This window comes from Sander lucioperca, chromosome 13 (genome assembly GCF_008315115.2).
Source record: "Sander lucioperca isolate FBNREF2018 chromosome 13, SLUC_FBN_1.2, whole genome shotgun sequence".
Classification (NCBI taxonomy): domain Eukaryota; kingdom Metazoa; phylum Chordata; class Actinopteri; order Perciformes; family Percidae; genus Sander; species Sander lucioperca.
In genome coordinates, this window is record NC_050185.1 from 5,660,465 (window position 1) to 5,721,412 (window position 60,948).

At 40.7% G+C, this 60,948-nt stretch overlaps 1 long non-coding RNA gene across 1 annotated transcript; it reads right to left on the reverse strand.

Moving 5' to 3' along the window:
- Positions 1–37,315: 37,315 nt before the first annotated feature.
- On the reverse strand, positions 37,316–52,561 carry LOC116058298. The gene is made up of 3 exons (XR_004107006.2): positions 52,479–52,561; positions 37,950–37,955; positions 37,316–37,327 (listed from the first exon to the last, which is right to left on the reverse strand). It is a non-coding gene; the product is annotated as an uncharacterized LOC116058298 (long non-coding RNA).
- Between the last annotated feature and the right edge of the window lie 8,387 nt (positions 52,562–60,948).

A 60,948-nucleotide genomic window follows, 5' to 3' on the forward strand; every position in this document is an offset into this window, starting at 1 on the left:
GACCCTTAGTTTGATAGTATGTAACTAACTGCTTTCATTTCCTGTTTGTCTGACACAACTTGATGATTCAGAGCAGCAGGTGCCAAAGGGGTCAGTACTGCAGTCAGCAGGAACAAGGCAGAGCTTAATGTACAGTGCCTAATGGTACACTCCACCATTATAACAGTCATTCCAACATGCAACCTAAAGACATTTCAGAAGCTACTGTGCAGATGAAAGCAGTGCTGCTATTTTTTTTAAATATATTACAGCTTTTTTTTTTAGCCAAAGCTGGAAGGAAGACACGATAATTAATATGTGATGAGTCTCCTAATGATGAACATACCCCATGCCTATTAAACCGACAAGACTTAATTAGGTTTCATAAATTCTTCACAATCCACAGATGCTAGATTCATATATTAGCCTAATCTTGTTCAGTGTGTGTGTTCATCAACTGGTAACTATGACATGAAGGAAGATTTGGTGAATCTAACCAATCATTATGAAGCCAACCAAAGCACAGGAGCTTTCTAACATAACATGCTGGATGTAGAAGTAGGGTTCTCTTATTGTTATATTAGATTTTTCTTTTTGCCGGCTGTGATGCTTTTTATCAAAATGAATGCATGTTTTCCCAATTCCTTTTGTCCTCCTTTCAAAATGTTGCAATGATGACAGGAACCTGGCATCCAATGTATGTCCATCTAAGTGATTTTGACAAGTGAATCAGGCAGATACCCAATACAGATGACCCCAGCACTGACCCCACCCAGCCAACTACTGCAGGCTAGCATAGCTCTGACAAGTGCAGATTTCTATGCTGCATAAAAGGCCTTGCATGCTCGCTCTCCTCAACCTCTTGAACATCTGCTGGCACAAAGACTTCTGCTCATTTTGACTGTTAAAAATAGGTAGATTTGATAATCAAAATGTGAATTTTCCCTTTCAGTTACAACAATTCCTATTCAATGCAACTGTTGTCCATGTAAGCTTTAGATAAACATAATAAATAGCACAAAACACATGGCAATGAGAGTTATGATGTAGTCAGATGAAACCTTTATTTACTAGCTCCCCTCAAAATAAACTGGCACATAGCCCCTTAACACTCCTCCATTCCAGTTACACATCCTCCTGCCTGAGCCATCTGATTTGCACATCCATACCACACAGAACAAACAGCTTCGCTCTCATCCCATTTCCTGCATAGCGGCTATAATGAATCTTTTATGATTTCATAATAGATCCAATTATTCCACCCCTGTTAAAATCACAGTGCACCACCTGGAACCACTTTGGCTTCCCTCTCTTCTAATTTCCCTGCCTCATTTGCTTGCATATTCTCGCCATATATGTAAATGAAAATAACCAATCTCACAAAGCCAATAGAGAATACTTAAGGCTTCTTCTTCAGAAGACGGGGCTGATCCTGCCCAAACACTTGGGAGAACACTGGGGAGTGCTCTTTGTTATGATAACACCTGCTAATTCAACCCAGGCAGTATTGCTAATTTTGATCAGACAGTCACCAATCACATTTTGCTTGTGCCATTTCTGTGTTTATTGAGAGAACTGAGACTGAGACTGAGGGAAGAGAGAGGCCAAGCTGCTGCAGCAGGCCCATATTTGGTAAGGGCTTCTTCATAAATTAACTGATGGATTAAACCTGTCTGTTTGGGCAGTTGCTTCACGATAAAACACATACTGCAGCAGGAGGAAGCATGACAACAGAGACTGTAGACTGCCATTCTGCCTGCTGCACAACAGCTCTGTTGAATGTTAAAGTCACATTTATTCTGACGAATACAAAGTGCTTTTCATGTTGCATTGCTGTGCGCTGTTTCTGCTTGTATGATGTTTTCTCACCAACTGCAGTATCATCACGTAATCAGTACATAGCTGCTATTTTCTGGATTTATTACAGAACATTCAGCATCCAAGGATTGCACGAGGGAATAATTAATAGGGCTGGGTATAGTTCCAAAATTACTGGTACTGTTACCGTGAATGAGCTAATTCCTGAACGATACTTTTTTCAATACCGATTTTATGAAATCCATTTAACAAAAAGAAATTACATTACGGTACAAATCTTTTTTTTTTTTGTTTAAGATCCTTTACACCTACTGTTACACAACACACACACGAGCCCCGTGTCTCTGTGTAGGGTGCTGTTTTTCCTGCATGCATCTACAACGTGTAACATTAGACAGCCAATCACAAGCATTGTTAGATCTTGGTCTTAGATCTGTCTTGCTGCATGCCTATTGGCTCACTGACACTGGTGAGATTTACTCCTTAGGTATTGAAAATTTGTATTGAATGACGATGCATTTCTAGATACGCGATACTATGGAGGCAATTCCGTCGATGCTTAAAAGATGCAGGTTATTAAATTAACATTTTTTGCATTCTTCACAAATGATCACTTAACAAGCTGATTTTTGCTACACTCTGTTTCTTTGGACTGGCAACTGATTTATACAAAAAAAGTTAAAATATAATGTTTTACCTATGTAAGAAAGTATATAAATTTCACTAAAATCATTATTTTGAATAATAAGCTTGTTGCACAATTATAAGCCCATGCCATGGAAAGCTGGACTGTTTGTAATTAGGTAACTAACTACAGCAGCACACTGTCACTCTGTGTTTTGGATGAAGAAATATTGTATTAACACAATTTAAATGCCCACACTTGTTCTCTACTTCTGTTATGGATATAATATTGATATATATGTACACATAATAAAAAGAATGCATTCTGTCCAATGGCCATGACTCCTATATCAGTAACACAACCAGCTGATCGAACAGATCTAATTACTGCCGCTATGGTGGATGATGACTGTTGTGGAAGAAAGCATCTCATTTTCTTCCAGGCCGGCTACAGTGGCAGTCCTTCATGTTCCATGGTAAAACTGGTTAGATATTTGCTAAAATGCAGGTCAGGGTGCAGCACGGGACAGATGTATAAACCATACATACGTTCAAAAAACATACACACACCATTTCCCACCATATTAGGAATTGCTACATTCTAGGACACCTACATTAAACCAAAGTCACTCTAGTTGCCATGTGTTAGCTGTTTGAAAAGGTAAAGCATGTGATAAATGTGAAAAGGTTACCTGACCTTTGCAAATGGTGTGCAAGAACCATGAAAATGGTGTGTCCATGGTAATTTATGCTTTTGTGGCGGAGGAATGTAACGTTCACAGTATTAATCATGTCCACAACATGTACTCTGCGCTTCAAGTCGATGCCCATTTCACAGACATTTTGCCTTGCACTGAGGCAATCACACACTCAATTCAGCAGCATATGGTTTGCTTCTCATGCTTATTGTGTTTTCAGACTGCAGACTGTTAACTCAACCAGTGGTTTCCAAAGTGGGATCTGGGGACCCCCAGGGGTCCTTAAGGATGTTCCAGGGGGTCCCCAGCAAAAAGGGGAATCATTTAATTTCACTATAATTCCATCCATACGTAACACAATGACAGAATGTATGACTATTTTGGTCATGGGTTTTATACACTTTATGTAACAAAAACATCTAAAAGCAGAAATCCTATTAGGTTGGGGACCCAACAGGGTTGGTGGTCTAATTTGTGTCAGTTTAGGGGTCCTTTACGTGAAAAAGTTTGGAAACCACTGAACTAGACGATCTATTCTTGGTATTGTATTTAACACAATGAGAAGGGGAGTAACCATACAGGTCTTGTTTAGTAATATCTAACCACAGACAACGTTCGTGACAATAAGGCTCTCCAGCACCAGTGCTCCATATCCCAATTGCATGTCCTTTACATCTGGTTTGTTATAGTGTACAATTGTAGTGGTCCACATAACAGAAAAAGCCCAACCTAGATTGGCATTAATCAAAGTGTTGGCTTAACCTATTAGGTGTCGCAGGAAAACCACAACATTTAGCAGTTTCTTTAAAATACCACCTCAAGCAATTCTTTACTAAAAATTGCACAGGTTTTTTTTTTTCTGTTGCTGAACCATTTTATAATTGGGAGAATGAACTTGTGGTGGTGCTCGCCCCTTGGGCAATTTACCTTTGCATGGTAAATTTAGAAACGCTAGCTTCCTTGTTCAATTTGCATTACATGCGATAGCTTCCCTTCTCCCCAAGGAGTGCCAGCAAGTCTGTTCACAGGTACTCATGTGCTGCCAGGATATGCTGTTTGTTTTCTTAAGGTCTTGGTCATCAGTCACACAGCTGAGTTAGATCATTGTTTCGCAATAAACTATGGAAGGATAAGTAAAGCTTGTACAGCTGGCTGAAGCGACCTCATTAAGATGGATTTAAAGAGAACACTGGGATAAACTCCCAAGTGAAACATTTTTACATCACAAAAGTATTGTCTGTAAATATCCAATTAGAGATTACATCAAATGTCCCAAGAGAATATTTTCTTTCCTTCTGTACTCTCCCTATCTCTTAGAGACCTGAGCAATATAAATGACATACTGCATTTAATCATATTGGATCTACCTGCTTCCATTAATAACGCTATTATCAGGAGGGGTGTTTATCTACACAGTAAATAGGCCTTCAGAGGATGCACAGTGCTCACATGCTTCCTAGTTACACCATCAAGTGTCTGCTAGTTTTTGCGTACCTGAGGGCTGATTTGGCCATGTGACTCATTCAGTCTGAGAGCAGGGGGTGGGGTGTCACTGGGAGTCGTTTGTCACTGTGTCTGCTGGGCAGATTACCTGTCAGATTAGAAAACGCCCCTGTCAGCTGCTCAGACAGGTGGCCGGCCCAGATACATTAAGATGGCACACACACGCACACACACACACACACACACACACACACACACACACACACACACACACACACACACACACACACACACACACACACACACACACACACACACACACAGTTTAGAAATGCATAGCATATGAAAGTGCCTTCATAACAAGGGACATGTGTGCATGTTGCCAAATGGGTCTGCAGGATAAAGACTATCTTGTTGTTACTTGCAGGCAAACCACATGTACTCTCAACACTAAACATGAAACCATTATTCATTCATATGGTTATTTTTATGGTAATTACACTCAGCTGCTTTTAATAAAGCAGCTGATTACAATAGATTTAATAAACCAACTGCACATGTGGTGTAGAGATGCCATCAATACTGAATGGTTTCTCTTCTGCTAGTTTTCTTTCTGGCACACACAAACTAATTATGTTTGTAATAGCAGAACTGAAGTTGAGCTAATATACAAGCTATCAATATTTTTTTCTCCAGTTCTTTTGCGCTTTCAGTCTTTCTTCCTGCGTTTCACGATCCAAGCTTTCTGAATGTGCATTCGACCAATATCCTCCATGCACTGTTTTGCTATGAATTCAAAATGTCAAATATTAGAATTCAACTGATGGCAATAAAAAGAGAAGGTGAACATCTTAGCTGACCAATTCAAAACAATGTTTGATTTTATCTCTGAAGATTCCTCTCAGTCACACACTTGTCTCTGGGAAAATTAAAATGTATCTACTCAGAAGCTTTATTGTCTCACTCAGTGAGACATTATGAAGTCAACTTAGTTTTGTCTACAGAGGGAGCATTAAATATACAAACAGCAATTCCACACAGAAAAAATATTACCCTTTTCTATCTCATGTTTAGCCCCACTAGAGGTATGGCTCTGTCTGTCTGTCTGTCTGTCCTCCACTTTGGTCCAGACCGAAAAATATTTTAAACAATTATTCAATGGATTGCCATGGAATTTTGTACAGACATTCATGGTTCCAAGACAATGCATCCTACTGACTTTGGTGACCCCCTGACTTTTTATCATCATCAGGTCTTAATTGGTCCAATACTTTGGTTTATGACTAAGTATCTGCAAAAACTAAAGGCATGCTGATCAGCCTCAGCTTTACTTTGTGTTTAACGCTAATAGCAAATGCTTGCTAACACTCCAAACTAAAATGGTGAACATGGTAAACATTACTTAACATCAGCATGTTAGCATTGTCACTTAGAGCATGTTAGCATACTGACTTGACACTTTGCTCAAAGTGTTGTGTCTAAGGGCATTTTCACACCTGTAGTTTGTTTGCTCTGGTCTCAATCAGTTGATGAGTTTGTAAACATTAAGCATTTTCCCCTTAGTTCAGTTTTGTTTCACACAGAGAAAAATCCAAGCGAACCAAAATGCATCACTACAAACCATGCAAGAACGTTTACTTTGCTTATTAGTCAGATGCGTCTGGGGCGGGAGTAAAAAAGTAAATACAGGAAGAAGATCCTGTGATCTGGACTAGTGCATATTTCTCGCATCTCCATGGTCAAACCAGCTTATTTCATTTAAATAATTTCCCAGACATTGTTTTGCAAGTGACAGTATTAGTGTCTGGCTGATGCGAATTAGTGGAGATGCGAGTGACGGCGATCTTGATGGCAGTATATTTCTGCAAGCTGCTACCGTTTCATGCTCTGCCGCGTCGCAGATTGCAAAGCACACAGGAGCCGTTTAAATCAAACTTAAGGTCGGATCGAGATTTGATCCTGTTCTCACAACAAACAAACCATAGCGAAGAGTACCACAGTTTGTAACCGAACCGGTCCGGTTGTTTTGGTCCGCATCTGAGTGTGATTGCTGTGTTCGCACCTGCCCAAACGAACTGCAACAAGGGGGTAAACGCTCTAGGCTTCGATTCAACTGAACTAAACAAGGTTGGTGTGAAAACACACTAAGTACGGTTTTAGAAGACCTTCAAAGTCCTCTAAATATTTAAAGCCTGAGCTGACAAAATAGTGCAGCCTGTGTTACAGTATCTGCAGGCCATCCAGGATAAAGACTATTCTCCTCTGCTTCTGATCTAAAATGAATAATCAATGTGGCCTATCTGAGCCAATTCAAAGCCTTTTCTCACTGTGTACTGTGTAATGCACTATGATGGCCCGCAGCAGCTGTTTAAACAAAAGTAAATCAAATGTATAGTCTTTCACTTTGTGTGGACTTCCGTAATCATTACTCTACATTTCCATGGCTTTGCTCTCTGGACACCTGTGAGACACAGATCTCCCCTCTATACTAGGAACAGTCAGTGTTTCACCTCCTCCTGTTGAAACCAACACCTGGGAGCTCTCTGTGGAGGATTAATGATGTCCTTCATGCTCTGACTCAACCACATGATAGGAGGCCGGGCTGATGGAGCCTCAAAGAGAAAACTGCGTCCAAAGGAGAGAAAGATCAAACAGATCTGTGACTCAGTCATCACAGACAGGATGGCCACAGATTACAGATCATCTGCAGCACTCGGTAGCTACTGGTGCAGACACAGACACAAAGATGTGATCTGTATCAACAGAGGAGGCGAGTATTACTATTGAAACTTTTAATGCAGCCGCACTGCCCTTGGGAGTAGAGACAGGTGCATACAGTGGGTGGATGGAAATATTGTTTTGTCCCTTTATTTCTCTGCAGACAGTCTTGAGTGTGTAATATATGAGAACAATATATGAGTACAAATACAAAGTGTTTGTCTAGCATTGTGAGTTTGAAAAAAAAATGTAACATGAGCACTATTTATTCTCTCCTGCTCCTGTCTGAGAGTTTGACAGCTGGTATGTGGCAGCATTCTCACCATGATTTGGAGAAAAGAGCAACATATTTTTTGCAATTTATTTTATAGTTTTTATAATTATGGTATGCACATACTGTATACACATAATCTAAATGAGTGTGTCTGTTTGGAGGGCTTCTTATGCTGATGGAATCAAACATTATGGATAGGCATAGCTCTTGACTTAATCTTGACTTGGTCTCAGGTCCAGTCAGACTTTGTGAGACCTGCAAGATTTGGCGTTAACGAGGTAACTTCAGGTTCAACCCAGGGTTTTCTGTACCACGACGGTGGATCAGTTGTTACCGGGTTAAATCGCCGTGGTAACTTATGCTGAACACCTAACCTGGTCGGGAGCAGGTTACGTTGGAGATTAGAGATCAACCGGTGTAAAAGCACCGCCTACTGACCAATCAATACTCGGTCGATAACGGCGTCACCGTTCTTAGAAGATCAGGTGGAGCTCGGTGCAGAGAGAGAGAGAGAGAGAGAGAGAGATGTGCTCAGAAAAGTTAAAACATTTAGAGACCGACAACCCCGTTAACATTCCTTGATGGGTATCTTTATGAAAGATATAGATTTTAGGGAATTACATATAGGCTATTTATCGGCTTGTTGAGCTGTGTGTTGCCAATGCGCACAACGGTTTGAATTATGTTTTTATATTTTTTATTTGCTCTCACGATCGCTTACTGCCAGGGTTGCAACTGAAATAATAGGCTAAAGCACTGACAGTTTATGGAAAGCAAAAGTGTAATTATGGTCAGATCTTGTGTCTGACTGATGGGGAAGTGATAGTGATAAGCGTTGTGATTTACACATCTACAGTGTTGGCTATTTTTGTTGCCAGCTTTCCTCCTGTTTTAGGAAACAGTGACTGTATTGCGTTTTGCCTGTGAAACCGTGTCTGTGTTCTTCATATTTATGTAGAATTATAGTTTGCTCTTCTTATGTAAAATATGCTGCTCCGGTAGATGTTTGTGATTGGTCGTGCTGTGCAAACACCGCCTCTTTTATGTGAACGTGCGTGCCACTGGATTGGGAAACCCTGGGTCGATTGAAGTAGTTGTTAACCACCGTCGTGACACAGGTTATGCGGGACCGCGGTCGTTAGGTTAGGTGAAGCCGGGTAACTGAAATCAATCCAGGGCATGTTGATCTTGATTCATAGTATAGGCCTCTGGTGCTTGACACAAAAAACAAACAAAAACCACGTCCATGCAATTTCCCACACCTGATATTTATGAAAGAAGAATGTGTGCACCTTAAGCATACTTCAGATCATAGTGTTCAAGAGATAGCTACAAAGTATGTTTTAATAAGCGCTACAAATCAATCATTGATCATCTTTCTGTTGTTTAGTAATTGTGATTGAGCTGTCACAGCTGATAAGGATTTGTAGGTAGTCAGGTACATGTGATAAATTAGTGGTACGGTGCGACTATAAACAGCTTTTCAAGTGTCATTGGAAAACCTTGCCGATGCATGAATGCAATGAAAATACAGTATAGATATTTCTGGTGTGCATAGACACAGTTTTGGTCGTGAATCTACACATGAGTTTAATGCATCTGGAACCAGGTGTTGACTCAACAGTACTTGGACACTTAGACTTGTCTTGGGCTTTAACGTAGTCTTGACTCCAGCCCTGTAATTATCCATGAAAATACACTAATGGTAGCACTGTAATTGAACCTTTAGAGTTACACTGTTTAGCCTGCTGGTCTGTTTCTAATCTCAAAAGTGACACCTAGGCAACAATGGTGCAATTTTAATAGCTATTATTATTTTGGTGCATTAAATGAAAGTGAAATTTTTAATGAAAATTGGATGGATGATAGAAACAACCAAAGTCACTACTGTATATTGTTGAGAAAATCAGCTTGAACTAGCTCTCTATCTTAGAGTAATTTGAACTAATATAATATAATGCTATACACAGTAGATACTTTTCCAGCAGATTTGGATAACCAGCTGTAAATCATATATTTATCTGAGGGTCAATTCAATAGTGAACTCAATGAACCAACAAAATGCGCTCCTTGACATTTGCAATGCTTGCTGTTTCTCATTACCACAGATCTGGTTGGGGTTAAGGTTCCTGTTGACAAAAGACACCATCTGTTTGAGCTGCTTCTTTGTCTGCTTTTGGAAGCCAACACTGTGCTAGTTCATAATCTCTCACATAAACACAGGATGGGTTTTTTAAACCCACACCAAAAGACAACAACGGTGGGATTTAATGATGTTATGCCACAGATATCTCTCTGTGATGTATCTAAATATTACAGCAAACTTCCACAGCATCGTTTCCACTGTCGCTCTGCCAAGAGATGACTGAATAGCTTTCTTTGCTTTTTTTCCACCTAAATACAGATACACTCTCATTTCCTTTGGGATCGCATTTGTCTCACAACACCTAGTTTATCTCTCTCTCTCTCTCTCTCTCTCCTTCTCTCTTCCTGTTTTCTGGTCTTGAATTTCAGCTCACGCTTACATTATTTTTCAGTGCAATTCATTCAAGTGCAGCTTGGATCATTTTCCTAACAGGAGGTTTGGCTAGAGGCACTGAGAAGTACTGTAGAAACTAGTGGCATGGAGTAGAGTGGATACCAGCTTACAAGCAGTCTAATTGCCATTGAACTAACAGTCACTAATTAATTGGTCTTTTCCACCCTCTGGGGGCAGCAGGATGTGATGGGTGGTCTGATGCGTTATTGTGGCTACCTGCACCTCTGTCATCAATATTACACCACATCTAGGCAGCACATTATCTCCCTTGTTGAAGGGTTCATTAGCTCCTATTACAGTGTCATTGCACCACACTTGTCTGCATGCCAAGAGCCATGGCAGGGAAGAAAGTGTTTTTTTTCCTACCCTCAGCCTGCTACTTACACCAAGAAATATCCTGTTTACCCTTTCAATGACTTCTAGCAATTTTTGTGTTACCATTTTGTTTTTGCATTGGTTTGTCTAAGAGTAATTTGTCTGGCACTATAAGGGCAATCATTTATCAGAATTTGAAATAGTTTTTAAAGAAGTAGGCATGCAAATGCCAGGGAAATGAGAGAGAGCGCCTTGTGGCAGCTCTGCAGCATGAATAAGTTAATAGGTTCATCTGAGTACAGATACATTTCAGTGGTGAATTTAAGTGCTCAAGAGAACTTGGAGTGGGGGAAAACATTTCTTGGCTTTACTAATTTCCTATCTCTCAGTTATTGTCTCTCACAGACAAATTAAGCACACACTCTTTCCAACGTGACATAATGTCGTCTTCCCCCTTTTTCATGTTTGTATAAAATGAACAATGTGGCATCTTTTATCACCAGGCGTGTGATATAGCCTCTTACCAGCCGAGGAGCTACACACATGCGCGCACGCACACGCACGCACGCGCACACACGCGCACACACACACACACACACACACACACACACACACACACACACACACACACAGAGACAGACACACAGTAGCGTACAAGGCCTGTGAAAGCCGCTTATCTCAGTAACTCATTGGGGGGGTTGTAGGGGCGTGAGACGGTCCACTGACTGTGGCAGACGGAGGAATTCATTGCAGGCTCTGCCATTCATACTTGACTGCGCTCTCTAGCAGTCTGAGCAGCATCGCTGTGACATCTGTATGACACGCTAAGTACATGATGTCGGCTACAGCTCAAGAGATCTGTCTCCTCAATGAGAACGGGCAGAGTCTGTGTTTGTGTGTGTGTGTGTGTGTGTGTGTGTCCGTCCATCTCCTGCATGTTTCAATGTTTTTTTTTAAGAAGCCTGTCAAATGGTGTGCACGAGAGCTTATCAGTAGCTGTGTGTCACTGTGTGGCTATGTTGAGATGTGTACGTGTTTTTTTATGTGTGTCACACTATAGGGAGTCATATCGAAGAAATAAATTGAGTGTGACACACTTAACTCAGGGGATGCAAATATGGACTCCATTAATTAGATGTTACTGGAAAGCTAAAGTGCTGTTGTCATGAAGGGCTGAAACAGTGGGTCCCATTAATATTGGCATAGAAATGAACACACACACACACACACACACACACACACACACACACACACACACACAGACACACACACACACACACAGTAGTTGTTACATGTAAGCATCACATTTTCATAAAAATAAATGCTGCTTTTTGTCAATCTGACTGACACAGTAGTTATACAAACTGTTGCCAGTTATAAGAGCTTCTATATTTCCTCACTAAACAACCCACTGATATACAGGAAGAGATGTGTAGCAGCTATAGTAGATAAACACAAGAAGAACTGGGTGGCTAAGCGTCCAGTCTTATGGTAGTGATATAAATGTTGATGTTCGTTACCATGTTCATCATTTTCTAATTGACTGGGGCTGATGGGAATGTCTTTAGTGTTGCAGGTGTCTGGTCATAAACTAAAGTATTGGACGCATTAAAATCCATTAAATCCTGATGATGATGTTAGATGAAAAGGGACCACCAAAGTGATTAGAAATAATCCTGAGGTGGACATGAACGTCTGAAACAAATTTCATGGCAATAGACCTTTTTCACTGCAGACATGTTGACATGTCATATACCCGGTTTACACGTACATGGTTATTTTGAAAAACGGAGACATTTCCCTTCGTTTGTGCCCTTCGTTTACACGCAAACAGAGAATTTTCTAAAAACTCTGGCCAGAGTGGAGATTTAGGAAAACTTTGTTTGCACGTCTGCATGTAAACTGAGACAAACGGAGGTTTAGGCAGCCAAGGAAGTGAGGAAGACAAGAGAGAGGCAGTGATTTGTTGCTGTTGTTGCTATTTTCGGGATTCTGATTGGCTAACGTGGGCTTGAACTTCTCGTTACACTGCCACCTACAGGTTTGGCATGCTCTCGACGGCATTGACGGCATATATACACGAGTATGTGTAAACAAACACTTTTCTGAAAACTATAACAATGTTATTTTTAAAAACGCAGAGGTTTAAATGTCCGTTTATGAAAATAGCCGGCCACGTGTAAATGTAGCAATAGTAGGAAAAGCACAGGTGTATTCCAAACCATTAATGATGGCTGCATTCCACTTAGGAGAGGCCCTGGTATTGTGCATGCTGACTCACTGAAATAGCTTACTGGGACACTTGATGGAATTGAGCCATCGTTAAGGTTATCAATTTCAGCTGTGCTTTTCCTACTATGACAAGTCAAAATGTCTGCTGTGAAAAAGGTCCATTCATCCAATAGTTACTCAGACTCAAAACCACAAATGTCAGCCTTATGGTGGTGCTCGAGAAAAAGTCATGGTATCACAGTGAGTAGGATTCATCCTCTGGAAACCATGATTGTCTCTACAAACTTTTGTGTCAACCTGCCCAATAGTTGTTGAGATATTTTACTCATGAACGAAGTAGTAGTAGTAGATTTTTGACAGATGTCAATGAATTAATGAAACAATTGCAAAGCAGCACTTTCATCAAACCAGTTCAGTCCAAATACCAACACAAAGTAACAATCTTACCCCTTGTTTTTATTTACTGAGAATGAAAAAACAAGTTATTTCGTAAAGCCTTTGGCAACGTTTCAGTGAAAAGAGGGATTGATGATGTCATGGCATGTCAGGAAGCAAGAGGAAACAGTGTGGATGAATGTGGGGCAGAAGAATGGGTGATTTGATGCAGCCATAGCCCTCTGGGAAGATGAGGTCAGGGGAGAGGATGGGAAGACAAAACAGACAAGCCCTGAACAGGTATTAATGATAGTGAACTAATGTTGTGAGAAAATGTCATCACACCAGGAGGTTGAAATAGGATGAGTGTATGCACGGCCTCAAATTGCATATAGGGTGTATGTGAGAGAGAGTGGAAGTACAGAGAGACGTGAAGGAAATGTGTCAGAGTAAAGAAATAATGAGGGAACAATTACAAAACAATCCAAATGGACTCTGACATCCTTATTTATAACCTGCATGTATTCTGACATTCACAGTAATTGATGCTGCATCTGAGTCAGCTCTTTCACGTTACAACATCCAAGCTGTCCAAAATGATGTATTACCTTGCAAGTTTAACACATTTGGTTATCATTCCTTCCCTGTCAGAATAACCTAAACATTACACCTGTTTTTTTCCTTATTGTATTACAGGCGAAGATCTTTATTTCCCCCCTCACACACACGGGACGCTTCCCTCAAATCATCTTCCAACCATTTCAAATACAGACTTATTGAAATGCTGCATTGTGCCATTCACAGACACCCACTTGGCAGATTAGTGGCGCGAGGGGAAGCCATGTTTAAACAGTGGCTAATCCGTTAATTAAATGCAGATTTATTCAAGCCCTGCGCTTGGACTAGATTTAACACACTCTGCTGGGAGCATTGGTATATATGTGTGTGTGTGTGTGTGTGTGTGTGTGTGTGTGGGGGGGTTGCCTGCCAGTGTGGGATAGACCAGGCTGCTGCATATTGAAAATTGATTCTCAGCCCTTTTTAGGAAACCACTGTCATTTAAGTGTCACATTAATTCCTGCCCCGCTGTCCCGGTGAGCAACGCTGGGATTAACCTCACATGGTTCTGCTGTCAGTGCACTATAACATCCTCCTGACTAAATTTATAATGACCTTCTATATCACTCTGGCTGTGTAAATGAATGTCACATTCAGGCAATCAAATGATCCATCAGTCAATTATATCAGGTTTCCATCACTGTTATAGTCAGAGATTATAGTGCTCATCCTTACAGCCTGAGGCAGTACGCAGTATGCTCTTACAGTACAAGGCTTCATTATCATTCTGCTACTGCTCAGATATGTTTATGATGATGGCAGGCATGCCTGAGGTGATGCCACCTCAGTGGTGAGTGTGTTTTATGTGCTGGATCCTGATAAGAGAGCTGCAGAATTATACTCAGTAAGTGCAGAACCAGTGTGCTTTACTTTAAGTTCAAGGTTGTAAAACACAGTGTGTCAGGGTTTGATTGCATTTATGAATTGTATCGAGAGAGAAATAAAACATGAAGTGAGTGGTTTGTCCTGAGTTGTATCTCAGAGTGTGTGAACGGGCTCAGAGTTGTTGCAGGCCAAGTGGGTATTCCTGAGTTACAAGAAGTGACAGGAAACAAATGTAATTGTGGTCAATTTGTACGGTGGCCCTGAGAGCTTAATGTACTGAAGCACTAAAGAACATGTTAATAGACGAAGCACAATCAAATAAAGAAAACATCTTTACCTATTTGGCAACACATATGCTGCATAAAAAAAGCCCTTCAAATATAAAGATCACAACACGGAGCAAATTCCAACAACACAACCAAATTTAGCTACAGAAACGCCGCGAGAAATAAGTTACAAAACAAGTAATACTAAAGACTGATGAACACACCTATGCACACAAGTTGTTGCCATGGTTTGTGGTAATTACTTACTCTGTGACTTAACATGATACAGACTATCTTAGCTTGTACATGACATAACATGCTATACAGGAGATATCTAAATCATGCAAACCGAATGGTAAAACTGAAATGAACTTAAATCCTTAGCTCATGTTTCAACACCACTGACAACATAGTCAACATTAGTGTGTTTCTGTTTTCAGTTATGCTGCATATTAGTTGCAATTTGGTAAATGTGTTTCTCAATTCACCCCTATATCTCTTCTTGCAGCTTTTTTTCTAAATGCCACCATACATTTGAATAAAATGTGGAGGCACACATAGCGCACAATCTTTTAAAACTGAGGGTACAATAACTCTATTTAACATGTCAGTGGTTATCTAAACTACATGGCCATGAAGCTGATAGGGTGACACATTTTAGATGTAAGTGAGCTAAATGGACAGTTTAAGTTTGCATTAATTTCTTCCAACTCATTTTCCACCAGGCCTTGTGACCCTGCACCCATTAGTGGTAATTCTTTTGGCGACAAGTCTCTTTTCTACAGATTTGGCCTCTGATCAGGATTTTACAGCAAGGTGCTTTTTTATTGGTCGAGCAAATAAAAGAGCTCATAATAGCTTTTATACGACCAATATAAGTAATAACCAATATTACACTTTTGGTTATTTAAATATCCAACTGCTGTAAAATGGATAATTCAGCATGTATTCAGATGGTTCGCTTTTTAAAGTAGCACATAGCTTATATGTATCAACATAACTGTAATATTACATTCAACAGTACTACTGTTCCTTACTCTGTCAAAATGTATGTAATACTTTAAGTATTGCAGCCAATGTGACTGTATTAAATAGTTTTTGTGTGAAACATCTATTAAAAAATTCAGACAATGAGACTTGTTTAGCTCAGAATATAAAAACACATTCACATCCATGACACAACCTTCTCCCAGTGCATTTGTGTTACTCAGAGCCAGCAGGGTGCATTAACACCTAAAGGCCCAGACACACACAGCCGATAATCGGCCGTAGGACCGTCTGGCGAGGTCAGTGACTAGAGTCTGTTCGGTGTGTTCCGTGCCGTCGTCCGTCCTAGGGGCCGTCGTCCTTCATTTTGGCCGATTTGACATGTATAATCGGCGGGGCGGGCACTGCCGGCAGTCGGACTCAAATGACCCATCTGATTGGTAGAGTGCTAAGCCGGAAACGGGGAGCGGAATGAGCGTGACTAGTCTCTCAAAATCTGACAAATCTTTTAAACTGACCTTTGTCGATCTGAAATGAAGACAGATTCAGCCACTGCATGGCCTATTTCTCTCAAAATGTTTTCAGAAACACGTTTCGGTGAACTATTTTAGTAAAATATGAGATCGTATTCTGAACAAGCCGCCATGACAGTCTGTCTTTGAATTTCCAGAGAAACCAGACCCACGTGACGCGTTCGTCCAATCAGCAGCTTTTCATTTTTGGGCGACAATACAGATTAGCGCCACCTGCTGTTATGGAGACGTATTACGTCTCATCGTCGGGGACACTGATCAGGCCAACTGCCTTTTCTGCCGAGGGTCGGCGTCTGGTCTGTGTCTGCAGCTTTAGACAGAGAGAGAGTTGAATTTCAGTAATCTCTCTTTCTCTCACTTCATCCTTTCACCACTGTTGGAGCTTTAAGATACTGTACAGTATATGCACTGGGAGAAAAAAAATTAAAAGATAAATTAAAGAAAGAGAAGAAAAAAACATTGTCTTGATCTACTCCCATGCAAAGAAAGAAAGCAGTTTCAGCTTCTGTCAGTGACTCATGTCCCAGACTGCCATGTTGTTTTTTACACTTGTGTGTATAATATAAAGTGTCAGAACTTGGGAATTGGAAATGGTGTGTCCGTCCACTGTCAGCATCTAATTTACCTTTGCAGACGAGATCATTTTCCCAGCCGACAGTGTCGGAGGTCCAATAGCACAAACTCCCAGCTCCTCTGAAGTATCACAGTATTAATCATGTATTTTAATTTGCTAGCGTCCCCATGTTGCTCTTTTACTGCTTATGAGGCCCGTTAACCTGTGTTTGTGTATAGTCTGCAACACATTGCATTAATATGCTGCTGTGATTCTGGACCAAGTTAGCACAGCACAATGATTAAAACCGTCCTCATCAGCAAGTAATACACGGGGGGATGCCAAAGTCATTAAAAGCTCTAATACTCTATCATTTCCTCCAGATAATCAAACTGAATAATGGAGTGGTGGTAAATGCCTTGGGCTGTGCTCTTATTAATCAGCTACTGAGGGCATGTATGTGTGTGTTTGTGTGTGTCCGCTCACGTGTGCAGCTCTGCCTGCATGTTATAGCTAGTTTCTTGTTAGAAATGTACAGTGAATGGGTGTAGTACAGTGACTGATCTAATCTAATCTTACATATGTTTCTGAATGTGTTGTCTGAATGAAGTAATAATTGATCATTTAAAAAATACAGTATTTCTAAAGAAAAATATTACACCTTGTAGTATTACACAACAGGTATTTCTCAGGATAAGTGAAAACTTAGACATGCTGGGGGCGCTACAGGAAAAGTCAGGAGATCACCAAAGTCACCAGGTTCATCCTCTGTGCACAACTGATACAGTATGTACCAAATGCCATAACAATCAATCTAATAGTTGTCAAGACATGTAATATAAAACCAGAAATGTCACCACAGTCGGTAGGATTCATCCCCAGGGGACCATGAAAGTCAATGTCGAAATTTAATCTTAATCTGTCCAATAGTTTTGGAGTTATTTAGCTTACTTATTTAGTTATATAGCTCCTTGTGTCATTTATACAGTAAAGCCAGGCAATGTGTTCCCCCCTTGGAACCCCTTGCTTTATCAATGGGTTTCCTCTGTTTGCATTTTAGTCATTGTCTTTCCACTTGAGAGGCCAAATTTGAGTGTATTGCTCGTTCATCTACAGTAACTGTCATTTGTCCAGTAAAGCGATACATTTCCTGGAGTTTTCAACTGTATTACAGCCATTAATTTTTTGTGAGTTTCATTGTTTGATAGTAGCTCTCTTGGTTTATTAGGTCATTAATCCTGATAGAAGATTTCAGCACTGGATAATGACTGGATGATCCCACTGCTGGAAAAAACATTCTTTGAGTGGCAGAGTGAATTTTACATGCAGAGTTCTCATGGGACTGAAACAGTAATGTCATCACTTGGATGCAGCTGATGCCTGCCTGCGGCTCTTCATGCGTTTCACATGACAGACAGCGAAAAGAGCATCTTTTTCTAACAGACTCATTAGGATCACATGTAAAAAGGAGGCCAAGTATTGCATTTAGATAGATCAGTTGTTTTATATCTATTCCTGCTTCTCTTTGCCACCATCTCTCACACAAACACACACACACACACACACACACACACACACACTTCTATTCCTTACCCATTTAAGCCATCACATTTAGCTACAGAACTAGTCTATATCGACATCGTTTCATTTACGGGATTGTTGCGGTGCCGCCAGAGGTTCTGCCAGTTGTCCCTCATTTTCGTCTGGATGTCCCTCACCCTCCGCTTTCTTTTTATTGGCATTCTAAACTCTGGTCGATTCGGGAAACATCCTCCGTGCTAGAACCGACAATCAAATTATATTTATATTAATTATATTTACTTTTTTTGAGTAAAATTCTCATCACACACTCAACAGCCAATTTAATTCCAGAGCTCGCCTCCCTACATGCACATGTTCCTCCAAAACGGGTTCCTTCCCGAGGCTATTTTGCAGAGGCACCGTTGCTCTGCTTGGCGCTCACTTGTGTGGACTAGCTCAGACCTTCCTCTGCTGCGCTGTGGAGATAGGTCTGGCAATGCGAGACACAACTAACCATTCATACGCGTCACTTCCTCTAACAACTTGCCCAGGCCGCTTCCATTGCCTCCAGACATGATCAGAGCAGTGCTGCTCTATTGTTTGTGAGCCAGCCATTCATATCCCAGGAGTGAGCACCATTAGCTGATCTTTAAACCTCCAAACCCATCCAGTTTCACCTCAGAACAGTAAGTAACGTAAGCTTCTAGGATCATTTTCTAATTACTATTTCAAGGCATCAGATTCAAGAGAACAAAACCACTGAACATTGATTTCAATAAACTTATTGGGTCAGAGAGAAGCTTAGTCAAGGAAGCGTGCTTTGTTCTTTAAATTATTAAAATTATTATTTTTATTAAAAAAATGTTTATTGGTCTGGTCAAGGCTTTATGCAGTGTTATTCATGTCACTGCAATAGGCAACATCTGTAATTGAAGGCTATTTCCAAGAACACAATCTGTTGTATAAATATTACTCAAATTACTATCCTACAGGTAAATAGTACGATTAGAGCATGATATCACCTACTGACCATATACTATAAAGATCTGTGAATGCAGATGAGCTGCTAACAGTTACCTACAGATGTATGCTCAGTGGATTTTGAGTAAGAAAAGGAGTTTGAGTTTCATTAAAGACAATTTAGAAAAGAGCATGGCGCGTGCTGGCTTTTATTTTCCTCATAAATAGGTTCCCATGATTGAGTAAGAGTCATAGGACAAAAGGTGTTTCTACATTATTTACAGACGCCATGCTGAACAGGCACTGGAGACAGCTCAAATGTTAAATAACATGGCACACCTGAAAATGTGAGCCTCGTACAATAGCAATGATCAATGGAAGTGATTATCTCGGCCTCTACCTCTTTGATTTTGACCGTTCTTTTTTTTTTAATCAGTCTGTTGTGAGTTCCTCAACTTAATGGAAGTGCAACACTAAATTGCTGGAGTACTTTAAAAAATAAACTAATTTTGTCCTTTTTTGTGAATATGTTGAATTAATCACTGAATTGGAATATTTATTGATCGTATTTGGCTGTATTATTTTGCTGCGCCAAAAGATTTATAGTGAACCCTGTTGGTGTAAACAAACACAATGATGTCACCAAGGCTGAGATGCTTTGTGGTTGTCTAATCCAAGCAAAGCCTCCTACAGTATGTACGTCAGCCCAGCTCTCTGTGATAGGATTTCACCCTGTTGCACAGCACCAGCCCAGACCTTTGTTGAAGTGCAGTGACAGAAGTAGTAACTAGTGTCAGGAGGATAGTGCTGTGGAGTTGAAAGTGTCATTGCCATTTTAAAAAAGAATTCATCTATCAAAGTCAAAATGCGGCAAAACAGAATAATCAGAGCTGGGTATTTCACCTTTCTAGTCTTTTCAGTGTGTCAGACAACTACCGTATCTCTCCATCAGGGTTCTGCACAGACAATAGATCTTTTCAGCCCCATTCTCTCTCAGCTTAGGCAGATTTTGGCAGTGATCCATCGCTACATGAGAAAAAACTGCAGCAAGACCTTTAAGAGCCAAGAATCCTCTCTTATCCTTTGGGGTTAGGACAAATCAAAATCAAATGTTAGCCTCAGTTACTCTAACCGGAGTGAAGTGTTGATATGACATTGTTTCATTTGAAGTGGAGCTCAGCCATAACTAGAAAAGTCCTGTGTGAATATAGTTGACCTACAGTCAACACTCCCCTACCTTCATCTATACTTCCACTAATAGAGCTGGTCAAACCTCTTTCTGACATGTTTTAGCAGCTGTACGATTTGCTGCCTCAAACCATGACACCACATCTGTGGAAGGTGAAACTCAGCGGGACTTACACTTCATCTGATAAGAAGCTAATCTAATTCTCGCAACAAATGTAACAGGATGGCTTGCCAGGGTCTGTCGAGGAAAAGAAAACTTGATAGAGAACTGAGGATGAAAGTCATTAGGAAACTCAGGCCCATTTTCTTCCTCCTTTTAGATTGTGTGTGTGTAGAGAGAGAGGGATATGCTTTTGGGATTCCTTGTCAATGCATAAGTGGAGGATTATGGCATATAAGTGAGGTTGGCGCAGGATTATTCCTAGTAGTGCTGTATCCTTGCTCATAGCCTCAGAAAAGAAAAGGAAATGGGCCTTAGGGAGAGTGCAAAAGAACAGCCTTTATATAAGAAGGTTTAGCCTAGATGACAAGCATTTATCTGCCGGTGTAGTTTAATAAAGAAAATAGAAGAGGAAAAATGGCAGGATAAATGGATGACAAAATCTGTCACCATGCTGTACAATACATGTACTTCTGTAGCAGATGATTACAATTATGACGTGAAATTTGATTTCTTGTCATATCGCCAATGAGAAAAGAAACAATAGCATGCGGTCACCTTTTCCGGGTGTTTGACAAGGGCCAACTCTCAAGGCTTGGGATAGCAAATCTGCCATCTGTTAGAGAGGGGGAAAGTACCTGGTGTGACAAGTTGCTTTTGCTCTACATCTGCTGTGTCGCAAAAGCGCCATCATTCTTCTCCACACAAGCACTATGCATCACATCTCTGTCTTAGGAGAGAGGTGTTGCCCAGGGCCAAAGAACAGAGGATAGAAGGAAAGAGACAGGGGACATCAAGCAACGACAGCAGGAGAGATGAGACATCAGTACAGGAAAAATGGGTGTTGACTAGAAGAGAATCCCAGGGTGACTCTTCACTGTGAATACTGATTGGCAAACACTGAGGATCATCTGTCGGCTTAACCACCCAACCTTGAGGTCTGAATGAAGAAAACGTAATAAGTTTTCTGAAATAGCTCACTATTCATTCCATCACTACTACAGCAAGAAACGTGGCAACAACACAGATATTGTGTTCATGCACTGAATCTTAACCAGATACCTAACTAACATTGCTTGTGTCAGTGCATGTAAATGTCAAAAGTTTAATTCAGAATAAACAGGCTACTGTGCCACAGTTACATCTTATTATTTTGACATCTGGTGTTAATGTCAAACTCAGACTGCTATAGCATTCTCAAATGTAAGATTTTCCCTATTTACACTTAGTCACTTAATGCTTCTTGGGCAGATTAGATAGCTATCTGATCTCAAAAACAGCCAAGTAGAAATGCATCCAAGAAGCATTCAAGACGGACTGAAATCTTCCTACAGAGGTGGTTTGGACGCATTCTAGCCAGATTTTAAAAAGGTGTCAATGCATCCGTCTCTCCAAGACACATACATAATCTTTACTCAGACCTTCCTCAGAAGCTGAGTGAGCATGCAAGAATGAGACTAGTGAGGTCACTATGAGACATGTGACAACTCTGAAGGAGTTCCAAGCTTCAGTGGCTGATATTGGAGACTGTTCATAGTTCAACTGTTGCCAGTTGCTTTGCCAGTTGCAGCTTCATAGAAAGAGAAAGTCACTCACAAAAACTCAGATGACTTTTAGGCTACAATTTGCCAGAAGGAACATGGGACATTCTGTAAGAAGTAGTGCTGTCAGTTAAACGCGTTATTAATGGCATTAATGCAAACCCATTTTAACGGCATCAATGTTTTTATCGCGAGATTAACGTTCTTTTTGGCCTACCAAACTTTGTAGTTTTTTTTTCACATGCTGTTGCAACAACTAGTAACGTTAGAAAAACTACACCACCACACCGGATCTAGCTAGACCGGAAACACAACAACAGGCACGCCGCACACCATGCGCACACACTTGTTTGGGCTTGCGAGCCGGCCAAAGAGTAGTAGGCTAACGTTACGTTTTGAGTGGATGGCGAGCGCGAGACGCCGAAATGGATGCCAATAAGATTCTGAATGGAAAGTTTACTTTTAAAAAGTTATCGAGGGGGACAGTAGTTTCACGCATACACAGCCTATGTTACACGGAGTCAGCAGCCCAACTGGAACTGCTGCAAAGTGTTAGTGTTAGTAATTGTGCAATAATGACAGATTCACACATTTTTCTTTTGTTTACAGTAAATAAATAATAAACTATTACAAATCTTCAAGTCAAGTTCATAAAGTAACTTTCTTTGCATTCATTTGATTCCCAATTAAAATACACTGGTAAGAATGGCTTTCCATTGTTAATATGTACTTAAAAACTGTTCTGAAATGCAAAATAATAGAATTTTATTCATGTGATAAAACACGCAATTAATCGTGATTAACTATAGAAATTTGGCGATTAATCGCGATTAAAAAAAATGAATCATTTGACAGCCCTAGTAAGAAGTTATATGGTCTGATCAGACCAATTGAGCTTTTTGACCATCAGACTAAACACCATGTTACAGTGCATATCATCATAAGCATTCCGTCCTCACTGAAGCATTGTGGTGGCATCATCAAGCTGTGGGGATGCTTCTCTGCAGCAGGGCATGGAAGGCTAAAATGAATGTAGTTAAATACAGGGAAATCCTGATGCAGTCTGCAAAAAACCTGCCACTTGCGAGGAGATTTGTTCTCTAGCAAGACAATGAGCCCAAGCATTAAGTCAAGGCTATACAAGAAAGGCTCAAGAACCACAATGCTAATGTCCTGGAGTGGCGAGTTCACAGTTGGGATCTATTTTTTTTGCAGCCATCACAACCATTTCACACTTTTTTGCAGATGTGACATTCTGTCCTTGTGCAGGACACACAAGTAGACAACACATCATACTCTGTTGATTTATTCATGCAAACAGAGGTCAGGCGCCCATGTAAACAGCTTAACCTACTGTATGTAACCTTAGCTAGAGTCTGGCCAACAGACAGGTCAGCACATGTAAATGTAACCACTGATGCATTTATCACTTAAGTAAATAAAAGTCAGTCTGGGTATGAAATCCAGACATATGTGGCACAAATGACAGAACACACAGACACACTACATGCTGCAGCATTGATGCTCCAGCCAGGCCAGTGCAGTGCTGTTATTGTGTCCTTTGCTAGGGGAAGCTTGCAGCTGACTTGTGTGCTCCTGCTCCCAGCAGAGTGCTGTGTGTTAAGAAGAAAGCTCCTGGAGGATGAAAAAGCCCAGGGCTCCCTGCAGGCTGTTGCTTATTAAATGGTAAGTGTTATGGCTTGGCCCGCTGGGCTATAAATATAGGCATTACCCCAGAATGCTGCGTGTTGTCTAGAACTCATCACACTGTCACTTCCTCTTAACCACAACCCAAGTCTATAATCAGCAGGTTTGTACTCAGCTGGTTCAAGGCAGCAGGGATGAGAGGGGAGTATACAGTACTGCCAAACAACCGAGGCAGGAACAGGAAGTAGGTTACACTGGTGGAGTGTGTCTCTGTCAGCATACAAACTGGGATCATGTGGAGCAAAACATGGCTCCTCTTCTCCTCCTCTTAGTCCTTAAACTAAGATATTTACTATTTTTTAATAGAAATAAGTGTTTTTTTCTTTTCTGTAAAATTGTGATTCCGGTCCCAGAACTGAAAAGATTGGTCAATGAATTGATAAGTTCATATACAGAGAATTAATTAGCAATATTTTGACTGCTTAAGTCATTTTTTCAAGCAAAAATCTAAAACATTTGATGGTTCCAGCTTCTAAAATATGGAAATGTGCTTGTTTTCTTTGTCTTACATTATCTATCTTTGGGTTCTAGGAAATTGGGATGGAGCTGGTAATCTCTTAAATCACTAAGGTCTAAAATATGATTCTCTTATACTCAGCTATCCAATATTCTAATCCAGACAGGATAGAAAAGCAAGGCTAATCGTATTAGTGAAATCACGCTGACCACATGAGGGCTAGCGGCTTAGCTTTGAGTGGATTTCTGGACACAGGTGCTCTGCAATGTGGCATTACAGCCCCTAAGCCTTGAAGGGTGAGCCTCAACATAGATCTGTTTCCATTACACAGTTTCTTGAACCCCCATACCCTTGACATCCCTGCACCACAGGACGCAGAGCCTGACGGAAAACAGTTGGTGCAAATCAGCTGTGAAGACTGTGATTGTAACAGTAGTTAACGGGGGTAACAATCAGAATACTGAACCCTGATTGGCCAACAACAACTAAGTCAAATGAGGTAATCTCACTGCAGGTCAGCAGAACTTCAGTTATTACCTAATAAGGATGGCCAGTCATGAAGTGACGTACTGACTGGAGTTGGTCCCTGCAAAAACTCTTTAAATGTAATCTTTTTCATGTGTTCACTAACAAAAAAATAACCATCTGTGTTAAACATGTGCGATCATATATACATGGAAGTTTAAACTCCAAGTAAGGTTTTTTCCTTTTGGCAAGGCATGCTTTAAGGCAATGTCTGCCAATCTGATCATGAGGTTAAAAATAACAACTGTGGAATATCGGTCACACTTTATGCTGCACACCTCCGTGTTTGATTTCCATTGGATCAGAGTACTGTCACTTTGCTGCCTGTTCTGCCAATCACTGCCTTTCCATTTGGTAAATGGATACATACTTTAAACACACATTGTATGGCAACTGTGTACTTTGTTGACATTTTGAGGCCAGTTTAGAAGTAGAAACATATTGAACTCACTGTACAGCACCTGTTGCTGTAAGAAATAAATTATGTGTTGAACTTTATTTTTGTTGTTTCCTATTATCTGAAAACTGTGTACAGCAAGGTTTTCTTTGTTGAAGTTTTTATACGGTTCTGTAAAGAATAAATCTTCCGAGCCCTTGTCACGTGACCAATTAATGTTTCCATGATGACTATCCAACTTTTTGCCTTAAGAGTCCATAGAAATGTGTATCGTATTTGGAGACACAATGTTGGGACCGTCGAGGAGGTTAAACATAATCTCTTTCAAGCAAAGGATTTCCAGCCAACATGTGCTCAGAGACAATGGGCCTGAGACAAAGAAGGGCCTACCTGGAAAATTCCGATCCAGGTCTCCTCAGGAAAGATGGTTCATCACCCATTTTCTAACAACAGCCTGCATGCAGACCTTGCAGCCTAAAAGTCGCACCCAGGTGCTACTGCACAAAATGGCCAAAACACCAGGCGGTCCTGCATTCCCATTGGCTCCTGGGACCATAAACACAGCAGGGAGCCAGGTCTAGTGGCCTGACCTATAAATAACCTCTTCACCCCCCACTTCTCGTCTTTTGCCCTGTGACTTTGGTCACTACAGCATGACACACAGAAACAAATACTTTCCACCTCAACTCCAGTTGACGACAGGTCAGCACGACAAGTTTGTGCTAAAACCTCCATTTTTGAAACAAAGTGGATTTAATTTCGGTGCTGGGAGCACCGTGGATCCTCTGAAACCACTCGCCAGTGTTTTCATATCTGCAGGAGAAGGAAACAACGTTTTTCTTCTCAAGTCGACTCTAGCTCCCTTCCTTCTGCTCTTTTTGGAAGGAAAGCTTCCTCTGATCTGCTGACGAGCAGACACGGACCCCCGTTTCTTTCGTGGAAACCTACGGACAAACGGACTGAACACACAGTAAGAAGGCTTACGTCTGGGCAGAGATAAATAGTGTGTTTTATTAATGAGTAATTTGCTATTGCTGCTACTTTGTGTTACCATTAATGTGATCTGATTAATACAGCGCTACTGCTGCGCGTGTAATGTATTAATCTAGGATTGTGACCGCTGAGTCAAATCTATTCTGTGAATGTACTCTGATCACGGTGCATTGTTGATATGTTGTGTTGAATATAATGTAGCTAGGGTAACTGTAAATGCTATATTGCTAGCTCCTTCCACGGAGTTTAGGTGCTGTACACCGGAGTGGTTATAATGAACGTCCCCTCAGTCAGACGAAATTCTCAGAGTCTGCGCCTAATTCCACTTTAGTCCAGACATGAGTTGACTGAGAGGGTTGGTCATTATCGGTAACCAAGATCCAAGTAAAAATATATCTCTTTTTCTAACCTTTCTCTCACACACACATATATGAACACATAGCTAGTTACACACACGCGCTAAGGTGAACAGCTGGCCAAACAGCGAGTCACATAAACTGCAGAGCGCGCACCGCTCCACAGTTCTGCGCTCCTGTGTCTCCCTCTTGTCAACCACACGTGTGCAGACACGTAAGCTTAGCAGCTAGCCTATTGTTGGTAGCACATAGCTTAGCCTGAATGAGCTAACGGCTAATCTTGGGCCTAGCCTATCAATACCGCCCTCTTGGGGTGAAACAGTTTTGTGCAGCTCACAAGAGTAGCCATTTTTGTAGTCTTTGGCTAGACTACACCTCGTCACCCCCTCCTCTTTCACACTCACTCTTTCACACTCACTCTCTCACACCCACACACACACACACACACACACACACACACACACACACACACACACACACACACACACACACACACACACACACACAGAGGGTCTCCCACATGCTGTTTTGTTTTGCTTTGTTTTGTTGTACTTAAAAGAAACGTATATTGGTTTTAATTGATCAAAGGATTATTGATTGGCCATTGATAATTTTGAAGTTAATAAATTCTACTATACTTTAATTAGCAGTTGTTTGTGATTATTTGTGTATTATTGTATTAACTGCTGGTTAAACACAGGTCAGTGCTCGGATTTCACCCTTCCACTGACAAATGAGACTATTCCACAGTTCAATATTGGCCCCTGAAGTTTCAGGGTGGTGCCCCATTTTGATTGTTTGTTGATTTGATAAAGTTATTAATAACCATATTCATAACTTTATTAATATTGATAAACATCTTTGATAATATGCCAATAATTGAATCTGTACCCCTACGAGTACCCAACAACAATTTGTTGAAAATAAAAACAAGTGAAATTAATAATGAATGTGATGCGTTTTATTTAGCAAAGTGACATTGTGTTGTTCGAGCCTATCCAATATTTCCTATATTCCTGAGATTTCCTATGCTGTATTCAGATAAAATCCACTGGGCCCCCCCTGACTGATTATTGGTCCCCCCTGTGCCACCCCACTTCGCCCCTGGTGACAGGTCAGTGGGGTGAGGAGGGGAGGGTCTGTCTAAAGTGCATTATCTGTGCATATCCAAATTATATATGGCCTAAACATGATTTCATATTCATTTACACCCCTACTGTCAAATGTAATCATGTCTTGCTGAATATGGATACGTTTCCACACACACTGGCATTGCCAAAAGCCGTTGGTAAGCGTTTCTCTTTTCATAAAAAATCCTTACAGATGCATATATTTTAAAATGACTACAATGATTACTGTACAGCTTTTGACTGCTGAGAGAATTACAGGCATGGAGGGATGGTAGGAATTAGAATAAAACTGGGTGTGTAAGCTGTATAGTAACTGTTAAATCATGTGCTTTGCAACAGCAATTCAAATGTGGAGTTGTTATGAATGTGTCAGCAAGGAGCTTACTTTTCCCATTTACAATTTCCTTCTGTACAAGGTGACAGACTGGAGTTGACGGCTGTAAAATGGAGTTATGCCACAAGTCATGTGAGTAAAATCACTATGTAAGCACTCACACAGCAGAAATGTACATTTGTGAATAGTAGGCTGCCCCCCCTCCCCCCCTCAGCGGGGTGAGAGTGGTGGGGGAGCTTGTTAGTTCACATACTGTGTACATGCAGTCCTTATGTCAAGCACAAACCCAGTAACTGATGTGTTCCTGTATTCAGCTGTGCACAACCTGGAGATTGGGTTTAAACAAAATAGTAAGAAATAGTAGGATGTAGCTGATTTCTGTGCTAATGTTGATTATAACTACAGACTCTAAACACCTCATGTGCAATCATTCTCTCTCTCTCTCTCTCTCTCTCTGCATCAGAGGTGTTCATTTACACTACGCATGCTTACATTATCGACAGACAAGATAATCAAAGAACAGAAAAACCTAGAGTACTTAATGATGAGGGATTTGTCCCCTTCACGTCTCATTTCCGCAGGAATTCATTAAAAATGTGTTTACAAGAGAAAGGGTGTTTTATTTTCTTCTCACTCTCTTTAATTAGTGTCAGCCTCAAGGTTGTTATATATTCAGAAATAATATTAGCATAGATAAGCAAGAACAAAGAATTCAGGGGTTTGGGAATTAAGAGAGCTGTGATAAGTGGGCCAGCATTGCAACAAGACATGCAGGAGGATGCATGGCATCATCAGAGAGAGAAGTGAGGAATTAGCAGAGGTACTTGTCAACTACTCCTCCTCTTCTTTTAACTCTCTGTATTACATTTTCTTCCTGCTCCTTTTTTCTCCCCGTTTATCACACACAAAGTGAATCCCTGGCACTTTCAAACTAATTACTATTCTGAAAGCAGCTAATTAATTTAGAAGTGCTTTACTTTTTATGCTGTGAAGCCCACTAACACATCATCCACAGTAGCTGCAGAAAGTGTTGCCTCATGTCTCACACCAGCTGGGTCTGTTTTCTCTCCTGTGCTGGCTCACCAGTCTACATGCATAAGGGGAGGGCAACGGGGGCAGAGCCCGACACTTCATCATGGCAAGGTGGAAAGCTATTGGAGATGACAGTGGTGGGGAGGGGTGGGGGTGGAGGAGGTCGTCTTGGCAGGGTTGTTTCATGCAGACTCACTGCAGAGACCACTGTGTGTTGAGGGAAACTAGAACAGAGCTGCTCAGATAACCGTAACCACTGATGTTAGGAAAAGGATGTCCTAACTAGTTCAGCACTTCTATCTAATTATGCACACTCGGATCCTGATGCATCTTGCATGCAGACACACTTGCAAAGGTTGGTGACCGTGTTAAAGGTGGCTCAGGATAACAGTGCTACAGTATCTGCTTACGATTTTTATCTGTTTCATCTTCAGTTCTTCATTAACTGATTCTCTGTTAAAGCAAATATAATCATTATGCCTATACTAATGATTTAACATGACTATAGGAATTTAACATGACTATAATTTGAGTAAATTATATTAGCTTTTAGTAACAATAATAATAATTACTTGGTTGATTAAAGCCCTGAATACCCGTTTTCTAAATATTTTTACTCAACATTTTATGCCAAAGTTAGAACACATGTTTTGGTTCATGAGAGATATCTGTATGTCTGTACATGTTTTTGTCTGTGCCTTTCTCACTGGTGGGCTTCGTTGGGAAAAGGTGAAGTCACATACTGTACTGTAGGGGTGTGCAAAAAAAATTGATTCGTATTTGAATTGCGATTCAAGCTCTACCGATTCAAAATCGATTCATAGAATTCCAAAGATCTTTTATTGTATGTCTACTGCAATCACATGATAGATAGATAGATACTGTATTGATCCCCAAGGGGAAATTCAAGGTCCCAGTAGCTTACAGACATCACACACAACATACACATACATCATAACAGGATGTTAAAATAACAATAACAAACAAATCCACATGAATAATATGGACGATAAAAGATACTAAATAAACTAAATAAAAAATCCACATGAATGTACTAAGGGATGTATAAGATGTATATATGGAAAAAGTAACTACATTTACATACTGTGAATCGTTTCTTTAATCGAGAATCATTTTTGAATCAAAATCGATTTTGAATCGAATCGTGAGCCTAAAATTTGATATTGAATTGAACCGGACATTTTCTGAATCGTACACCCCTACTGTACTGTACTATGTAATCTGATGAGAGTTGTTCTTTGGGACATTTTTGGTTATGGGCTTTTGTTGCCAGGCCACTGTCTAACAAATCTGATCAAACATTACCTACACAATTCTGATGAAGCAGATAAGTTGAGTTTTGGGGCGTTAGTTATTAGCTTACAGTATTATTGTTGAACTCAGGATTTTGCTTATTTAGCCATGAATATAAAATATAAAAATGAAATACTTGCTGGCTCCAGTTTCTCTAAATGTGAGCATTTCCTTTTATTTAAATTGTAAATTGAACACCTTTGGGTTTTTGACTGAAAACAAGACTAAGGGTCTACAGCTACGCTAGCTGGTCTGTGAGGCTGTCCTTTGGCTCAACGGTACTTTGAGCAAAATGCTAACGTCAGCATTATGCTGACAATGGCAATGTTAACATACTGATGAAATAATGTTTACCATGTTCACCATCTTAGTTTAGCATGTTAACATGCTAACATTTGCCAATTAGCACCAAATACAAGTACAGCTAAGGCTAACAGGAATGACATTCGTTTTGCAGGTATTTGGTAGTAAACTATGTATATAATGGGCAAATTGAAATTTTGACCTGATGATAGCAAAGTCACAGGATCGCCAAAGTCATTATAATTCATTCTGTAGGGAACATGAATGTCTCTACCAAATGGCATGTCAATCCATCCATCCAATAGTTGGGAAATGTCCCTCTGAACCAGAAATATCAACCTGTGGGTGGTGCAAGAGGAAATGTCAGGGGTTACCAAAGTCAGTATTGTTCATCTTCTGGGCATGAGCATGAATTTATGTACAGAATTCCATGGCAATCCATTCAATAGTTTCAGTGTAGATCAAAGAAGTGGACTGACTGACAGACGAGCATTGCGGTCCCTTGGATCACGCCTCTAGTGTGGCTGAAAGGAAGCAATGTGAAGATGTCACTTTGGGCTCTGGAAAACTGTGATGGGTATTTTTCACTATTTACTCACAAACAGATAAAGGCTTATTTATCAAAAACTAATCAGATTAAATAATAATGAAAATATTGTTCAGTTGCAGCCCTGGTAGAAATAATGCAAAAAAAAAAAACTAATCCTACATCACTGAGCGATCTGGAATCTCTGCTTATTTCCTTTCTTGCATGAAAAATTAAATGTATCCAAAGCCAGATAGACAAGAACAGAGAGAGAGGGAGGGGTATATATTTGCATATATTTGAAGCACCTTTATGAAGGCAGCCGTTCTGGAGGGTGAAACTTCTTTCACACAGATAAACACTGCTGAGCTTTGATAAACACGCCTAAAAGACTGTTTAAATTCAGCAGCTGTAGCAGTGGTTGCAAATCTCTGCTGACCAAAATTACTTTTCAGTGTACAAAGCAACAGACATTCTCAGATAAATGTAATTACAACATTCCCCACTGTCTGTTCAAATGTTCCTGCTTTGAGTGAAATAAATGGATCCAATCTGCATTTAAACAATACAATTTATCTGGCACAATTGGTATGCAGCTAAACTTTTCTCTAATGGGAAATAAGCAGAGTTAAATAAGGGAATAGCAGCAGAAACATGTTGGTTTGCAAAACTGTCTTGCAGTGCAGCAGTACATGTGTTATTCTGCTGGATGGATCTTTAGACAAAGTCAAATATTTCTCACAATGACTTTGTATGAAAATAGTCCATGATATAATCACAGAAAGCCTGCAGCAGCAATAACATAAGATGACACAATCAAAAGAGATAATCTTGGAGGTGCATCAGTCTAAACATTAATCAGAGAAGAACAGGCGCAGGCTTCCTGTAGGCTTCTACAGGCGGGGGGGAACCTCTGTGATGGATGACGAGCTCAGTGCAGGAGATTCATCACTTGCTTTCCGATGGCCTATGCATGCTCACATTTCATTAGCATCATAAATTATGTCCCCCGAGGGAAGCCAGGTGGCCTCAGACAGAGACCTCAGCCCTGTGACAGTGAGAATGGGCACTGAGGGTCTGTCAGTGTGTTCATGTCCCTGCCATGCACACAGAAATCATTGCAAAATGTTTCGTAGGCAGCTGAACAACAAAGGCTGAGGGTGAAGTGAGTTGACAGCCAAAAAGGAAAATACTCAACTAGTACAACTGGGGCAGAGCACAGGCGACAGAAAAGACTTTTTTACTGTCATAACTGGGAGTTGTAGGACTTTATTTTAGCAAACCAGAGAGCTCTCCAGATAATCTGTAAAATTGAAGAATTAGAGGTAAAACAGTACAGATATTGATGACTGAATACTGCATTTTTAGGGGGATGTACTACAGCTAGACTCAGGACCGGCTCTAGCCCTTTGGTTGCCCTAGGCGAGATTGAGTTTTGCCACCCCCCACCAGTCTCGCATTGCCAAATCTCCACAGTGCTGTGTCAGCGATAGAGTAGCAATGTATGTTCATTTTAGTTTCTAGCTTGCATGTAAGTTAGATGGCACAAAATTTTGAGCATTAAACACTTCATTTCCTGCATTCAGGTGAATTTTTATGCACCTATTTCTACCTTTTTCTGAACCAATTTATGCTGGAAATGTCTTTATGTAAAGGGAAACATAGATTACAATCCAAATATAAAAACATAATGGAATATTTAGCAGTAAGGCTCTCAGGCATTGTGTATTGCTTTCATCTATTTATTCTCCTGTAGATCGACTTTTCTAATTATATCTGAGTCAGCACACATGTAGCCTAGCATCATTTACTCTTCCCTCCTCTTTTGCGTCTTTTGTTGAGGAAGTAACCTCCTTAAATGTGCATATGACAATTATTCACCTCAATGATACATGAATTAATTTTAATGAATTAATAAACCCCATGACTGTAATATTTCAGATGTGTTAGAGCAAGATTTCTGCTCATGTTCAAAACTTTGTGCACATTCAAAATATCTCATCTGTGCTCTCTGTGATTTGGAGTTGGGATATTTTGAAAAAAATAAAGTGATAATAGGCTATTACAAGAATAAAGTCACAATATTTCAGAAAATAATCCACCTGCACCATAGTCTGCTGTGCATTACGTGATTGCTCTGCTGATACGGTAGATCTCAGACCTTCTGACAGATACAGAGCCCCGTTTGGGTCTCTGGTCTCTGAATGACACAAAGTTTAGGGAAGTGACTGTATGCTGCTCTACATCGGAGGTAGAAAACCGAAACTATGGCAGAAATTCACGGAGCACAAACGGGACACATCTGCTGCAGCAGAGCGCGTACTTTATAAACCTGAAGCTGCACAGACCACGGAAGGCGCGCTGCAGCAGCTCCGTGGTCTGTACCGCTGCTCATCTCTATTTTTACAGAGAGAGTGGACACTAAGCGACGCACAGGTCTGCTTCAGAGCTCCGTGTGTTTGAGTCTGACCCATAGACTGGAAACGTCACGTCACAAGAACTTCTAACAATATCATTAGTTTGAAGTTTTCCCCCAATTAGGAAATGATCGACAATAAACAATTCAATCTAATAATCAGGTTGAGAAGTAAACGTGTGGCTGAGGGGGCGCCCTAGGATGATCATGTTTAATAAGTAGTAAGTAAATAAGTAGACCTAAGGGCGACATGGCGCCCCCAACACATTTGACGCCCTAGGCAATCGCCTAGCAATCGCCGGCCCTGGCTATACTGTTATAATAATGCTGCCTCACACTACAGCTCTTCAACATACAGTTTAGCATTTTATTGACAGTGATGGTCAGCTGCCCTTTTCACATGGAGTCACCATGTTATTTTGTAATATTAAAACAATTCAGAGCCAATGAAAATGCAAAATGTGGGTGTGTGAGGTGTCAACTCAATTAGGTTTTCCTGATTTCCTAAAAAAGTTGCATCTCTGGAAGGTCTCTAAAGGACATTAATGATGCAGTGATTTGTGAGGGACAGCCAGTGGGCGATTTAAAAAGAGTTGAGGGAGTAATACAGGTTTATGTATGAAGAGATGAGATGAAACTTTAATGATCCGCACAGGGAAATTGCATGGTTGCAGCAGCAGAAGTGCAGAATAAAGAACATCAAATAAATCAAAGACTGGAATATTGATAGTGATGGCAAGAAGCAGAGAGTAAGATGCAGATAGCAACATAATAAATAAAGTTCCTTCAATAAATAAAACCGGTTATGCCTGTATCGAGAAGTTTGTTTAATGTCCAGTCAGCAAGGTGTGCAAATGTCCATCAAGAACTTCATTTCCAACTTACAGGTGAGAATGTGACAATATGTTAAGGGACTTCATCCCTAGTAGGTACAGATGATCAACATCACTGTATGAACAGCACAGGGTTTACACAGTTTACATTGTGCAACTAGAATGGCACTCAGAGAGTGCAAACCTCCGATAAGGCAAAATGCATTCATGTGCCCCATGAATGGTCTCATTTCACAAGTTGGGAAGTAGTTCTTCCAACTTCAGTGCGTTCATGAGCTTTAAGTCGTAATGTGGAAAACAACATGGAAATATAGATACAAAGAAAATGTGTTGTATTTTGTTGCTCAGAGCGTTTCAACACTTTGATAGCATTGTCGAGTAGTTTTGTGACAACGAAGAGCAAAGGAAACGGATCAGGTGAGCCATTAAATATGATCACAAACTAATTTTTCCAATTATTCCGACACCACATGAAGCTTAGCGTAAGTTCAGCCAGGAAGACTATCATATGTAGTATCGCATTGCCAGACCTTCCTCCACAGTGCTGCAAAGGAGGGTCTGGCTAGTCCACACAGCAATAAACAAAACGACATTTGGTGAGACCCAAACCGGAAAAAGGTAGGTACATATTGGACAATAATTCCTCGTTGCTGATTAGATGCACTGGCTGTCAGTCTGTGACAAATGAAAGTCCTTCTTTTTCGTTTGGATTTAAGGGCAGACTGGGTGCCTTGCCATAATAAAACATAATTTATCCAGAGTAAACACTGACTCACTGCCCAGAGGCCATCCATCCCCACCAGGGTCTCAGTCATGGTAACACCAATAAATGTACAGTAGATAAACATGAACACTAAATTAACTACACAAAACTAAAACCCAGAAAACATAAGTGCACACCAAAAACATTAACAAAACATTATTAAAACACACGTCAACTACGACAGGAACAGTTCAGAACACAGACCCAGGAGCCTTTGCACTGCTTAAGTGCAGAACAGTCAATTTAGGGCGCAAGGTGTCCTGCCAGCCTACTATAGCCTACTATATTGCAGTTCGGAGTTCACAACAACCCATAAAATCCTTTTGTTTTTGCAAGCGTCATAAACTAGTTTATCAGGCACCGTTGCTGCAGACGTGCCACAACAATGGATTAATGCTTATAATATAAATAATTTAAACCAAAATCGCCACAGAAAATAACGTAAAATAACAAAAGTAAGTAAATCAGTCGGAAGGCAATTCAATATTTGCTGTGCATAGTTGCTTTTTATTGGATAAAAAGTTTTTGCTTCATTTTATTAAATCCCGGCAGCGTCTAAACCCAGCTGGACTGATATTGTGATAAATCCGAAGTGCCGCGTCAGAGTGCAGTGCCGTTACGCACATACAGACCCTTACACACATCAGACTGGTCGGTAATTACTCAATATTCAACTTTTTTGTGAAGGACACATCCAGTTACCAAGGCTCATCATAGCCTCTTTTCCAACTTTCTCTTTAGCAAAACACAGTGTAGTGAAAACGTTGTGTTAATTAATTACCTTTACTATGTGACCATGTACATGTATGAGCTGAGGTATATTAGAGTTATTGCTTAATAGCGTCGATCCGATCACCAATTTGTTTTTATTTACAATGGAAAATCATCAGTCTTTGGGTGCAGATTTGGGGGGATTTGTGTTCATATCGTTACTTTGAACCATCCAGACTTTTTCTGAGGTAAATGCTTTCGTTTGTTGAGCTGTCGTCATCTCGTATAACTGATTGGCACATCTGTTTCATAGCTATAAGACAAGTGATGTGACGGAGAGTATTTAATAATCCCCACACCAGCAGATCTACAGTATATTCACCTTCACCCAGCCCGTTTGCATGTTGCTGCACATATGTGAACCAAACTAAAAGGTGCACATGGAGACTCCCAGTCCATGGCCTAACCACCCTGTGCTAAGCATTTATTATTAAAACTAATACTAAGGGTGCAACATTTTGAAATGATGCATGCAATGCATGTCTTTTCAGCCGAGCCTGTTCCCCTTCCCAGCATTTTAACTGCTGCACAGGAATTTAACGTTTTACTTGATTTTCTGAAATGCTGAGGTGTTTTGACCTTCAGGGCCACCGTACATCTCAGCGTGAATCGTCAAGACCCTCCTCCTCCCCGTTCACCTCCAGTTCATAATTTCAGCACCCAGGTCTGTTCTCAGCAGAGCTCGCTCCTCTTCTCATCCATCCAGATCTCAGCCTCCTCTTCAGTCACCACCATCACCACTAGTGTCTAGACTCCATCAGGGGGGTATCCTACATATTCACAGCTTCTTGATAGTCTTCCCTTTAAATATGATGACGTCTCGATGGGAATTTAATGATGTCACGATAGGGTCTAATCGCCAAAGACTTATCATTTATCATTTTTATTGTGCACGTCAATAAATAATTGTTCACTCAAAATGAGGTCTCTCCTGTTTGAAATAAATTCAGCAAACATTTCCTATCTCGCAATGTCCGCCCCATGATTTGGTTCTGCTCCAAAACGTAATGGGGCTAGAAGTTTTTCCGTAATCCTGCTGACAAACAAACATCCAAACCAAGCCGAAAACATAACCTTCTTGCCTGCGGTAACTGCAACTGTGGAGCAGATGTCTATAATACAGAATATGTGGAGAAATATACACAGTATGTTCCTGTATAGCAATGCCATATGGGGTCAATGATCTAGATAGGTACTCAAGTACTAAGCAAAAAAACAGGACAATATAATGCATGCTGAAAGCCTCGTGCTCAGCAACACTGAATAACCTCCACAGAATAAATCAGAAAACCAAGAAAACAAGCTTTCTCTAAGCTGTTTGTGAGCATTACTATCAGTGGATTTATGAGCAGAAGCACTGTGTAGGTATTAGCTCAATTTTAAAAACAACTATGTGCATCTCTGCTGGCACTCAGTGGCACTTTATGAACAATGAAAGTATAAAGAGATGAAAGTGGAGCCGATGGAAATAAATGGTACATTATCATCCCAAGGAACAGGATCAATATATAATGAGGTTTAATGGGCCAGAAAAGTGTCTAATAGAAATGATGGCTGCAACAGCCTCACCATGCAAACATAATGAAGCCAGATAAATCTCTTTCCTTGAGAGCACTTTGCACTGTGCACAAATGACTCAGGAGGGCTGCTTTTATGACCCATGTTCATGTAAATATGTAGCCTGCAGTCTGTTTGCCTTATTATGCAACTGTGGCTCAGTATAGGATTTTTCTTGCCAAGGGAAACGGCTGTGTTTAACTTCGTCTCACTTGCAGTGTGTCATATTTTGTAGACTATGTGAATGACTGACATTCCCCAGTGTGCACATGGGAAAGTTCAGACAGGGGACAGGCATGATTTGCATCAATCGTTACATTACCATAGGGAGTCAGTGAAGGAGTGGAGTTTGTCTCTGTAGCAACAACAAAACACTATCACACAAATAAAAAAGAAATAGCTGTACAAAGAAACAAAGCGTATGTGTTTTTTTCTGTTGCAAAGTGGTGTTTGCTCATTTAATATAAGCATAAAAAGGACAAATGGATAACGCTGGGATTTATAGTACATCAACACAAATTGAACTTATAATTACTGTATTCTAAGAAACTAGAACATTATTTAAACTGAGTTTTGTTCTGCTTGCTTGTGTTGATATCAAAGCTTTACATATGCTGTCTGCTAGACTTTTCCCTGGAAAAATCCTCTGGTGTTTCCTGTTTCCAGCAGGCTTGGGTGAAATGGCTAAAATCAATATTACATTAATAATACTTTTCCCAAGATTGATATTGCATTATAGAAAATGTATGTGTATGTATATTATTATTATTAAAATAGTGAAACTAATATTTATTGCAATCAATAAATTTTTTTTGTCACATGAAATATTAAGGGTTACAATTCCAGTGAAATGTTATCCCATCAGCTCCTTCAACTTGTGCATGATCACATAAAAAGGAGTCACCAGGTTGAATGTTGCCGGCACTCCAGGATCCAGCCAAGAATGGGTGAAAGGACACCACAGCACTGTTAAGCATTACATTAATCAAAACTCTGTCTAAAACAGAATGACTCACTTTGTTAGTTTTTAATTAAAATTTGCTCACAATAATCTTGAATTATTGCCCAGTCCTAGTTCCAAGCAGCTACCACAGTTTACTTGCAATAACAGACATAATACATTGTTAAATTACAGGTTAGTTTGTCTGTGGTTACAGCAGTCCAACATACTGCCATAGATAAGAAAACAATGATTATTATTATTAGGGCTGTCAATCGATTAAAAAAATAAATCTAATTAATTACATACTCTGTAATTAATTAATCGAAATTAATCGCATACATAATTAACGGTGCCTGAACCGACACTTTTTAAGAAAGTAAAAAAAGAAAAAAAAATGATGATGAAATGATTTAATAATAATGTATAACAATAACAATAACTTATTTCACTAGTAAATTGCTGTTGAACGACAAAAACAACCACCAGGTGGGAAAAGGACATTTACAATAACTTCAAATGCACCACGAGGCTGTAGTTTACCAGTTTCATTGAACGCACCGTCTGTGCTGTTTTTCCGACGGCTAAAACACAGTCAAACTTTACACCGTTTAGCGTTAGCTGTCAGCATTTTAACCGTTTTTAATCCAGCTACTAGCTAGCGGTAGGCTAACGTTAGCTGCTGTCGAGTATAGTGTTAACTAGCGTCACGTGCAGCACTGTTTGTGTTGCCTGTATCGTCTGTTTCAGAGCATCACAGAGAAGAGCGCAGACATATCAGTGGCACCAGATTTCGGTAGCCAGGGTTGGCAGGAAGAAGATTTTTACAAGTAAATGTTCCAATCATAGACTGTATATCTATGGTTCCAATTAATGATCCAGGCAGCACATTCTCGACTCCCTCCTTCATTTTACAGTCCAATGGTGGCTAGAACGGCTGGAATGGATTAATCTGCATTATTTTTTTTAACGCGTTATTTTTTCTCAGATTAATTAATCAAAATGAACGCGTTATTTTGACAGCCCTAATTATTATTAATGTATGTTTGATGAATCCATGATGTAGCACCATAGTGAAACCACTGCACTGAATTTAATGCACTTTAATTTCTACTTGAGTGATCACCGAACCAACCGAGGTAGACATGAACTTTGAGATGGGGCTGATTGAGAATGAAATCTCTGCCAGCCCCATCGCCCAATATCACTCTCACTCTCACTCTCACACACACACACACACACACACACACACACACACACACGCACACACACACACACACACACACACACACACACACACACACCGTCCAGGATGTAATATGGTGGTGTTCCAGCTCTTGCTTCCATTAATCACTCTTCCCTCTTGGTTGCTGCCATGCAGGACAGTTTAAAGTGAACATTCACCATAAAACTAAATTTATATTGTTTATTGTTACCGTGGTTTTGGGCAATAACGTCGATATCCACGCAAACAAGTGTCTCTCTAAGTTTGTCTAGACTTAAATCAATGGTGCCCTCTGATGACACTTTATGGAGTTGGTCCATTTGAAATGAATTAGTCAGTAACACTGTGGGCTCTGTGGAAGTTTCTATTGCAACCAAATTAATTGTATTTTAGTGCAAGGCTTATAGCAGTGAATTAGAAGATGTGGCTATATTCCAGTAAAATATTCACAATGCTGTCAGGGGACTTGAGAGACTTTCATTATTTACTGTCTAGAGAGCAGCTGCAGGATTTGTTTGTTGATGACGTCATCACTACAGTCTGCCTGCTGTTAAGCTTAAGCAGAGGCTGGTTCATATTGAAAGTATACAATATCATTGGTACGATGGTAATTGTATTTTACGGTGTATTTTCCCATAACATGGTATCTTGACGCCTATACAGTATATTCTCACAAGGGGCAGGGCCTGAGGCTGCCTTTCAGCTAAGAAGCAAGGAGAGCCGACCAATTAGCATCTTTCCAAGACAGGAAGCTGAAGACAGATGACCAGTTTGGTTGAATAAAACACTGTCTCTAAATGCTCCCACCCACAGCCTGCTGCTGACCCCTTCGCCCTGTTTGTATTTGTTGAAGAACAGCTGCCCTCCTCCACTCCACTCTACCTCTCTCACTTACAGGTTGTGTGCAAAATCTCAGGCACTGTGGAAACAAAGTTATAAAGAGTTCAGTCTTCAGTGCATAAATACTTAAAGGGGTGATAGAATGCAAAACCGATTTTACCTTGTCATAGTTGAATAACGACATAATAACATGTATAACATACATAGAACCTCAAAATCCCATTGACACCTCTTTCCTCTGCAAATATCACAATTTGAAACTGCCTCTGAAAACGGGCAAAGTCTCAGAAGTGAATTTAGTAACTAAGTAGCAGACAAACAATGTATAACATTGCAGTGTCTGAAATATGAGACCTGCTGTCTCGTCTCCAATGTATGTGTATGTGGTTGGCTCAACCAATCAGCGCGCAGCTCATCTAAATATTCATGAGCATACCATATTTGGAAGAAAACCTCTTGTTCCAAATAGGGCCATATTCACAAGGTAGTTTAGGCCCCATAGAATAGCACTCGGGCCATTTTTAGCCCAACCAATGTTACATACCCTATTAGGAGACCAAGGAAGGAACAGTGTGAAATACCCTATATAATCATTCTATCACCCCTTTAAGTCCTTTAAGACTGGGAAAGATACAATCCTAAAAGTTAACAACACAAGTTTTCTTTCTTTTGTAGGTGCCTCCCTAAATCCACACATCATAAACACCTGGGGCCGCCATATTGATTTCTGCTCCACCTTATCACTGAGGTGATTACACAGATCAGCTTGGGGCCAAAGACTGGGACAAACAGAGAATCTTGCAAAGGGCTAAATGTGTTGCCTCTATAGCTCTGACATCTACTACAGACTGCTCGCAGTGGGCTTAATTTGTGGTCTCTGTTTATTCACAAGATATTCATTTAATTGCTCATCTCGTGTGGGCATCAGGGTTATATCGGCATGGGCTTGAGACTTTAAATTGTTTACAACAAACTTGCGTAACAAACTGGGGGACATGGAGTCAGAAAGATGTAGGCTTTTACCAGGCAGGGAAGTCCCATTGACCCATACTAGGAACTAGCCCAATGCCAGACCTCTAAACCACTGCCCATATCTCAGATGTTTTTCAGCAGTTCAAAAAGGTCTGGTGTTGTGCTCAGTGACAGCCATTTCCATTTTAACTTACAGAATAACAACTCCTAAATCAGCATATTAAACATTAAAGGGTAATTCCAGCGATTGAGTAGAGTGCTTCAAATACATAGGGCAACTCACAAGGCTAAAAACCTGTACAGCAGAGGGCGAGCTATCCTGAGTCCCTTTTCGAGTCAAGGTTCCAAAATACTGGTTCCTACATCACCCATAATGCAATTTGCAGTAGACACCCTTGCCTCTTAAATGTCCACTTCTTTCAAATCCTACACCTCCAGTTTGTAATGCAATTATCATTATTTGTTAAATGTTGAATAGCTTCCCCAGAGCCACAGAAGACATTGTACAATTGTTTTCGCAGGTTAAGTAGAACTCCCCTTGACGAGTAAACTGAACTTTATGTGTTAAATCTGCGAATGGCCCTTTAAGCAAAAAAAAAAAAAAAAAAAACTTGAGTCAGATTTTTAAACATGAAAGTGATTATAGGTGCAATAGGTGCTGGACAGAATCCAAAATAGCAAATTGTAAAATGCAAGTTCACACACTGTATTCTGTTACCATAATATGCTATAAAAATATGTATAAATATGATACAACATTTCTGAGTGAGATGGTAATTATCAATGCATCAATTAAAACTGACTGTTTGCATTCCTATTTATATTGGGCCGATTAGAGTGTGTTGCTCCATTCTCCGAGGAATGTTTTCTAACCAACATACGATACTGGCTTTCATTTGGAAAGAATGCTTTTATGTTTATTACAATAACAAATTCTTCAGCCTCCTGTGACTCTCATAATTTAGTCTAATTTGTACATTACTCCATGTCTGTCTTTGAATTCAGTCTCTTTATCTCACACACATACACAAACACACTTAACCTCACTCCACTTACTGCCAAGGCAATTTATCATGCCCTTCTGCCAAGTACTGCCAATATGTTCAAGAGGCAAACATGATGAGAATGCTTCACTGGTTGTTCACGGCACTGATGGCCAATCAAGGGCACTCCTCATGGCAGGCAGTGCCGATTGATGATTTTAACGCTTATTTCTACACCAGCTCAAATACAAGATCAGATTCAGCATGCCACATCAATAACTCATCATTTAAGGTAACGTTTTCCTACTTAAAATGTGTGCGTGTGTGAGTGATAGGAAAAACCAGCGGTGAGAAAGACATCAAGAGAGACTAAAGGCAGAAACCGATGAACAGTTTAAATATGTAAGAAACAGATACAGTATACTTCTCTACTCTGGATGTGTAAGTGGATTTGCTAATTGAGTGTGAAGATTTTCACACTCAATTAGAAGAAGAAGAAGAAGATTTTAGCATACCATACTCTACCATAAACACTACCACTTTCTTTCTACCAACTTTATTGAGGATCTGAAGTTAAAGAAAACTTCAGATCTATAATGTATCAAACTATAAAAGTATCATCCCAGCATAAACTTCCATGAATGTGGTGATGAACTGTGTCAGTAGGTCAGTACATGCAATATTTCCTTGGCTTGAAACATCTGGATCCGTTTCTCGCTGGCTGCAGAGAGATTTAAAATCCTGACCATATCCATCATGACCCATTCATCCGGTTGACACTTACAACCTGCGAGACATTGGGAGAGGTTTTTCTGTATCGTGAGGAGCAGGGTCAGTTCATATGGGGCTCTATGGCACAGCTTGAACATATATCTGTGCTGGCAACATGTCTTTAATCACAGCTGCTATGCTGTCATGACATTTATTGTACAGCTTCAGCCGAGCTTTTTCAGAGAAATATGTTCTCATGGCAGATCGTATCTCTTATTGAGCACTCTCACCATTTGTTTGAAACCATTCTCTTGCATGTAAGACGTGTTGTTCTTTTCGAGGCCGTTTTCTCTTTCATCTACCTCAGCTGGCTGTGCACTTTTCATTTAAGTAAAAAAACCATGCAGGTTGATGAAGAAATTCCTGTTTCATCCAATGTTATCTGATGACGAATGACTGTAAATTACGTGATATTGTTTGTGCCCTCACAACACACACAGCATCCGTTCTTTTGGTGCTAAACCAAATCTATTTGCATTTCTGTCTTTTTCTTGTTATGGTCCATTTACTGTCTTAAAGAAAATATTCAGTTTTTTTAACTTATTTTGTATTATTTTACTGGCCAAATTTAACAGCAGTTACTATCTTTCTAATACTTTTGAGCTATACTAGCAGCGTAGCTCTAGCCTCTAGGAACAGTAACGTCAGTCTGTTGGACGGTCAATCCACCACTTTGGTCCCGACTGAAATATCTCCACAACCATGGAATAGATTGTCATGACATTTTGTACCGACATGCATGTTTCCTGGAGGGTGAAGCCTACTGTCTTGGTGATCCTGTGACTTTGATGTTGACATTTGTGGTTTTGAGTGGAATGTCAACTATTAGACTGTTATCAAATTGTAATAACTTTTTAATCTCAAGCAACCATCAGGTCACAAATGTGTCCAATAGTATTAATTAGTAGCCTGCTAATCCGCTTAAAGCTATAGTGTGTAGTTTCTGTCTCCCCCATTAGCCTTCCGTGATCGCACACCACTCCCACCCCTCCTCCACTCAGTTGCTAGTATGCAAGGAGGACACGGAGGATTAAAATAACATGATGGACTCTTCAGAAGAGGTCATTATCGTCACTGATAGTCTCAATTAGCTTTGTAGAAACACATTTGGCAATGGCTTGAATGTAACGGACGTTCATTAATATCAAAAAGTTACACACTAAAGTTTAACGTGAACATGGTAAACATTATATCTACAGTACTAAAACCAGCATCATTACATGCCTGTGACAATGAGCATGGTGTTAGCCTTGTTGCACTCTATCTAGCTACAATAAGACTAGTTTGAGCTGTTTGTTATATAATTAGAAATTTTACACGTAGCATTGCGTAACATGGTCTTGATATTAAACTGTTGGTGTACATCAGTTAGCTTCAAAGAAAAGCAACATTTACAATAAAAGCACCAGCGAGTCTCACTTGCTAAAGACCCCATGAGGCTGAGGTTGAATTTGTAATAATCAGTGCGTACATTCAGAAAGGTGAAATGGCCAATTAAAAGCTTTTTATTAGTTTCATGCACTGTATCCTCTGATGATGGATGAAGGCATATTTCTGTGGGAACGTTGTCATCAATAATATCACATTACTGCCTTAGATAAAAGGAGAAGTCATAAACATTTATACATCAGCATTTTCCAGCGAGATAAAAGAAAGACATACCTGTATCTCTAAACTGGCCTATGAGTCTGCTCTGTCAGCTGAGTAAATACATATCAATACACATCGAAATAATTCATATCTGCATCATATCTCATGAAGTACTTATGTCAGAAGTCAGATTCCTCTGTTATACTAAGAAACAAAACAAACATCTTCTTGCTCTGTGCTAACATAACCTCAAAGAGCCCTGAAACCACAAAGTATTCATGAATGACAGGTGTGATCTAGACGTCTCTTTTTGTTTAAATCCAGGTTTTATAATGTATATCTTTTCTTTACTGTGTTTGATAGCGCAGGGAAACCGTAAAAAGTAACACTTAATATGATGTCATCTAAATTCTGTGATCACATGACAATGGCTGGGCCTTGTTCATTAAACCTCCTAGTTGTTTTCCTCTTTTAACTGTATCAAGTTGGTCCAATTTGCAATTTGACTTTGGGATGACAGAATTTGATATAAAGCCTTTTCTGTAATGTCTTTTCTTGTGATATTGTGTGTGGGATTGGTCTATGTGACAAATAGTGTCAATGTGAGATAGTGTAGCACATCACGTTATTATGTTATTTTGTAAGTTAGGGTTTTGGCCATTTTTTTTAATTTTTTCATTGTCTGTGTGAATATTGTGTATGTGTAATTTCATCACTAATGGTTTTATGTGGTGACTATGGTAAAGGTGGTACATAGGCCCATCAAGGCCTGGTAATTAGTTTAAATGAGCTCAGCTGATGCATGATCAGCTGACCATGTCTGTGCCCTATGTTTATGCTTGAGCCACTGTTGAATACCATTTGCCTGAGGAAGACCCAGCAGGATCGAAACGTTGCATCACAATAAACGTATGGGGGGCACCCAGATAGCTCAGTTGGTAGAGCGGGTGCCCATATATAGAGGTTTACTCCTCGACGCAGTGGGCCCGGGTTAGACTCTGACCTGTGGCCCTTTGCTGCATGTCATTCCCCCTCTCTCTCCCCCTTTCATGTCTTCATCTGTCCTGTCAAAAATATAAGGCTGGAAATGCCCAAAAAATAATCATGAGAGTATATGGGAGTATTAGCAGAGTGCGGGCATCTCATTCTTTTCACTTTGGGATGACATCACAGCTTAATGCTGCAGTCATATTTTGATGCAAAATCATGTTCAGTTGCAAGAATAATATGTATATATAAATAAATTGCATGAGGATCAGATTTAGATTTACAATAGATTATTGGTAATGAAAGATAATAGCTGCGTAATTGCGGAATGTGCAATTGTGCAAACGTGTAATCACAGCATATGGTACTAAAACCTAGAATGACTTCATTGTGTACGGCTGGCATCGCAGCACATGCTGGAGAGAGAAATCCTCATTCTCCCTGTCAGAAACATCCATTTCAGCTCCGGCCTGAAGATATTCTCTACAGGCAGTAACACTGAAGCACTTTGAAAAAAGAAAATGTCAAGAATCATTCTGTTGCTGCTTACAACTAAATGTGTCAGGCTATGACGCAATTGTCCGTCTGTGCCGGGATTAACAAGTTTTTGCCAGTTAGTTCAGCATGGAACCTCATCCATCTCTCTCCTCTATCTATGTCAGCACAGCGGCCAGGACATAGCCAGCAGGGTTAATGATGAGCAGGGGGACAGATGTTTTTTGTTGTCAACAGGAGCGATGGCTCCGAGCCTGGTCTCTGTCATTGAACCAAGACTGACAGACAGACAGGCAGACAACCAAAACAGGATGGCAAACCTTTACATAGTTGTAGGCTGATGATGACACTTTGCCAAATGACACATTCTCTCTTGGTACGTACCAATTTGTTTCTCTAGTGTTGTATGTCTGGTGAACATCAACAGTGAAACAGGTACAGTGGTGTAACTATTTGTGTTGCTATTTTACAGCTTAAAGCAACATTGCGTAACTATTTTACCTTAAAATAACAGCTTCAAAATAATTTGGATGCTACACTGACTTTTAGGAAAAACGGTGCCTCTGCCATTTCCACTATACACTGCGATCGCCGGTTCTCGCACCATGTAACATTGGCAAGCGGGTCGGATCTCCCGGTAGAAGTGCTGTTAAGCCTTACAGCAGCCCCAGTAATTTGGGTGAAACTGGATCATATTTTATGGAGGAAACGATTTCTGGTTTTCCCTCTGATGTCCTCCAGCTGCTCTGCCTCAACTGTGATTTATTTTCCGAGTTTCCTTATAGACAGAAAGCTTTACTTGTTGCTAAAGTGATTAGTGTTCAGGCTAACCACTAAACTCCTAACTGCTGCTAACTGCAAAGTTAGCTGCCGTCAGCTAGTTACTGTATTTCAGTTAGCCGTGCTGCCAGGACTTGGAGCTCAGGGCACCGGGGGAGTGTTGGTGTTTACATTGCTAGCACAGGAGCTCTAGACTGTTGGGAATGCTGGCAGGAAGCGGCAGTGGTGTCATGCCAGAACAGGAGCAGGGCGAGGGGGCAACGGAGCCAGGTTCAGCAGCCACTACGGACATCATGGCAGAGGCAACGAGACCAAAGAGGACACGGAGGAAGCTAAGAAGAGAAAAGGAGAGAGTGACCGAGCAAGAGGCCGCCTGAGAAGAGTAAATCTCGGATTGGCTTTTAGTCGTTGGCGAGAGCTTCACAAATTAAAAGGCTGTAGGACAGACGCTGATGTCCTCTTGTATCATGACAAATGAATACAGCTACATTGACAAAGTGTGTGCTTGTGTGTGTGTGTGTGAGAAAGAGAGAGCACCCAGGCTCCATAATTTAATGACAAAGAAGCTTTTCCACACAGAGAAACTTGGCTGGCTTTTAATTGACTTAATCATTGTATTACTCTACAAAGACAAAGGATGAATGGCCTCTTATCTGTTTGTAACCAAATTAACAAGCCTGCCAAAGAAGAGGGAGAAGACATAAAGCATTTTTAACCAGAATTAAAGGATGTTTCTGTTCCTACAGTTCGGAGGTCCGCAGAGAAACTTTATCTTCAAACAAATTTGGTATCAGTACCACCAGAGTTTTTTCTTCTCCCTGATGTTAGATAAATCTTTCATTATTTCAGGGCATCCTCAGCAGGGAGATGACAAGAGGCCCACCAGTTAAGTCAAAGATTACTGTCACTTTTAACCACAAGGTCCCATTAGAGGCTCTGGAATTTATCAGAGCTGCACATTGTGGCTCAAAATCGACATGGTCCAAACAGAAAGAGTAATTTAATACATTCAAGGCTCATTTTGGACACTCAAGATGGATACATGTTCATCTTAGGCATTCATGGTCCCCAAATTCATGGTCCCCAAAGGATACATCCCACTGACTTTGGCGAACCCCTAACGTATCCTCTTTACTACCATGAGGTTGATATCTGTGGTTCAGGGTGAAATATCTCAACAACTATGCCATAACATTCACAACAGATATGCAAGCTTCCTGAAGGATACAACTTTGGTCCTCTCTCTCGGACTTCCGTCTAGTGCCAATGATATGAGGTTAATTTTAGTTCTTCATTGTTTTTTTCACTTTGTATTGTATTTAAATTTTTTATTGTATGTATGTATTATATCTACTATTGGATGGATTGCTGTAAAATTTTGTACACACATTCATGGTCCCCAGAGGTAGAATATTACAGTTTGTCGCTTTGGCACGTGTCAGATCAGAACTGAAATTCTCAAAACTGCTTGTTTAACCTCCACATCATCTAGTCACCTGGGCACATCATAAAAGCTGTTTCTGTGTCTTTTGAACACATTGCAAATGCTTCATGTAAATGATGATTATATACAACTGTCTGTGGTTTCCTACATTGTCAATTGCTTATGTCATGTTGATCAAAATGTATTATACCAATACCAAAATCATCTAAGCATTATGTTATTGCATAAATCATTACATGCAACATGGTTGAACCAAGGAAGGGTGTAGAAAGACTGCACTGTAATTCCCAATACAGTGCTGTGTGTACAGTTCTGCCTTAGGGGTGTTTCCTATGTTTACATTTCTAATTAGGGCTGGAACTGGAATTGGAACTGAAGGAATTATTATTATTTTCCCGGCAAATGAATTGGCTTTTTGAGGGGCTTAACATATTCAAAAACTCACCAAAATTGGCGGTCGCATCAAGTCTGGTGAAAATGTACGTATTTTAAGGGTTTCGGGAACAGGCACCCAAAAATGGCTCGCTAGCGCCCCCTACAAAGTTAAAAAAAAAATTGAGCCCCTGCAGTACGTTTAACGTAGACTCACGAAACTTGGTACACATATGTAACATGTCAAGATGTACAAAATTGGAGCCATACCCTAAACCCAACAGGAAGTCCGCCATTTTGAACTGAAAGTTCGAAATTAGTGCAATTTTGGCCATTTCCACATGTCGTACTTTATCGAACTCCTCCTAGAGATTTCATCCGATCAACTTCAAATTTGGTCTGTACCATCTTAAGACGCTAAAGATGAAAAGTTATTAAAAGAAAAACTTTTCGTCATAGGGCATGGCTGTGGCAGGGCGGCCATTTTGTGCGTTTCGCCATCGAAACAGGAAGTGGGTGTAACTCGAGTGTACATTGTCCAATTGGCATGAAACTTTTCAGGATTCCAAGAGTCCAATCCTGAGGACAAATAAAGGCCGATATTTACTTAAAGTCATAGCGCCCCCTAGTGGCAACAGGAAGTAGGCCTAAAAGTCAAGGTGCTATACTTTAACAAACTCCTCCTAGAGATTTCATCCGATGGACTTCAAATTTGGTCTGTACCATCCCAACACCTTAAAGATGAAAAGGTATTAAACGAAAAAGTTTTCGTCAGACGGTGTGGGCATAGCGTGGCGGCCATTTTGAGTGTTTATCGATGAACGAAGAAGTTGTTGTAACTTGAGTGTACGTTGTCGTATCTGCCTGAAATTTCTCACAATTGACAAGGGTCCAGGTCTGAGGACATCTACAGGCCAAAATTGACTTTTGGTCATAGCACCCCCCGCTGGCAACAGGAAATGCACCTTATATGACAAACATCATCCGATTTACATGAAACTTAGAATGTGGTCTACTTGTGATACTGAGCCGCCCCCTATACTTTAACCACGCCCACTTACACAGACCACGCCCCTTTCCTAATATTTGAACCGTTTCAGGTAGAGTCTTGTGTGAGGTGTCATTGAACTCAGCAGAGAGTTCCTTCTTCATTGGTGATGGTTTGGCCCACCCACCTATGCTTTAGCCATGCCCCCTTTTATAACTAATGACCCGTTTGATGTAGACCCTTGTGTGAGGTATCATTGAACTCAGCAGAGACTTCCTTCTTCATTGGTGATGGCTTGGCCCGCCCCTCTATGTTTAAGCCACGCCCCCTTTCATAACTGCTGACCCGTTTAAGGTAGACCCTTGTGTGAGGTATCATTGAATTCAGCAGAGAATTCATTTTTAATTGGTGATGGTTTGACCCGACCCCTATGCTTTGGCCACGCCCCCTTTCACAGCTAATGAACTGTATGACGTAGAGTCTTGTGTGAGGTATCATTTGCAGTGTCTGAGTGCCGCGCAAATGAATGGTCGCAAGGAGCGGCGTCTGCAAGTAACCCCGACGCACGCAGAGGCGCGAGGGCCCGTCCATCGCTGCTTGCAGCTTTAATTTTGTATTTTTTTTCCATTTGTGCTATGCAGTGCTGTAAAACAGTCTTGTCTTTTTCTTTCCTGTATCACAATGACATGTTCTGTGAACAAACTGCAGTACAAACAGTTGAGAATGTGTAACTTTGTACTGCAGCAAATGTGAGCAGAGCATGCAAACTTACTAAAGCATGATGAACATGGTAAACATCTACTGAATATCAACATGCTAGCACTATTACTGTAAGCATGTTAATCGCTCATTTAGCTTAGATACAGCCTCACAGAGCTGCTACTGTGGCATGACTGTAGACTTTCAAATAACACAATCCTCCAAGTTTAAATAGTTACTATAATTAATATAATTTCACAATTTGACTCATCCAAAATTGGGTATCAGTTTCCAAATACTAGATTGATGCACCCCTCAGTTTTATGGCAATTTAGAAAGTGTTTGAAGTTACTTACTTTACATTTTAATAACATCACAGTGAAGACAATATCAAGGTAACACTGCTTCACCTAATCTCAGCAGCTGCTAAATGTACCACTGAGGAAGCTTGAGAAACAGGCATGCTGATCCCCAGCTTATGAAACGTTAAATACTGTGTGCCAGCTGCTAGAAGATATAAAATTGCAATTGGATAAATCTTCTCTTTGCAACATTGAGTGCCAATCTTCTGTGCAAGTTACTGGCTTATTTCTTAGCAGTCACATTCAGTTATACTGACCCCTTTGTTTAGTGGGTGGATGAAATCACGGGGCTCTTATAATTCATCGCATGTCGACTGAGGAGCTAATCCCCATCCGTCAGACTCAGTGAGACTGACAGGCATCTGCCATTACAGCTGCAACTCAATCAGCTCATCATTGAAGCTGAGAGATGACGCCATTGGAGATAGACTGGCAGTTCACAGTACAGCGCAGGCGGCGACTGAGGCTCAGAATTGCAGTAACATTAGACCTGCATGGAGAGAAAGGAAGGCAAGTCCATGGTAATGAACAATTTCCCCGCATGTTTAACGGCATGTCCTTCCCAGGCTTTGCCCGGATGTACTGTCTTGTGGGATAACTGGGTTGAACTGACTCTAGGAAAGAGTGGGGGGACGGAGAAAAATGCTGGGATTCAAGGACATGGCAGCCGAGCTCCATGAAGCATCCCATTTCCCAGGGAGTGACCTGCATCGCTCCCATATTTGATGTGTCACCAGTTTCCTGGGGCAGACTGGCAATTTTTCCTACACAAGAGCTGAGATACAGCATCATACACAAACGCATGCTCACAGACACGACCACACACACAGGTAGTGCATTAACAAGCCCATCGAGGCAAGGCCTGCGGGCAGATTGTGCAAATGAATGATCTGAATGAGTACTTTTGATGTGCAGCTTGCTTATACGCAATGAATACAAAACCTCTTGTGTACGGCATGTGATTGAGTTCAGCGCTCTCCTTTATGATTCTGTGTATTCTGTGTTGCTGGTTGCTACGAATCATCATAACGAGAAGGATTGATAGCGATAGAGAGATACAGAAAAAAAGGATGAAAGCCATTCCTCCAGAGGGCTTTCTCTCTTTTTTTGCTCTACTGATCATCAAAGATCTTTGGCCCCTCTACGCCTACTTTGCTGCCAGTTAATGTGCAAACACGGCACCACATCAACTACTCTGGAGCCAGACAGGTCCACCCACAATCAGTAGGCATTAGAAATTGCAAGACACACAGTAGATGTATAGCTGAGAGGAACTGTAAAAACACACTTTCTTTGATTCACAGCTTTGGTGATCTCTCTTCTTTTTTTATGATCAAATTTTTATTATTTTTATATTTTTGAACACACAACATACAGAACAAACAAATACAATCGAACAGGAACCAAAACCCTCACCCACCCCCCACCCTCTGCGGTCTCGAGGAAAACAAAACAAACCAAAATACAAGAAAACAAAAATCACACCTTGCCTAGTCGCTCTCTTCTAATTCTTGTGGTGTTGAGGTCACCAGGATCAATACCTGTGTTGCTGCGTTTCTCCATAGGTCTAATGTCGATTACTTAGCTTTATTAATCCTTGCTGTAGAGAGCGGAAGCATAACTATGTCCAGGAAGTACGCCAACCACTGTTTTATACAGAGCGAGTGGGGGGGTGTCAGCGTTTAGCTATCATTTTTTTGGTTGCGGTTGAGCCGGCTACCCAAATTTTCTTCTGTCTCCCAAGCAGGTGTAATTTAGAGTCGTCATTAAGTAACAAAACAATCGGGTCAGCAGGATTTCAACATCCTATCACATCAGATATTATTGATGTTGTTTTATTCCAAAATTCATGCACCTGTTCACACTCCCAGACCATGTGCAGAAAAGTTCTTTGTTCAGGTTGACAGAACGTGCAATAGGGAGTCGGAATGAGTTTAGAGACGTATCTCTTCCGAGGAGTCCAATATGTCCTATGGCATATGTTGAAGTGGATCTGCTGGTGATTTGGGTTCTTGGAACAGTGGGAAATGTTGTCCCAAACTGTCTCCCAATTAATTACGTTACCCTCAGGGCTCAGCTCTTGCTCCCATTTCTTTACTATTGGGAGTTCTCCTACGGATACTTGCATCAGTTTAGCATAAATCTTGGACACTACTCCTCTCACAGGAGAATCAACAAGCCATTTAATGATTGGGTGCCCCTCAAGACTGTTCCCTCATGGCACTCCATAACATTTTAGGGGTGATCTTAAGCGGAGATAAAGGAAGAAGGATGTCCTAGGGACCTCAAAGCTAGCTCTCAGGTCTTCAAAACTTAACATACCTTCATCATTGAATAGCTGGTTTACAGTATAAATGCCTCTGTAACTCCACTGGTTACAAGTAAAGGGTTTGCTACCAGATATTAGGTGTGCATTGTGCCATACTGGGGTATTCAAATGCCACTTATTGGTGTATCGTAGGTGCTCCACCACTTGTTTAAAGTTGGTCAGTGTGTTGGTGATAATAGGGCTATAGGCTAGCATACACTTTTTTGGGCACACACCTGCAAAAGCAAGGTCTTGCAGTCTTAGATTTCCAGTGGGGTTTTGTTCTATTTCTCTCCATGGGACTGTAGATGAGGTGTCCATCCACACGCTCTGTGGTACACTTTAAGGTTAGGGAGGGCCAGGCCTCCCGTGTTTGTGGTATGTTGCAGGGTAGAGTATTTTAGCCTAGGTTGTTTATTTTTAATATACTGCCGAATTAAGGTATCAAGTTTCTTCCAGAAATTTATTGGTGGGGGTAAGGGGATCATTGTACTTAAGAAATACACACAAGGAACTATGTTCATTTTAACAACAGCAATCCTGGACCGTAGCGATGCCGGCAGCGCAGTCCAATTGGCCAGATCCCTTTGAACACTACTTAATATAGTTTCATAGTTGTCCTGGACAACTCGCTGTAGGGATGCATGAATGGTGCCCAAATATGTAATTTTGCTTTGGGTTGTATAACGATTTACAACGTTCTTCCAACTCCGCAATCCTTGCCTCTCTCTTTTTCTTCAAATTGAGGGCAAAGGAAGATGTGAAATCTCTAATAAATCCTTTAGTGGCTTGCCAAATGTAGGCCAGGTCCGAAACTGAGTCAGTATTGATTGATATAAACTTCGCCAGCTTGGCTCTAAACTCTGTATCAAAATCTGTCTTTTGGAGAAGGGAATTATTAAATTGCCACCTTCTAGATGTTTCTCCTAACATATCACAACGGAATGTGGTTATCAGCGCATTGTGATCAGACAGAATTGCTGGTTCTATTGCTATCGTGTGGAACATTGCCTTAAGTTCACTGGAGCACAAAAAATAATCAATGCAGGAGTGGGTGAGGTGACGTGTGGAAAAGAAGGTATAATCCTTGCTAGTAGGATTGTGCATCCTCCTTATATCTGTAAGATGGTGGGATTCCACAACTGCTTTGAACATGTCTGATATATGTTTCTGGGCTTTGGTGAGATTGACACCTGATCTATCCTAGTTCAAATCTAGTACTGCATTCATGTCTCCCCCTATAATTAGTGAGTAATCATTGAGAGAGAGAGTAATTCATTGGTTAGGCGCAGGAAAAAGCTTTCATCATATGTAGACGGTGCATATACCGAAACAAAGGCTATTTTCCTACTCCTTATCGTGGTACATACATAAGATATCCTGCCTGATAGGTCTTTACTACTTTTGTCTACGGTGAGTGTGCATTTCCGCGAGAGCAACACAATAGAGCCCTTGGTTTTGGTGTCGTCACTAGATGAGGCAGCAACCTTTTTTATTTTGTAGACGGTTTACATCTCTTTTACGTAAATGTGACTCCTGTATAAGCACCACGTCTATGTTTTTCCTTCTTAAATAGTCTAGGAATTTAGCTCGTTTGATCGGCCCGTTTAGGATTGAGGATTGAAAGCTCAGCCATCTTCAACATTTACACACATAAATGTCTTGAGTACCCTACCGGATTTCGCTGATAAATCTGTAGCAAAGGGTGAACTGTTAGCTCTGAGCAAAGTGTGACAAAAACATAAAAAATAAAATAAATCCCCTAACCCTCTGAGACTGTAGACCCCCTCCCCTATCTGTAATATGCGTGACCACATCAAATGCAGCTCGTGCAAAACTCCAGCTCGAAACTACACCTCCTGTCTTCAGTCACAGGTTAATTAAAACAGGTCTAGTGAACTCTTATGTTAAACATGAACAATGTAATAAAAACCTTAGAACTAGGTCTCAACCAGCTATTAAGTTCTGAACTAAGCTTGTGACAATCAATTTCTGAGATAAAGTATGTGAAAAACACACCAATCTAGTTAGAGTAACAAACAGACTATAAGCTGAACAGACCGCATCCCTCATCTTCTTTCAGTCTGGCTAAATGTTAACAAACATAAACTGTAAACTGACCAGCCAGTATTTATCATGTACTTTCAGCCTGGTTAAGTATCCTTTTAAACCTTGGGTCCAAAAGTTATATACTGTGTCCTCAGCATTTATCATATTCTTTTCAGCCCGGTTAAATGTCCACAAAACATAGATTGTAGACTGAGTAGCCGGCATTCATCGTTTCTTATAGCCTGGTTAAAAGTTCCTTTGACGCTGGCTCCAAAAACCTACACACAGCGTCCTCAAGTCAAATTCGGTTCAGATGTCCAAATACCGTCAGTCCGCAGGTGCTGAGTCCGCCTGCCTCGGTCCCGGCGCCAAACGTGAAGTTCCACTGCCGCCCCCCTGGCTTCTCACGGAGCGGTCTGTGCGCGCGTCTCTGCATCATCCACATCCAGTTCCAGAAAGAAAACGCCCGGCTCCACGGCCACAGAGAAGGCGCACTCCCTCCCTCCGTGGATCACTCCCAGCGTGTACCTCATGTCATGTCCCTTCAAGCTCCCGAAGCCGCTGGGTCATGGATGCAACGCAGTCAGGTTGCTCCGGTTCATGCACCACAATCTCCTGCATCTCAGGTTCGGCCCCGATGTGTTGCTGCGAGGCACTAATTTCCACTAACACTCCCCTCACTGTGTCGTAGATCACTGACTCAATCATACTTAGCTGCCTTTCCAAGAATCGGGCGATTATGTCCTCCACATTGGGGATCTTGCTAACGTCAGTTGTTACGTTAGCTACAGCCCCATTAGCTGCCATGCTAGAAGATTTCTCTGAACTAGTAGGTAGTTAAGGCGACAACTAGATCGTTTTTTTGTGCTTGCAGGCATTTCATTGAGTCACCGTGATAACAGACAAAACGATTTGGCGTCAAAGAAAAAGTAATAGACCTGGTTATTTAATGAAATACGGAGGTGAATGCGAGAGCCCTAGTCTCTTGCAAGCATCGCGGGTGCTGGTCACGTGATCTCCCCCCTCTCTTCTTTTTTTTGTGGTTGAACGACACCACAGATTCCAGAGGGGAAATTGGAGAGCCTTGGCTCTTAGAAAAACCCAGCCTTGTATTTGGGCCCCTCCACTCTGCAGTCCATCAATATTTGTGGGCATTAAAACCAAAATCAATGTCTCCTAGACGGCAACTAATCCCTGTGGCCTTGGGCTTTGTCTGGGCACCACCACCTTTGATTATTCAACATCAATCTGCCATTGAGAGAATGAAAGGACCACAATCAGATTAGTGACAGGTACACTCCCCGAGATAACAGCATTAGCTCCTTAAAGACGTAGCCAACTGCTGGCCCTGGACATGCTCTCCATCCTCATCCATCCTCCATCTCTCCCTCTGCCGTGACCCCACTCAGGTGACAAAGAGATAATGAAGCTTTGTGAAATGTTGTCTGAATGTTACAATTTTCCAAAATCGTCTTCATAGCCACCCAGGTGTGATAGGTGTGGATCACTTTTTTTAGGGCTAGTAGTGTCCATGATAGTTCAAAATTTAGCCAAGAAGGTTCTCCTGAGCCTCCAGCTCTAATAATCCCCCTGTCCTTTCAGTGGTAGGGAACCCTGAACAGGATTGACCTGTAGATTGGAGCCATCCTTCTCCCAATCCCTCCTATTAGATCTGCACCTCAAGGCCTTCCCTCATCAAAGCAGTGGTGGATTTCATCTGGCATTGGGCTGACACCTCATAGATTAGACCCTCTATCTCATCTCTTTTTCCTAACTTCCCCCTCTATCTCCCTGTCTCGCTCTCTCTCATTTCTCTTCAGAGCTCCAATTACTCTTCTCTCTAAGTGTCAATAAACCCACACCCACCCACCCACACACACACACACACACACACACACACACAGGATCTGATAGCAGCTTACGCTTCTTCAGCACAACAGAGAAAACGAGGCAATATAAACTATTCTATTTCAATTTAATGATACATTAACTTAAACAAGAATTTTATTAGGGACTATTAAAATGCTATATGTCTTGACTGGTATTTGGAAACTAGAGAGGAGGATGTTGAGTTTATGAAATGAAAGCTCATATAATTCAAATGGCCTTTCCATACTCTCTAAAACTATTTCAAATAAAAAAGAAACAACATATTTCCCTTAAGAGCTGTTCCGTCAGATTCAAGTCTAATAAAATAGTACCACTTTATCAATAAGAAGGTATAAGGTTAGGTGCACAGCTGAAATGGATTAGTGTGGACAGGCCATCAGGGCTATAGATAAGTCTCCAAGAAGTGTTTAAAAGCCCTGAGAAATGCTTTCTGTCGTTATCTGGGAGGAGGAGGGAGCCGGAGCCTATCGAATGTGATGGGCTCTGGCAGAAAATCAGTGGTCACTGAGCCACTAAAGCAAGCCCCCCCGATAATGGAATACAATACAAAACAAAAGCTGCTCTATAAAATCTGAATTGGACCAATTTTGTTCCCCCGTCTCGGGTTTTGCTGCGCTTGTCTACAGATATCTTGTGCACGGAGAAGCCTGCACAAGCAAGTGAATGAACCATTCAGCATTGAAATTCATTGCCGTGGCTGTTTAGGCAATAAATGAACATGAGTAAACCTGGCTAAAGCGTCTCTGAAGCCCATTCTCAGAGCGCCAGCACAATACAAATTGCCAAACAGTAGGTCTTTATACCACTATTTTGATACATCACATTAATAATAAACTCAACCCTGTGAAGACACTACTACTGCTCCTCAGGATTGTTTCGCAGCACAGTTTAAGTGATTCAGTGTTGTACCATCTGTCAGAATCAGTTGGCATGGGTCAGTGGTGTACTGAAGACACACTTGAACAGAGCTGTCACTGGGAAATTTTGTGAGGTAGAAGACTGCCTGTTAAAATAACATTACCACTTTTTTCATTTCTCACTCTGCACTGCTGATCTGCACTTTCAGGTTTTGCTGCCATCCGAACTGTAACCTAAAAAACATAAACCTCCCTCAGTTGGTATCAGGTGTCTCACACAACTAAAGAACCAGTTTAAGTGTCGGCCCCTGTGAGATTGTAGCTGCAATTTGATCTTTTGCACGAAGCTGACTGAGAGTCAATATGTGGAAATGCTCTGTTTTCTCTACGGGAACAGCAGGAGAAGCCCCACAGAGATTCCAGGTGGAGCGGCAAGACCCAAGGGGCCTCGCCAGCTGCCTCACCAACCTGCATCTTACTGTAGTGTACTTCTACCTATCACCTGTTGACACACTGGATGTCAGAGATTGGGTCATAAAAACTCAGTAAGGGCGCCGGAGAGCTCTTCAATTATAATAGCTGTCATCATAAAGGTTTGTGAGAGCTGATGTGCTGTTTTTACTGTGCATGTTCGGTCGTTGCAAAAAGCATGCCCTTATAGGGAAAAGCTTCATCACAACACTTTAAACAGCATAATATTCAAAAGTTTAATGAAGTGATGCACTGTAAGTCCTCGAGGGCTGTGTGGAATTCTTTGTTAGAGAATAAAGAGGAGTGAGACTAGACTGATTATTATTTTTAACCCAAGGCTCAGTATTAAAAGAAAGGACAAAGAATGTGTGAAAATATTGTTGGTAGCAGCTCAGCCAAAAGTGAAAGCACTTTACTGAGACCTTGAGCGTGGAGGTGTGGTGGGAAATTACAGCCCTCTGTTTTGTCATTGATTACAATGAGTCTAGGGCTGCTTGTAATCTCTGATATGATTGTTTGCAGAATTTTATCACCACAAAAACATGTAAACACAACAGAAAATCAGCATTGCACTACTCTAATCCAATATCCTTGTTATTCCGCACAATTATAATACTGTAAATATATTGGACAAAGGTTGTGCAACTTATTTTCCAATTTATTTTAATGCTCTTTCATTGCTTATGCTTGCCCTCTTTGTGCATTTTCAGAATTACAAACAAATGTAATGTGTCTAAGCACAAAATTAAAAAAGCCAGCGCAAAAGCCCTGCAGAGAGACTATCCTATCACTGCGCTGCTTTCCTCAAGGATTGAACCAACACAATGAAGAGTTTTAACTATTAGTCCCAGCGTGATTTTCTTGGCATTTGGATTTACTTTGTGCTCTACAACTGTTCACTCAACTTTGAAATTAAAAACTTATATTATACCACAGATATTTTTTGTACAAGCCATCTGTTCTGGCTAATTCTGCTTATAATACTCATAAAACACTTTACTGATTGCAGTTACACATTAGGAACCAATATGTTTTGTCTTTCCACTGTTTTTACTCTTACATCTGTGGACATTTACAGACAGTAAACCTGTTAATAATATTTTTATGTTTTTTAAGTCATAATTGACTCAAGTATTTGCCTCGGCTAAACACATTTACAGATACATGCTATAACTGAATGATGAAAAAGATCATCTTGACTTGATTTGCAGTCATACAGTATACCATCAGAGAAAGGGACTTGTTCCCTGAAGGAGTCCCATAATCCAAACTAATGAGCTATGACTTTGACACCATTGGTGCACAGTGAAAAGTTCTTGGCAGAGGATTCCTGATATGGACCAAACATGTCAGCCTGTGGCTGCCTCTGAATCACCGGTTCAAGTGTCACCGGGCCGTTTAACTTTTAAGATTTCTTATTACGGTTGAGGAGCGGTGTTAATGCACAAGAGAGGGGAAGATAAATCCATGGATTTCTCTGTAATTCATATAATCTCCTTTCCAGCTAGGTAGCCCCACTGAGCAAAAAACTGTCAGAGAAACAGTCATGAATGTCAAACAAAGAAATATTCTATAACACATGAGCAAAAACAGACTGCATAAGTGAACATCAACATTCAAAAGAAATAGGTTGCATTTAATGTATGTCATTAAACCACATAATTAAAAAAAATACAAATGTGATGATGAAATGTGATGAGATGAAGACATAATTACAGTGAAAATACCGCACAAATGGAATGCCAGGGATCTAGATCAAAGTTTCCAATTACTGTTAAAACGTATTTGTGTACTGTTGAACCTTGAATCAAAGAATGTAGAAATAGTGATTCCACTTACAAGAGAGTTTTTGGTTGAAACTCAAAAACCAATAAGCTCTTGTCCACTCACGCAAACAGAATCCAGCATGAAAATGAGTCTGCAATTGCAAATCAGTATAAAGGCATTCCCAATGTGCAGCAGACAACAATGCACTAACAATGGATCAAACCACTGAGAAAATAAAGGGTGTTGCTATGAAAAGCAAAGGTTGTTACAAAGAGAGGAGGCCAAACACTATCTTTGTATTTCTTTTCTTATTACCCAAAGGAACGCAACAAAAGAAATGACCCACTGGTGCATATGGAATTCAAAGCCTGCGTCTGATGAAGAGCATATTCATGTTCCTGTGGCTCTTTCAGCATTTTAATAAGGCGACTCAATGGGAAATGTAGGTGGGAATAAGAGGAGGTGAGGCGGTAAAGGGGCCAGGGTGACTCGTATCTAAAAAGAGATGCATAAATATGTGCTGTCAGTGCCCCGTCAAACCTTTAACTTCTGCAAATAGCGACGCTGCATGTCTGTG